At 33.2% G+C, this 72,089-nt stretch overlaps 1 pseudogene; it reads left to right on the top strand.

The window, feature by feature from the left end:
* The first annotated feature begins 21,926 nt into the window (after positions 1 to 21,926).
* Positions 21,927 to 37,862, top strand: LOC149558678 (subtilisin-like protease 3 pseudogene; annotated as a pseudogene).
* Positions 37,863 to 72,089: the final 34,227 nt, after the last annotated feature.

Raw genomic sequence — 72,089 nt, 5'->3', positions numbered from 1 at the left:
ATACTTCAAATAATAATATAGTTTTAAAAAATTAATAATTTTATTTAAAAAATATAAATAATAAGATTTTTTAATTTTTGATAATAGGAGGAGGACATGATGAAGAGGAGGAAGACAAGGAAGAGGTAGAGGAGGAGGAGGTAGTGGGGGAGGCTGATGAAATGAAGAAGAGGAAGACAAGGTAGAAGAGAAAGAGGAGGAGCATGAGGATAAGAAGGATGGGGGGAGGAGGAGGAGAGGAGGAGGAAGAGGAAGAAGATAAGGAGGAGGAGGACAAGGAGGAGAGGGAGATGGGGATATATATGATGGAGAATGAGAAGGAGAAGAAGAGGAGCAAGGAGGAAAATAAGAAGAAGAAGGAAAAGGAGACAGAGGAGAAGAATGAGAGGAGTGGGAGGTGGTGGTGGAGGAGGAGGAGAATATGAGGAAGAGGAAGAGGAAGAAGAAGAATAGAAAGAAGAAAAGGAGAAAAAGAAGAAGACAAGATTAGAGAAGATGAAGAAAATGTAGCATCAAGATCTGATTGTACTTAAGTGAATTTGTTGAGATTGTATCAAAACAATCTTTGAAGGGTCTCGAGTAATGTCACCAGAAACAATTAAGAGATGATATATGGTATAAGATTAACAAACCATTGTATTCAAACTAGGAAAATTTGTAAAATTGAAATGGTAGGAGAAGTTGTGCAAATAATTACACAACAACACGTGGGTTGTTTGAAGCATGTTACAATTTACCACGTGAATTAAAACATGATAAGTATTTGAGAATGAAAATTCTCTAAACATGGACACATATAGTCCACTTTTTGCTATCAGTGTAATCCTTTAATTAGGGAGAGGAAAAAAATAAGAGAAAAACACATTCCTAATTGTTGTCTAACATATTTTGCTAAAATAATATAATACTAAATATATTTTTCTATCAGCTAAAATATTGCACATTTTTTGGGTGTAACTGCTATTTTATATCGTATAATACACAATTCAAAAATACAAAAAATGGTCAACATGACTATCAAGTTCTTGTTTGGTGTCTAGCCTACTCGAGAGAGCAGTTTTAATTTGAAATTTTGATAGTGCTATGAAAAATCTAATGATTATCTAAGTTTTTTACATTTAGCACAACTCCCTCGAAGAGTCTATCTAGCCAACAAAATTCTCCAAATAAACAATTTTTAAAAATTCAGTAATTGATTTTAAAATTATTCTACGATTAATTTTTTACTTCGTTATTTCATAAATAAATTGGAATAAAAGGGATTATGTTAGCTTGTTATCCAATTGTTAGCTTCCTTGCTATTTGTTATAAAAAAAAAAATCTAACAATTCTATGAAATTTGTAATGATTCTAAGTATTTTGTACATTTGGCATGACTCCATTGCATTTGGTTATCGAACATTCTTATAGTTCTCCAATAAATTTTTAACAACCTACCTTAGCATTTGTGAGTAAAGTACATAAAAATTAAGTGTTGATGTATGCATTGTGGCAACGGTGACCACTTGTAAGCACAATAAATTTCTCAATTCAAACTCCAAGGTGATATAATGTATGGGAGTGTAAATAGAATTGATAAAATTTTAGCTTTTGTGAAATTGATGAGAATTATAGATTTTTATCTTAAGAATATTCTAAATTATTACAAATCTAATGTTATAAGTAAGATCAAAATATATAAAATAAAGACATATTTTATATTAATAACATTTATTTATTTTAAATATACATCACATAGAGTGTAATTTTGTATTATTAACTAAATATTATATTGTATATAATAAAATTTCAGAATTTATTAACAAATTTAATTGTCATATGTAGTTTTTCTAAAAATTGAACATGTCAATTTATATGATGCAATAAATTTTAATGTATAATATATAGTTAAAAAGTTCCGGCTTCGGCCGTTTGAACTCTTTCGCGGGGATCTATACCCGACCCTTTTTTTGTGAATTATAAACTAAATATATTTTATTAATAGAAAAGATAACTATTCATAAAAAAAACAACCTATACAAGTTCCATCAAATCCGAAGCGTGGTGGGGTAGCCTACTCTACAACCTAGATCAAAGTGTACAGCATAGCCGCTTCCGTCTTCGATGGGATGTCTTAGCGCTTGTGAGTAAATACATACAAAATTAGTGTCGAGGTGTGCATTGTGGCGACCGCTTGTATGGAAATGAAAACGGAATTTTAATGAATTTTTAGCGTTTGTGAAGTGGGCGAGGATTGTAAATTTCGAACGAGTCCATCTCTTCTATTAAATCTACGGTGGAGGAGGAATGTGGTCCGACATATATCGATTAAATCTCCAGGGGAGATGGAATATATGTCGAAGAGGGTGTTTGTCCCATAAATCTCACAAGAAGAGACAAAAATATGGCGATTAGTACAGTAAAGAAATTGGATAGGTTTGAGATTTCTGGAGAGAAAAAAACAAAACGGCAGGTCAAATATATCTCCATGAAATCTCAAAGTACGTTGGAATGTCAGTTCCTCGTATCTGGACTAAATCTAAAAGAATGCGATTACAGTCTATATTAAATGGGATTGGATTGGACTGGAATTGCAACACAAGACATAATGGCAAAGGCAATGACATTGTTTTGCGTAGTGCTGATAATAGCAATGGCATTGGTAGTGGGCACGGCAGGTAAGGATCTTGATTATGATTATGATTATCCTCATTACTTCATTTTGGTTTTGATTTCGATTTTGGTTGTGCAGCTCAGGGCGATCCCTGCAATGATCCCTGCCTCACCGAATCTGATTGTAGCGATGACGGGTCAAGTGTGTGCTGCAAGGTCGGAACTTGTCCTCCTGACAATTCAAAAGGATGGTGCACGCATTTCTATTGCTACGTGGATGAGGACTGTCATACCGATAATTATGTATGCAAGGAGATCGGACAGTGTGGTCAGGAACGGGGATATTGCGAGGAGCCGGACGCTCCTGCTCCTGCTCCCACCCAACACTCCTCATGATTATGGTGAATTCGATTGCTTGGAGATCGGAGACTGTGGTGAGGAACGGGGATATTGCGGTTATATCTCTCTCTTTGCCGCAGCGGGACTCTGCTCATCTTAACAAACACTTTAGTATGCTTTTCAGACATATGACAAAATTATTATCATAGCTTATACTTTATTAAACTATATTATGCTTTGAGACATATGTTAACACTAATATCATAGTTTAATTATGTTTTACTTTATTACCCACTGAAAATTATGATGCGTGTGGTTTCGATGATGTTACTGAACTAGTGTAATAGAATAAAGATGTAGGATCTTAAACTACTGAATCGTTATGTAGTATAAGTCATTTGTAATAGACTTTTTTATCACTCTATAAATTGTTTAAGTTAGAAGTAAATCAAAATTTGATAGTTATGAATGCATGACATTATATATATTTGAGTAAGAGTATATCTTTTTATCAAAGTAAATTTTAGGCTCTATTCAATTATAGAATAATCTTATATTGCTTAGTTATCGTGGAGATAGTCACTTTATCGAATATAGAATATTATTTTCATAGAATGAAACAGATCAAAGACAGATGGTTACCTCTTACCATGTAGTATCTTAGTTTCCTAAAATGCATAGATATATTAAATGGAGATGATTGTATTTTATATATAATATCTTGTTTTCATCATAGACAAAAGAAGGTGGTTATCTTTTCTTGTGTGCTATACTATTGTCTTAGAATGATAATACATAAGGCTCTACATACTCGACCAATGTTATGTTAGTAAAATAGATGAGACCTTTGTTAGAGTAGATGACGAGTTTTAGATTCTTATAAAACAAAAGATGTGACAATGATACGTAAGTTCGAGAAGTAAGCTAGTAATGAGGAATTTAATTATAGCTCTTATATTGATGTATTCTTGTCCATTACTAGTTTATATCGTTATCTACAAGTATTTCTGGCACATTATCATAAGTTTTCATATATGAACATGTGTGTTGTCTTTTTATGAAATGTGCTTTTTTGAGGATCATTCTATTAGCAAGGTATAACAAAATATGTATGTTAAAATATCTATGTTGGAATTAGTTCCAATCCATAAAATTAAAATTTTCACTTCAAATTTTCTATTAAAGTTAAAGATCAATAAAAAGGGAAACATGGAAACTTTGATGTTTTTTGGCTAGGTCCTTTTATCATAGTAGAGAAGGCGCGGTGGCATTCCTTTTTCTTACAGAACATTGATGAAAACATACAAGACTTTCTTGATCATGGACAATGCCTCAAACCTTCTTTGCTTATTCAAGATTTGATTACATATGTATTATTAATAGGGTTGGATTAATCTTTTTTATGTTTTGTTTACCTTTGTCTCGAGAGATAGTTGATTATCACCATATTTAAAGGAAACATGCACTCCCAGAAAGAGCCACTGAAGGAATCTTCATATTTTTATGAGAAGGGTTCGTAAATAGATTTTTCATATTTTTAGAATGAATAATTCAATAGCTAAGTGAAACAAAAAAAATTATTTATTCCACAGAAAGGAAGTTAGTAGCTTAGGGAAAATGCAAACTTTTGGAGTTTTGCAAGGTACATGTTTATGCTATAGTGATATAGCAATTTTTTGCCATTTTGTAGGAGACTTGGAAATGGTCCTCCAAAATTGTGCTTTCATAGACCATGGCCAGGAAGAGTTCCAAAACGGAAAAATATTGCAAGATTGTAGAGGTTGGATATACCGAGTTTCAAAAGAGCAAAAAACATAAAAGTGTGAAGCATTAATCTCATATTAGGGACCCATGGTTGGAGAATCATGTCCAATAGAAATAATAATGATTTATCATGAAAAATAAAAAGTTCAATAAATGACTAAATGGATGTGATAGCCTTTAAAGGCATAAATGAATAAGAAATCATGTACAATGTTTCAAGTGACATTTTCTAATTGGTAGATCATTAAATTTTCCAATTATATTACAAGAGCATACCAGTTCTATATCACAACCAAAATTTTGAAGAAGAAGTTGCATATTAATCATTCTTTGTTTGTAGATTAAAGATGTGACTTCAACTTCAAGAGCATCTAGTTGATCAGATACCATAGCTAGTCATGTATCTAGACTTGACTCTAGAATAGGATTATGAAGTGGATGTTCTTCATAGCATGTATACCACCACTTGGGAGTTAAGGAACAATTTTATAAGCTACACCAATGACTATCATGAATTAGAGATTATAGAAGACAAGGATGAGACACATATGATATTAGAAGAGTTCCAAGATATGCAAGGAAATCAATATTTTGTTGAAATTTTAGAAATCATGCAAGATGTCTAGCCCTTTTTAGGTTTTATATTTTTTGTTTATGATTTTAAGTTTTTTTGATTGGTTGCAATTAGTTTAAGACCAATTATAATTTTAAAGTGTCTAAAGCTTTGTGCACCACTTCATTTTCTATTAAAAAGGGTACCAAGATCTTGCATAAATATATAGAATATATAATAGCAATAAATATGTAGATACAATAGATATTACTACAAATGATAAAGGATGTTTCCAATTTTTTGATAGATATTGCAAGCAAACAGGACCTAATTGTACCTACTTATTGAATTAATAAAAAGACCATATTTTCCATTCTAAAGAAGGGCATTAATCTTGATAACGAGCACTTGTGAATGGCCCTTTTGGATTTATTCTATTGTTTATTGATTTAAATTGGTGCAAGCCTTTGATCATCTTTTTTCATATGCATGCATATTATTTTCTTAATTAGTCTTAATAAATTGAAATTAAAAATAATTGATTAGGGCTCTAGAATCTAAAGTTCTTGTTCCAGTAACTAATGACAGCATGCTTGTTCCCATGTAGTTTGACATGTTTGTAGCTAGTTTTGAAATAGACTCTATTACCCAATTAGATAAGGGGCCATTTTTTAGTTCAAAGATTTATTTCATTTGTGGTTGGTGATATTCATTACCACATTCATCTACATAAATTGCTTATATCTCAAAAAAAATTATATTTCAAGTATTCTGAAACAACTAAATATTGAAATCTCCTTGAAATTTTTCTTTCCATTTTCAAGAGTCTCATCTAGAAAGCCTGCATTCGAAAGCATTAAACTATTTTGAGAGATCATATTGAAGGTAGACCTACCTAGGTTTTCCAGGGCCTAAATAATAGGGGTATTTGATTCTCAAAGGATAAATCCCACTCATTGGCCAAATTGTGTTAAACATCCCATCATAGAGAGGAAAGCTCATAAGATTTTGACCAATAATTTGATCATCCAATAGATTGATTATGTTAGAAAGTAAAGTCCAACAAGATAACTATGAGTGGGTGAGGGGGGAGGGGGTGTAGTAGTAAATTAGTTAAGAGATTAAGATTACTTTTATCAACCTTGTTAAACCTCAAGCATGTGATCAATAGGAATGGCAACCTGTTAGGATTAACCATAGATAGAAATAAAAATTACATGCAAATATAACCAATATCAAAAAATCATAAATAACATAGAATAGAACATAAGACAACAAGATTTAACATGGTTCCCCCGATTCCTTTAGTACTTTCACCAAAAAGTGAGTCCAATATCATTATTATTTAGTGATTTTAACTTGATTACAATATGTAATCCCTTATATCTCAATAGTGCCACAAGAAGTAATTATTGCATTACACCTTATGAAATCCTTAACCCTAAGCCACTTTATACAAATATTTTTGCCACTTTAGAATTACAATTAGTTACACCATGTCATAGTACTTCACTGATTAGTTCCCACAAACTAACAATCTCTCACTTGAGGACTGGTCAAGTTCCACACTAGGGGTAAAAGCACAAACCTATGTCACCCTTTGTAAAGGAAAAAGCTAACAAAAGTATAATTGTTCACCTTCAATGACATATAATTGGTATTATTATTTGGAATTTGGAAATGAAGTAAACTAATGAAATGTGTAGAAATGGATGGAGTTTAGGATTATAATTTTTAATAATTATTTGGAATAAGAATTGATATATTTTCCTAATTTTTATAGATAGTTTTTTAGGTGCTGAAAAACACTAAAAATTAGGGGTTTAGTTCCCACTAGAAAACTATATGGAAATAAACTTAATTCCCCTTAATCTCAGACTATGTTATAGATAACATATATATCTAGAACAATCAAAAATAAAATCAGCTTTAGACCTATATTTTCTCTTTTATGGGGATTGAAATCTCAACTCACCTTAAATCGATAGTTTTCATCTCCCACCACATTTTTCAAAACAAATCTATTCTAACCAAGAGAAAAATTATACATTCTTGAACAAGACTCTCTCCTCTAGAACGTCATATAATTTTAAATTTTTTTTGATATGATCTAATATTTTTTTCTTTCTCAAAACTGACATTGTTTCAAGTGTTAAAATAAGTGGTTGTAGAATTCTTTAATTACAATATACTATATCTAATTAAAACACTATAAAATCTATATGAGAATATTCTTGACTCTAAGCACTATAAAATAGTGTTTACATATTATTAAAAAAATATCATAAAATATAGTTAGAGTTATTGAAATACCACTTTTCTAAAATAATTTTATTTCTTTAGTAAATGGATACAAACTAGTATAAAATATGTATTTAATAGACATTTCCAATTGGAAAAGTGTGAGACCATATATAACTTAGCTAGAATGAATTTATATAGATCATATATTTTTGAAAAATAGATTTTGAGATAGAAATACTCAAATTTAGTCATTCTGATAAGTCAACTTGAAAGGTGACATAACTTTGTACTTATACCCCTTGACAATAATCTCCTAGTTGGAGACTGATCCTGTAGCAATGTCACTACTCCAAAAGACTCGCACTAGATCAAACCACCTAGGACTCAACTATTCTTTTATTTTGTTCAGTATAGAAGACCAACTGAAGATGAATAAGAGTTCAACTTCTCGCTTGTCACTACCTTCATAAACATATCTATTGAATTGCCATATGTATGTGTCTCATCTAGCTTTAACTATCCACATCCAAAACTGAACTAATCAAATGGTACCACAACTGTATGAGTTTTGTCTCTGAATGTAGAGAAGAATTATTTGCAAGATCATTGAAACTGTAACTATTTCTAAACATAAAAGTATCCCTCTAAGGGTGTCCCAATTTTTCCAGGAAGAGCTGAAGCCATATCATCTCATTAGCTACCTCTATAGCAGAAACATACTTTACCTCGGTAGTGGATAAACAATTCACCTTCTGTAATCAAGAAACCCAGATCAAGGCTACCTCACCAACAGTAAATACATAACCTATAGTACTCTTCCTTGTGTTGATATTGTTGGAAATATAGGAGTAACTGAGAGGGGTGCTGAATCAATTACCACTAAAATAAATCCCAGATCCCTTTGATGTCAATAATAAAATTAAACTGAGAAATCTAATTACTCTTGTCATTTGGTAAACACACATAATATGTTGTAACTCGGTAAACACAAAGTGTAATTAGCTGATCTTAAACATTCATAGTGATTAATTTGCAAGAATAAAAGAAATAACATGAACACATGAGACACCAAGATTTAACGTGGAAATCCAATATGGGAAAAACCACTAATGTAACTAGTTACTATTTTTCACTCTTCTGAAGTGAGCCTTGTTAGGAGCCAACCTGGTTAAAGGTTACAAAATACATTGTTAGGTGTGATCTTGTTAGAGGATTTAATCACTTTGTAAGGAGTGGCCTTGCAAGAGGTCTTAAAAGAATTCAGTGGAACTATCACCTTTTTAGAGGATTTACAACTGGCAATTAAACCAACTCTGTTAAGAGATTTAAATCACTACTACAATGGTAAGAGAGTAACAATGAAATGACCTAATTGTGATGCAACCAAATTGCTGATTACAGATCTCTATGCTGCTTCATACTTGATCCTTCCTGATTGAATAATACTTTTCTACTCCCCAAGGATACTTTCTTATCCTTCAAGTTCGCTCTTACTCTTTCCTTCTCAATTTAATCAACACACTTGTATACACACTAAAAATCTCAACTTGACCTTTCAGCTCAAATTCAAATTACAATAACCAATAATCATCACCATAGTCAGATAGAAATAATACTTGAAATAATTAACCTTCTTATGTCAAAACAACAAAGTCCTTCATTGGCCGACCCTACTCAGTAAACACTAGTTCTAAGGTGATTTTTTGTGTTAATCAACAAAATCTTCGTTAACACTACAAACTTACAAAAAATCCTTTGGAAACCAAGTGAACTCAGTGAACAGTGACTTTGTCCAACTTTCCTTTGCTAACCATGTCAACTCAGTTAACAATATTTCCTTCCTAAATTCTTTCGATGTCCAAGTGAGCTTGGTAGACATTGTCTTTGCAGAGTACTCTTTAGGAATGCTCGATAGACAAGGAAAATTATCTTACTAACCAAGTGAGCTCGATAAGCACTAACTAACAACTGATATGACATTTGTGTAACATCAAAGACAACACATAGTTAGACAATTGTATCCAAAAATCTCCCTCTTTGGCATTGATGGCAACACAACATGTCATAGCACAATGAAATTTGAGAACAAGACTTTCTCTAATAGAAAGTTTCTCCCTCTTAGATTTTTACCAAAAAGCTTTTTCTCTTTCATGCAATAATCTCCCTTTGTGAAGGAATTACATGATAGAATACCTCTCCCTTAGAAAGATATAAAAAAATTTCAAAAAGATATGATAGTAATCTTCTCCCTCTTTGAAAACACATGCCAAAGACAACATATACCAAATTAGTATCAATGTACCCTGAGTACTGATTCATATGCAATATTTCCTTTGACAATTCTGCATCAACTAATTGATCTTCAACTTGGTTCCTATTGATGCAACACTAAAACTTTATTTTGTAAGCTTCAGATAGGGGAATGACCCCTAACTTACCTCTTAGATACAAGAATTCATCCTTAGGGAATGGCTTGGTGAATATGTCTACAATTTTTTCTTTTGTGTGAACATATTCCAATCTGATTTCTTTGTCCTAGACCAATTCTGTAACAAAATGATATTTTATTGCAATGTGCTTTGTTTTGGAATGCATCATTGGGTTCTTTGATACGTTAATTGCGCTGGTGTTATCACAATACATGACAACTGGTTCTTTGATCACAACCTTTATGCCTTCTAACAACTGTTTGAACCAAACAATGTTAGGACAATTTACTATTGCTACAACATATTCTATCTCTGTTGTAGATTGGGATGTACAATTTTTCTTCTTGCTTGTCCAAGAAAACCAATCTTTTACCAAGAAAGAATGTTTTTCCCTTTGTACTTTTTTTTCATCAATATTTCTTGCCCAATCATCATCAGTGAATACCTTTAGGTCTAAGTTTCCTCCAAGTTTTTACCATAAACCGTTGTCTTTAGTACCTTTCAGATATCTCAAAATTCTTTTGATTTTCATCATATGATTTTCTTTGGGTTTAGCTGAGAATCTTGCCACTATCCCAACTCCTAAAACAATATTAGGCCTTGTATGAACTACATACTGTAATTTTCCAATCATTGATCTATATAAGGTTTGATCTACCTCTTTTGAATCATCATCTTTGGTTTAAGCTTTAGTTCAGTACACATGGGGGTTCCAACTGGTTTAGAATCTTCCATTCCAAATTTCTTGAGTATCTCTTTGATATACTTAGATTGAGTAATGTAGATACCATTCATACTTTGTTGTATCTGTAGTCCAAAAAAATAATTTATCTCACCAAACATGGACATTTCAAACTCTTTGTTCATTTCTTCTAAAAATTCTTTGCATGGATCATCATTCCCTGTAAATAAAGTGTCATCCACAAATATTTCTACCAATACAATCTTGTTATTTGGTCCTTTCTTGATATACAAACTACTATTATCATTATTTCTCTGAAAACAAATCTGTATAAGGTAGTTATGTAACCTTTCATACCATGCTCTAGGAGCTTGTTTTAGACCATACAATGCCTTGTGTAATTTGTAGACCATGTCTCTTTTGTCTGGATCAACAAAACTTTCTAGTTATTCAATGTAGACTTCTTAATCTAGTATACCATTGAGAAATGCAGATTTAACATCCATCTGATATACTTTAAATTCTCTGTGAGTAGCATATGCAAAATGAGTCCTAACACCTTCTAATCTTGCAACAAGATAAAAAGTCTCACCATAATCAATTCGTTCTTGAGAGTAGCCTTTACACACCAATCTTGATTTTTTTCTTGATACTTGTTCATCTTCATTCAACTTATTTTTGAATAACCATTTTGTTCCAGTCACATTTTTGTATTTAGGCCTTGGAACAAGGGTCCAAGTTTTGTTCTTCTCTATTTGTTTTGTTTCTTCATTCATAGCCTCAATCCAACTTTCATTTTCCAATGCATCTTTAACACTTCTAGGTTCAAAATCAGCAAGTAAACATGTACCTTTTAGCTTACTTCTTGTCATAGTACCTTTTGATTTAATTCCAATAATCTGATCAGGTGCATGATGCCTTTCAACATACTTGGCCAATCTAGGTTCTTTTCCTTTTGAATTTCAATTTCTGGTTCAGATTGCTTAGAGTCGGTACGCATCGGCTCAGTAGCTTTAGAATGTGACTCGAGTCCTTGTGACTCTGTTTGAAATTCTTGCAACTTGGTAACTAAGGAAGACTCAGTAGGTGAAGTCTCCTTATTGATAGATGTGTCTAGCAATGTACTAGGTTCAAAGTAAAAAAATCTTCTATAATCTTCTAGTTCCTTTTTTCTTTCTTCTTCGATTCTTTTTGTAAACTCATTAATTCTCACATGTGCACTTTCTATGATTTTATGAGTAGTCAAATTCAAACATCTATATGCCTTACTTCTGCAAGAATATCCTAAGAATATACCTTCATCACTTTTTACATCAAACTTTCCTTTTCTAGATTCTTTCAAGATATAACATTTACTTCCAAATATTTTTAGGTTACTTACATTGGGTTTGTAGCCATACCATAATTCATAGGGAGTTTTATATGAACTATAGTGTTGATGGTTTCCTTCCAGTTTTTGATAGCAACATTCTTTTCAATTATTAGAGTTCTTGCATAATCCATGATGGATCAATTTCTTCTTTCAGCTATTCCATTATGCTCAGGAGTACCAGGGGTTGGTACCTTGGTACCTATCTTTTAATTCTTCTTTCAATGCAAAAGTTATTGAATTCATTTGAGATGTATGCACCACCTTTGTCCGATCTTAAGCATTTAAATCTTTTCCTTGTTTGCTTCTCTATTCTTGTAAGATACCATTTGAATTTCTCAAATGCTTATGATTTTTCTCTAAGATACATAATAGTCATCATTCTAGAATAGTCATCAACCAAAAAAAATAAAAAAAATTTCTCCAGCTTTCTATTCCAATGGGTCAACATAGGTTAGTATGCACAATTTTCAAAACATCTTCAGACTGGTAGTTTTTTCTTTTAAAACTAGTCTTTCCCATTTTGCCAATCTGACAATTCTTGGATAAACCAACATCTGGTTTCCCCAGACTAGGAATACCTCTTACTTTCTAAATTTTCTTATTTTGACCATATTATCAAAGTTTACATGACATAATCTTATGTGCCATAACTAACTTTCTTCCATTTGAGCAATAAAACATGAGAAATCACCAAGATGAAGATAAAATAGGTTACCTCTTGTTTGTTTGCCTGATCCAATCATATTCCCTTTGACATCCAGTAGTCATGCCTTTCCATGCATGAATTCTACTTTGAATCAAATGTTGATTAGTTGTGCCACACTTAGCAAACTATGTTTTAGTCCTTCAACCCAATAGGCATTGTCACATACGAGTTCTTTAGTTAATGAGATTTGGCCTTTCCCTTTTATGCAACAAGGTTCATTGTTTCCAAACCTTACACTTCCTCCTTCATATTCTTCAAAGTGTTCAAACGTTTTTTTGTCTCCAGTCATATGATGTTAACATCCACTATCTATGATTCATGTATCATTTTTATTGACATGAGAGATATGTAACATCTTATCTTCTTCTTCATCAAATTCATCTTTCACGTCAATGCATACTATTTCATCTTCACTATTATCAGAATCTTTAGCCATAAAACAAGTCTTTTTACCTTTGTCCTTGAATGATTTGTGATTTTTGAAATACCTCTTGTTGTTGAAGTTGTGACTTTTTTTTCATCCTTTCTTTCTTTGTTTGGGCACTTGGCAACAATATGACCAATTTCTTCACATGAAAAATAGATTAGGGGAACTTTACCTTTGTATTTTTCTCTACTTCTAGAATATTTCCTTGCAAGTAAAGCTTCAACAACTTCAAGATCACTATCAAAAATTTCCTCTGATTCTTCTTCACTTTTTGACTAAATGTCCTTTATTTTCTCTCCTTTCTCTTTGAGTTAAAGTTTGGCTTCAAATGCATATTCAATATCCTTGGAAGCTAGAACATAATTTTCAGAGTTGTCTACCTCAAAAGTTATCAATCTTCCTATTAAGGTATCTAAACTTATCTTGTGATTTGGCTCACACCTCTTTTCTTGAATAGAAGATACTATAATTGCATAGATAGGAAGCAATGTTCTAAGAAATTTAGTTACAACAGTTTCATCCTTGATTTCACCTCTAGAAGTTTTGATTGCACTGACACTAGTTTTGATTCTTTCCACATATTTGGCAACATTTTCATCTTCTCTCATTCTCATTTGATCAAACTATCCTCTAAGGCTTTATGCTTTGGCTCTCCTCACATTGTCATCACCACCATAGATGCCTTTATCTTGTTCCACATATCGAAAGCAGTTTTGTAGTCATTGATGTCATCAAATTCATCATAGCTAAGAGCAGATGTAATATCAATCATCATGGTGTTATGGTTCTTTTTCTCATCAATGTCTCCAATAGATAATGTACCAATAGGGCTTGTGTATTTTTCATCAAGTTATTTCAAGCCTAAATCACTAATGGAGGCTAGATGAAGTCTCATGAGTCCCTACCATGCTAAAAGCTTGTCTCTGTTTAGCTTTGGAATTTCACTCTTGTAAGACATCCTTATCTTAAGCTTAAATCTTTGAAAGCATTCTTGCAAGCACCAAAATCTTTGATACCAATTGTTGGAAATATAGAAGGAGTAACTAAGAGGGGGGGTGAATCAATTACCACTAAAATAAATCTCAGATCCCTTAGATGTCAATAATAAAATTAAACTGAGAAATCTGATTGCTACTGTCATTTGGTAATCACATAGAAAATATTGTAACTCGGTAACTGTAGAGTGTGATTAGTTAATCTTAAACATTCATAGTGATTAATTTGCAAGAATAAAAGAAACAACATGAACACATGAGACACTAGGATTTAATGTGGAAACCCAATATGAAAAAAACCACCAATGTAACTAGTTGCTAGTTTTCACTCTTTTGAAGTGAGCCCTATTAGGAGCCAACCTAGTTAAAGGTTACAAAACACACTGTTAGGTGTGACCTTATTAAAGGATTTAATCACCCTTTAAGGAGTGGCCTTGCAAGAGGTCTTAAAATAATTCAATAGAATTGTTACCTTGTTAGAAGATTTACAACTGGCTATTCAACCAACTCTATTAAGAGATTTTAGATCACTGCTTCAATGGTAAGAGAGTAATAATGAAATGAATTGATTGTGATGCAACTGAATTGCTAATTACAGATCTCTATTTTTCTTCATACTTGATCCTTCTTGATCAAATAATACTTTTCTATTCCACAAGGATACCTACTTATCCTTCAAGTTCACTCTTACTCTTTCATTCTCAATTTGATCAAAACACTTGCACACACACTAAAAATCTCAACTTGACCTTTGATTTATACCATCTAGATTGTCAAGTTGGCTCAAATTCAAATTACAATAACCAATAATCACTTGCAACTTTTCTTCCAATTGCTTCCAAATAGAAGAGGAGTGTATTTAACGAAATCATAGGTGTAACATAGTCGGCTAGAAACAATACTTGAAATAATTAAGCTTCTTATGTCAAAACAACAAAGTCCTTCATTGGTCAACCTTGCTCCGTAAACACTAGTTCTAAGAAAATTTCTTGTGTTAACGAATAGAACCTTGGTTAACACTATGAACTTACAAAAATCCTTTGGCAACTGAGTGAATTTGGTGAACATTAACTCTGTCCAACTTTCCTTTGCTAACCATGTGAACTCGGTTAACACTATTTCCTGCCTGAATTCCTTTGATGCCCAAATGAGATCAGTTTATGTTGTCTCCATAGAGTAATCTTTAGGAATGCGCAATAGACAAGGAAACCTATCTTGCTAAGCAAGTGAGCTCGGTAAGCACTAACTGACAACTGATATGACATTTGTCTAACATCAAAGACAACACACACTTAAACAATTGTATCCAATGGATATCCCCTAACTAATCTAACTCAACATAGCCTTGTAAATTAGTAGTAGACCCCCAAAATGTAAACACTTATTGGATTTTTTTCTCAAATATCTAATAATCCATTTGAATCCATTCCAATGCTCATTCCATGGATGATTCATATCCTTGCTATCAACTCCTATTGTATGTACAATATCTATCCTAGTACATACCATAGCATACATCAAGATTCCTACAACTAAACTATAAGGTACCATAGATATCTTATCAAATGACCAAGTAAAGGTGTGCTAATAGCTTTAGCATTTTGCATAGAGAAACATTGCAATACCTTCTCAATATAATTATCTTGAGATGATGTCAAATTTATGTTCTTCCTTTGTGAGAAAGGATGAAAAATATGGAGAGATCATGAGGACCACTTCACAAAGGAGACTTTCAAGTTCAAAGCTAGGTTTTCAAAGAATACCAAAGGCTTCTATTGAGTAGTCGTTGGGGAGAAGTAGAAGTGTGGCGCCGTCAGTGAGAAAAATTCGCGAGGAAGATCCATGCTACTTTCCCACCATTTTATGCAAGACTGCTAGTGTTGCCACTTCTACATGTAACAAGCTCCATCCTCAGTTTGGAATTCATGTTTGTTTGTTCAAAAGTTCCTCTTGTCCTTCGATGCTTTTTTAGTGGGTTTTTTTTGTTGGGCATTTAAGTGCCACCTTTGAACATTTTTAATGTGAAAGTTGGAGTCATTATAAATTGAATGATCTACCTACTCTTTGAAATGACTTGTCTCTAGCCTTGTCATGACAACTTAGTTATAAGTCTCTTTTGTATTGAATGGAAAAAGTTAAGAGCAGATGGGATGGTGATTTCCCGTTTTTGGGCCCATGACTATTGGGTGATATTTTAAAGGGATCTCCATCCAAAATGCACTAAAGACAAAACAAAATTAAAATTACTATTTTTCCCTGATTCATGAAAATGTGGTGATTTTTTCCATTTTTTTTGTTGTTTTCGATTACAAACCATGTAGATCATGAGGATCAAATGCTGAAATTTTCATAAAAATCCATGATGTTTTCAATCTTTTGAAAATTGGTCAACCGTACAATTTGGATAGAGGAAAGTAGGGTCCTATTTTAAATGGGTAGTGGCTAAATCCTAAATTAATTGATGTGAATGTAAGTTGGTCCAATTTGAATGCTTTTGGCCATCTTTTAGGTTGTCAATTCAACTTTATTGTTCTTTTCAAAATTTTATGGATAATGCAGCTAACTTATGTTCTCCATTGTTTATGTCTTATTAATTTTATAAATTAAAAAAATTAGAAACCTTAATGTTTGGAATCTATTGAATAACTAATATTCAGAATGAGTTCAACATTTTTATTTTTTAATCTTTAATCAATAGCTATATGCTAAAAATAACAAGAGATCATATCTATAAATATCAAATACATTTATTAATATTGGACAATAGTGTTGAAAATGCCTCTTATAAGAATTACCTAAGAGTCACAAATATTTTATGGAATAGCAATTGATCATTTTCTATATAGTATTTATGTACAAATTTTGCTTTTGTTTTTGTTTTTTAGAATGAAAAACTTAAGATTATTATTATTATTATTTTAATAAGATTTAAATATTTGACTCAAAATTAAATTATATAATATATGACATTAATTAATTTTTATTAGTAATAATAAATGACATCTAAAATTCAAATTTAAATGATGCTTGATAAATAATTTAATTATCTATTAGCCAAATATATGTATCATTTTTAGCAAAAGGGAGCTCTTATTTTTATTGGATTAAGAAAAGAAAAAGAAATATACAACTGACATTCATAAACGAGATGGAAGAATTAAATTTAGCTAGCTTGATAGCACCTTCATGTGGAATATGCCAAATAAGTATGGATGATTAATTCAATGGGATTAAATTGTTTGATAGGTATAGATAGTCAATTCATTAGACAAAAATTTTATTGTAAAGGAAAATTTTGCATATAGATTACAATAAAAGAAAGGGCTAACTTATTGAGCATTGAATAATAGATGTTTACATTATTGAAACCTATAAATATGTAATCATACTGCTGGCTTGCTTTTTCACACTCAAAATTCTACAAATTTACAGTGAAAGTCTATTTTTGACCATAGAAATTAGGGGTTGTTTATTTTAAATTGTGCTTGCCCTCGGTAAAACCCCTAAATTCTTTGTTGCCATAGTTTCTTTTATGTTGTAGATCCAAAATGTGGTTTATCAAGTTTCAAATTTTCAAAATATACACAAAAAACCCTAGTAAAGCACTAAATAGTTTGAGAAGTACCTTCTATTATAAAATTTTTGTGTGCCCTTTTTATTTTATCCCTTTAAAAATCTTTTACCCAAGTGCTTGTGTCTTTTCTTAACATTGGTTAGCTTATGGTTAGTTCTCCTTATGTTTTGTCTCTAATGCCCTAACCCAAAGTAAATCATGTCGACAATCATTGGATCTTGAAAGATCAATGATCATCTCTTTCTCGCAAAAGGAACATGCACGTTATTTAAAAAAGGTGAGGAAGTGACAAGTGACACCTGTCCTAGCGGGTCCCTTCCAAAATTTTAAGAAGGAGCATATTTCCTGAGCCATCGATCATATCTAGATTAAGGGCTATCACATTCTCACATTTTGTAGTTGCACACCATTTAACCAAAGTGAGAAAGTGAGGTTTTGAAACATGGAGAATGGTGGGACCTAGGTCATCCTTGAGCCACAAGTTGAAATGTGATAGAATGAGTCAGCATACTAAAAAGTTCTGATTGGTTGAAACTACCAAATTGGATAAAGGGTTTGTGATCTGTAATGCCCCACCAAAGGATCCAAAGAATTTCACCAAGTTTACCAAACAATTTTTTTTTTTTAAACATGAGAGTAAAACCATACACAACACTTGTGGAAGCAATAGTAGCATCCAACTGAAAATAACATAACATAACAGATTACATTCTTTAAAGATCCCTTAACGTTGAATTACTTCTAATCATAACTTATTCATCTAACATTACATCCTTAACAATGAAATAACAAGGATACATCCAATTTTCTTAAACAATATACAAGTGTACATTTTAGATTGCTCAATCATCCACTATACATGTTACAAGGTATGAAAAGCTTAAAAGAATAAACATCCATGTAAATAAAGTACATCATCATCCAATATTAATCCATGATGCAATAACATAAATGAAACCACATATCATACATGATACACTATCATCATAAAGATATAAACATCCATCATAAGAGATAACCATAAATCACAAACATAATAAACTAAGTGCACGGTTCCTCCCAACCATAAATAGCATCATTAGACCATCATGGATCCTAGCCATCCCTCTATGCGTAACATTCCAAAGCACCGAAGAGATCATCGGTATTAACATAGTAGGAATGTCACTCCTAAAAACATCCTACTAACATGCAAAGTAAAGCATAATATATCATCAACTAACATATGCAAATCATCAATACAAGAACATACCAATAAATACATCCATTACAAGGTATATCATCTATCGTAATGCTCCAAGAACATAATGAAGATAAATACCAACCAATAATACTCCAGCCATGGTGTCTTAGATGGATCTCAAATGATAAGAGTGGAAAATACACTACCACCCGACCGTGTGGTACCTAAATGGTCCACTCCCACTGTGCTGAGGAGATAATCTCAATTCCCAAATAGGATATCAAAACCACCAAGCATAAATCTCTAATGTCTAGGAATCCTAAAAAGTATACTACTCAAAGGTTCCATCACACAAAACCGACATCTAATTCCCAAAGGCACACAATGACATGTAGGAACCTACTATACAAGCAGGAAAGTGTCATCGCATTTATCTCGTACAAGTTACCCTGGCAGTTAGCTAAACTCCAGGGGTCCATACAGATCTCATGCGGCCACTAGTATCCTCTCATACTGACGAGGCATACTATGGAATGCAAGGTCGCAACCATGTGTCTCACTACTCCCATCCTAGCCTATACAAGCGCTCAAGGCATGGGTGAGAACCAAAACAATTATCTTTTTAGGTTCATTTAATCCCCATTTAGTGTGTAAATGTTATCACTTATTAACCAAACTTACAATGAGTTACCCTGGCAACCCTTAGGGCCCCGACCCCCATTGCAAACCACTTCCCGACACTACAAGTAGATTACTTACCCTAATGCTCATGGAATCATAAAATCACCACAGTCCTGTACAAGTGATTGTAAAGAAATCCAAAAGATAATCCATAAAAAGAATCATCCAATATCCACAGTAAGAATCATCAAATATCCATGATAAAATCATCAAATATGCATAAAAGCATCAAATCTCCATGAGCAACATCCACAAAAAATCATGACCACAACAGTTCTCTATTGGCAACTGAAGGCATCACTGATAATCATAAGTATCCATTGGTTCTCAATAACCAAAAATATCTCAAAATAAATCACCATATCCATTGGTTCTCAATAAGCAACCAAGAATATCTCAAAATCATACTGATCGAAGACTCCAAAATGGTTGAGCCAAACATGTCACAACATGACATCATCAAGAATAAATCCACATCATAGTCCCATCATGGAGACTAGAAAACAATCCAAGGATAACTGATCGATGACTCAAAAATGATAAGCTCAAGTGTTTCAGATACATATACATCTCAGCTTCACACATGAAGACTGATGAACAAATACAAATATTTCATAGAGCATACGATCACATAACCATGGTTGGGCTTATAAAGATCGAGACCAAAAAGATCAACATGCCATCACATCTCATAACCCCCGAGCCTCTGGTAACAACCTAGGACTGGTCAACACTAGTCAACCCAAAACCCAAAACAAGAAGCATATAGAATATACGATGAAAACACATGTTTTGGTTTACTAAATTCACATAGTTGAATAATGTGTAGGGATTTCTAGTTTCCATTTTCAAGTATACTTCAAATGTCTAAGTTTCATCATTTGACCTACAAGTCAACCCATTTGATTCCCTGGTAGCATTATCCTTCTACTATTAAGAATTACATTCTAAGAATAACTTAAGAATAACTATTTACTCATTAAATTAATCATCATTGATTCTTAATTAAATTGCTCTCTTTATTTTGCTAAGATCAAAGTTACTAATTGAATAACTTTTCCTTAATGTCACTACAACTTTTCAACATAATCAAAGATCGTTACTCGTTATACTATAAGAGAGCCAACTATCAATCTAAGAAGAATATAACCTTAAGATGATCAAACAATCAATTAACCTAGATACACAATTCCATGACCTTTTGACATTCTAATAGTTTTCAATTAGAAACTTAATCAGGTATACTAAAGTTTGTTTCTTTTAATTTAATCGTTATCATCGTTGACAACCATATAATATCTAAAGTCGTTATTCAAGTCATAAGACTTATCAACTTTGATATAGATAATTCACAATCTCGTTAAAAGAATTATATCAAATAAATCTCTATTACATAACTTAATTATTAAATCCAATTAACTCTAATTAATTGATTTAATAAATAATTTCACAACCAAACCATCAACCCAATGAATATTAATTAACTAATAAGTTCAATAATAATAACATCTTAATGAAAACCTAAATATAGATTGGGTTATTTAAGCTGATAATCCTGCCTTGACCTAAATCAATTTCCAAGTATGTACTTCCATCAAATTACAAAAACTCACAATTTCCACCCAATTCCATATTCAGCTTCAATTAAACTTATCTAAAGGTTCAAATAGGATACCCAATTCTTCCTTTGCAAATTACTTAATTTATTAATAACTTTACAATTAATCATATGACAACTCAAAGAATATCTCTCAATAAATAATTAACCATAGTTCCATAACCTATATTTTGACGCAATTATTTTCCCAATGATATAAGGTTAACTATCTCTCAATAAAATTATCTAATATTTGCTTTAACCTTTCATCCCATATCCCCTGAGATTGTCTAAACCAATTATTATAACTTATTGCTATACATCAATTATTACAAATCTGAATTGAAATACTTAATACTTGTACTAGCTTTACTTATCATTCATTAATAATTGCTAACCTTAACAATTATTAATAAATAATAATCCCATTAATAATCTCAATACTTAAATCAGATTCGTCGTTCATTCAATGAATAACAAATAAACGTTAATATCTCTAGAAGAATTGTTCTTATAAAATAATATATAATCTTCTCAAATTTCCATTCGATTTTTCTATCTTTCCCATTTAAACTCCATTAAACAATTTAAATTAAATTTATATCATGAGACTTAAAATATTATAAGATGATTAATTTTTTTTTTAATATTAAAATTTCATTTATAATAAATATAATATATATATATAATAATTGTTGAATATCAAAAAATCAAATATATATATATATAAATTTAGAAACATCCATATTCTATTAAATTTGAATGTTTCAACCCCTTCTAAACAAACGATGGCATTGTTATTAAGTCGTTGGCACGTACTCGTGCGAGACCTGCGGGTCACAAGTACTCTGCGGATCGCAGGTACACTGCGATCGCGCAGGTACTCTACGATCTTCGCAGTCCTGCCACGTACCGCAGCTAGGGTTAAAGGGGATGGGGGTGCAGTCGGGGTAAAGCCCGCCCACCCCAATAAATATTAAAAATAAGTTTCAAACAACGTTTTCATTAAACATTTTACCATATGCAAAATTCGGATTTGTAAATAAGGTTTCTCATTTTGATTTACATGAATATATATATATATATATATATATATATACATATATGTATATATGTATATGTATGTATATATGTATATACGTATATATATATATATATATATATATATATATATATATATATATATATATATACAAAATTATCACTATATATGTATATGCAGATTTGCATAAGAGAATATATATTTAGTTATAAAGGTCTTTTCTAAACAAGAATTTTTCCCTTTTAAAATAATTGATTTCTAAACATATCCATTAATCCATCTAATGGGTTTAACTATAAATTTGAAATCACTTTTCTCAATTTAATTCTAATTCGAACCCAAACCCGTCTAGATCTAATGTCTCCTTAACTGGATCTAGGGTTTTCTAATGTTTACATATCTAGATTCCGATTCAAATTGCAAATTCATTTATGGAATATAATCAGACACTTATAACAAACATGATGAAGACAGGAAGAGAAATGGTGCAAAGAGAATATGCGATTATCACGAGTGCACCTGGACACTGATGCTAATTCATCATGCCTTAGAAGTCCATAGAAAATCCTTTCCTTCTCCATCATTCGCAATCCTTCCAAGATCCAAGCCAATCGAATCCTCCAAGTGACCAGAAAGGCTAGAAGAAGCATAGAAGCATGAGCATATGAAGAAGAATATGAGCTTGTAACTTGTAGCTTCCATTCAGCTTCTACTTCAGCTTGTAGCTTCCATTAAGCTTTCATTTAAGCTTTCATTTCAGCTTTCCTTTAAGCTTCTGCTTCAGCTTTTCCAAACACACTAGGAGAGCCTCAATTTAAAGGCCTCTAAGATGCATCTAGAGTGTCTCTAGAACAACTAGAAGATAAGCATGACAACCAAGCATGGGTCTTCTCCAACCTTCTAGATGAGTCTTAAGGTTGTAGACACCATGTGCTCAAATAAAATGCTAACTCCTAAGTGTAGACAACTTGTGCATTCTTAGAGTGCAAACTCTAGTGTTGTCTACATGACAACTCTTGAGAATTTGCCAAATCCTATGTGAGCAAACATTAAAATAATGCACATTAATTAATATAATATTTACTTTACTTTTTCCAATTTTATTTATTTATTTATTAAATCTCATGCACTAACTTTTATAATTCCACTTTTAAATTTCATTTCCAAAACTTAATTTGCTAAAATATTTATTAGCTTTAATAATAATATTATTTAGTCATTTATTTAAAAAAGAGCTCCAAATATATTATTATTAAAATAAATATTGTCACATTCCAAATTTAAACTTTTAACTTTTATCTTCAAATTTAATTATTATTTTTAATTAATTTCTCAATTAATTAAATAAAATAAATATTAAAATATCATATTAATTTTCCATTTAATTAAACCATTAATTAAATCTTTTAATTAGGCTTAATTAATAGAAAATACATCAAAGACTCACAAGGTAAAAATACGAAAAATCCATCATAGCCAAAATACATACAAAATCAAACCAAAGGTTTATATCATGAATTATGTCATTCGACATATTCGGAGGGTACTCAACTCAGATACTTGTCCTAATTTTTCAATTAGAACAAATGGCTTAAAGGGTTGGGATTTGGACTTGAGAATTTATCTCCCCTCTCTTATCATTGAGATAATGTGATAGGGTACGCTCATCCTGGCAATTCAGGGAAGTCGATACCCGGTACCTACAACCTGCATAAAAACCATGCATGTACAAGCACAATATATACTAAACTAAACAGGAAATGGTAGGAAGTGGTGCATCATGTAGATCCTGACTAGCAGGTGACTACGACTCCCTTCCTTAACCACATCAGACACGCCATACAAAAGCAAACACACAAAACAAACACACACACCATACACATGCAAGTATGGGGTAAGTATCCATAAGAAAACACATATGATAATAAATCATCTTACTAATCATCATTAATAACTGAAAGTAATGTAATAATCATCATACATACATGAAATATAAAATCTAAGTAATCTCATCACATAATTTAAACTGAATCCATAGCACAATATTTGATAATCTCAAAACAATGCTGCTAACCATCAACATAAAACTAACCTCAAAAGAGTTCAGAAATGATAACAATACGTGAATCAGGGGCAAGCACTACATGATCTCATGGATACCATTGATCATGTGGAGATCCACAACTTTCATATTCTCATAAAATGAAATTGCATAATATTCAACCAAAGAGAGAATGTGACAAGCTGCCATGGGTCTATGAGGGGCCCATCCTATGAGTGATTTTGTTGTTTTTATGTAACCATTCCATGTTTTCTCTCAGTCATTGATCGAACATTAGATTGATAATTGCTGCTTTCTCGCATAATAAAGTTGCATACCTTTTAACTAAAGTGAGAAAGTGGCATGATGACACATGGCATACTTCAAAAAGTATGGTGCGGGCATTAAAAGTTTAGAATAGAACCATCCAATCATAATAGATCTACGGCCAGATTTCAAAGTTACAACATGTCTATAAATATTACAATTGTAGAGTTTAATGTTGATCAATGCCAATTTGTGTGGAGGGAATGTTGCATAAAACATGAATTTTGATCAATTATCGAATACCAAATGATAAAACCTTCAGAGAAAAATAAGTATCCAACAGATTGTTTCTCTTTCAAGCAATGAAGTGTTCAATTCTAGAATTACAGGGATTTTGTGGGTGAGTACAGATATCCTTTAATCATTTAAGATTTTGTTCTCTAAGATTGTTTTAAGTGAAAAGGATGCCTCTGTGGTGAGATTCTTCTGGGAAGCAAATTTATTAGTAGAGAAATGTTCATGATGATTTTTTAGAGAAATTACCTTAGTCCACAAATGAAAAAGTGAAAGGAAGGGAATTGCTTCCAAAAAACTGTAGGTTGTGAATTGGTGAGGGTTTGTATGACAAAGATAATTGGTTAAGGGATTTAGAGACATCTATTAAGAGTTTGGAGCTGTTTATAAAATGGTTCTCAAAAAGAAACCTGGATACCCCTTTGAATAATTTCTCTCAATTTGACATTGGCAAGTTAGTAACTCCTAGGGTATTTTTCGATGATGATCTCTTGACTTTGATTGCAAAAAGATATGATCCTATATCTAGATTAGTCAAGAATCATGCTAGGGAAAATTTATTCAAAGTTACATCCGAACTAATTAGGGAATTTTTTCTTTGAAACCCTAATCAAGCATTACATGAACCAATCAATTTTGAAGACTTGTAAACTAGGTATGAGGCTCAGAAGGTGCATTTATAGAAGGGATTGTTGCAAGAACATTTTATCAAGATAGGACAATTACCTTTGGTTACACCAAATACTCTAGAGCCATTTTTGAGATAATACTTTAATCCTAGATCACAAGCCCTATATTTCTCTCACTATAAGATATTTGGAATGAACGAACAAGATCACATCCAAGGCTCTATTGTTTTCATCATGTTTCAGACACTACAATATCATATGAGATCAATCTTTGATTTTTCTACATATTTAGTAGAGGAGATTCATGATAGAATCATATGTATAAGTAAGGACAAAGTAGAAAAGCCTTTCTCCTGGTATTCCATGCTCATGTACATTTGTTTGTATAAAGGTCCTTCTTATTTTCCAAAGAAATGAAGTTAGAGACTAAGAAGGATGGAGAAAGATTACCAGTCCAACTATGGAGTGCTGATATGACATGGGAGGTCACAGATGTTAGCTTTATAAGATTTGATAGATATTTTGCCTCTAAGATGAGGATTTCATTGGTTGGACATAGTCCTAGAATACCTCAACCATTATTAGAACTGATTAGACCAAAAGATTGCTCAAAATGGTTGAAGGTAAGTCACAATTGGGGGCACATTATCCTATATGCAGTCTCAATTATTTTTAGAATATATGGTTTCCAAGACAAGACCAATATTCTACCTTACCAAGTGCCCTTGAAATTTGGAATTGCAGAAATCCTATGGAAGATAGGAGGACTTGAAGAGGTAGAGCTTGTAGGCCGATCAAGAGGTACAATCTTCCTAGGTTTCACTATCATTCATAACTTTTTAATCACAAAAGGGGGATGGAAAGACTTTACAATTTTTTTGGATAAATATCAGATGGCATAGTATCATTCCCATTTTATAGACTTTGAGGGCTTTTATGATATATTCAAAGAAAGGACTAAGGCCAGACCCCATGAACATTTTGTATACTTTCCAAAGGATATAATTATGAATGAATTTGTTTTGCAGGAACAAGAAGTTAGAAAAGAAAAATGGAAAGTATACAATAGGGTTCTTGAATTTATTAATTCTTTTGAACCAAAATATAACCCTCTTGTTGATAAGAAATATTGGGGTATTAGGATAGATATGCTTATGAGAATTTTTTCTAGTTTTATGCAAACCTTAAATGAAAAGAAAGAAATCCTAACCCAAACTTACCCAGACAAGGTAGCAAAGGTAGAAACTAGATAATCATATCACAAGGCCAATACACATTGCAGAGAATACGTAGGTATGTGGTTTCAAAGAGTGTGCACCCTATACCTCTATATAAGAGACAACTTTATGAGAGGCCATCTATTGCACCTATTGCTAAGAAATAAAAATGAGAACAAGGTTCTTCTTCTAGAGCTGAAAAGTATCCCCCCACACAAACTCCCCTTTGCATAGAAGATGAAATCTCATTGAAGGAACATCTAAAACAAATGGGAGGGGAGAATGACATAGTAATCACCATAGTAGATATAGAGGAAGGAGTCCTAAAGGAGCCCCCTATGCCTACATTAGCCCTCACTGTGGGTGATTTTAGGGGAAAGGAGATTGACTATGTAGTGGAGGAGGCATCTAAGAAGTTCTTAGATGATGAAAGTTTTGTTAAATCAAGAGCCTTCACTTAGTTTTTATGGAGAATAGACATTAACAATTTTTGAGGCAAAATGTAAAATTATTAAAATAGAGCAACCTAATAGGCAAGACTCTAAAATTTAAGAACAAGTCAAAGTTAATCTTATGGAAGAATTTGTACATATAACCCCTAAAAAGGATTCAAGAGTTTTAATATTACCCAAGTGGAACACTGCTAATGCAATGATTTTTGACTCAATAAGGAAAGTAAAGGACACCCTGTTTATAACCGAGGAAGTCTTACAATCCCATAAGGGGTTAAAGTATAGATATGACCATCATGCCTTGGTGATGTGGTCCATCTAGAAAAGAGACAAAGCAATGATTCAAGAGATGTCATTTTATGAACACACGGATATTCTCATTGTTTACATAGTGGATGAGGTAGAGAGTGAAAAGGTTTCCCAAATGACTAAAGAAATGGTAAACCTTGGAGTTGTGGTTGCAACTGAAGACAAAAATAAGATCCTAGAGTTAAATGCTAAATTTTAAAAGGTTCTAGAGGCCTATGAAGAAAGAGGGAATATAATACACCACCTAGAAGGAACAATAGCTCAAATGGAGAGACAGTTGTTGAAAAGAAAAGTAGGAGAAGGATCTAATCAGCCAAGGATTACTTATCCTCCTCATCCTCTAATTGCACCTTTTAATACAACTCCCCTTATAGAAATACTAGTTACCCCACTACGACCCCAACTATATACAGCTAAAGAGTTTGAGGAAGAAAAAAACAAATTATGTGAAATGCATGTGGAATTAGATGTTTAGTATGAAGATAAAATAATAAATACAATTATATATTTGGTAGACAAGATGGGCTAGCCTGCATTTTATGCATAATTGTCAAAACTAATGGATATATGGAATGAGCTGAAAAGTAATGAGGCCACTTTGAAGCCAATTGTAAGAAAATGGAACAATAGGGATAGTGATGTCACAATATTGTGTTGTTAAGTCATTAGTCTTTCTTGTGAGCAAGTAGAGAAAACATTTGATATGACTAATGGCCTCTTTGATTTTGATAATAAGAGAATTGTGCTCTAGAGGAGAATTATAAATTAATTTTCAGAATATCTTGGTGAAAAATTTGGGCTCTTCCCTCATGCACTTAAGGTTGTAGATAAGTTTAAAAATAAAGAAGAATGGGCCAAGGAGTTGGATGAGTTGTTGTGCATTAGATTGAATAAAGTTATAAATGAAAAAGACCATATATGCTATGTCAAAACAACTAAATAAGTTGTACATAGCCTATGGAAAATACAATAAACTTAAGATAAAAGAACAACAGCACAAAACATATTAAAAGAGAGAGATATTGTTTTTGATTGATTATTGCACTGCAATTACCTCTCTCTCTATATAGAGACTTTTAGATTTTCTAGAACCAAGAAAATCTCAACTAAATTCATGTGTGGAGGAGGTAAAAGATGATAGAACTACATGCTTACTCAGTCACCAATTGATGGGCTAGAAGATGCCAATAACAACTTACTATTTAGTTGTAATAAATAATGATAATTACTCATTCAAAGGTGTAATTATTCCAACACCTACCCTTAATTTCTACCACTAATGCATCTTTAATTGGGATAAATTATTACAAGAATGAATTCAAGCATCAACCTCTTTGAGATATAGCAAGGTTGTAAACTTGAGAAATTTGACAGTAGATAATGCTTTGGTAAATATATCTGCAATTTGATCTTTAGTGCCACAGAAGTGTAGGTCCAATAATTCACTCTCCATTAAGTCATGAATGAAGTGATGATGAACCTCAATGTGTTTGGACCTAGCATGGTATATATAATTCTTCATGAGCTTAATGGTGCTTTGGTTGTCACAGAATATGGTGCTTAGATGAGCTTGTTGATGATGTGTCTCTAGAAGTAGTCTTAAGATCCATAGAGTCCCTTGAGATGCCTTTGATATGCCAATATATTCTACCTTGGTTGGTGAAAGTAACATTGTTGATTGTTTCTTGCTGCTCCAAGAAATTGGTCTAGATCCAAGATGAAAGATGTATTGTGAAGTTGATTTTCTATCATTAATATCTTCTACATAATCAGAATCTATATAGCGTACTAAAGTAGGTTCTCCTTCATGTTTGTACTCAATTCCAAGCTTGGAAGTGCATTTGATGTACCTCAAAATCCTCTTAGAAATTTTCTAGAGATCATAATGTGGATGTGCCATGTACCTGGATACATCACAAATATCATATGTAGTATCTGGTCTAGTTATAGTAAGATATGAGAAACTGTTGACAAGCTGCCTATACAACTTTTCATCCACCTTCTTTTGAGTAGAATGAGTACTTAACTTTAATCCTACCTCACATGGTCTATTGGCTGATTTACATTCACTCGTATTGAACATTTTCAATACATCAAGAGCATACTTAGTTTGAGAAAGAATGATCCTTCTTTCTTCTTGCCAAACGTGCATACCCAAGAATTAGTGCATTAATCCTAGATCAGTTATCTCAAAAGTTTTCTTGAGTTTTTTCTTGGTGCTCTCAATATATTGTGTGGAATCTCTTGTAATGATTAGATCATTGACATACAAGACAATAATAACAATTTCATCATCAACATGCTTTACATATACATTTGGGTAAGCTTTTCTTCTATCAAATCCATCTATTACAAACAATTCATTTATTTTGGAGTACCACACCCTTGGAGCCTATTTAAAACCATATAGTGATTTTATGTTCTTCACCATCTTTAACTAATCCTAGTGGTTTTTGCATGTAAATCTCTTCTTTTAAGTCACCATACAAAAAAGAACTTGTTACATCCATTTGAAACATTTTCCATCCACACTTCATAGTCAATGAAATAATGGTATGAATTCAAGTCATTTTAGCAACTCAAGAAAATGTCTTAGCGTAGTCAATACCTTCTTCTTGTGAGAAACCATGAGCCACTAGCCTTGTATCTCCCAATGGCTCCATTGATGTGAACTTTGTTTTATAGGTTTATTTGCAACTAACCAAATTCTTTCCTTCTAGATGTGTTGTCAATTCCCAAGTATCATTGTTCATCAAGGAGTTGTACTCTTGTTGCATAGCTTCTTTCCATTCATCTTTTCCTTTAGCTTTCTCAAATGTCCTTGGAGTCTCAACCTGCATCACTTTAGCCATAAGATCATAGTTAGAAAATATCTTAAGGTTGTCTTGATAGACTTCTTGAATGCTTCGAGTCTTCCTTATCTTCCTTGTGTCCTCATCATCACTGCTACTTGAATCTTCAACCTACATGGTGCTCCTTCTGGAAGAGATGTCATATTTTGATCTAAATCATTAGTACCAATAGATTTATCTTCTTCACGCAAAATTGGAAAATGAGAAAATATGGACAATTTATTACTTTCAATATCTTCATCAAATCAAACATTTCTTTTAACTTTAATCTCCCTTGTATTAGGATTGTATAGCCTATAACATTTTGACTCTTCACTATATCCCACCATTATGTACTTCTCACTTTTTCTTTCTAATTTACTCCTCTTTTCATTAGGAATGTTAGCATAAGAAATACAACCAAAAATACAAACATGAGATGTAGTAGGCTTTCTTTCACTCCAAGCCTCTTCAGAGGTTATATTCATAACAGCCTTTGTAGGAGTTCTATTGAGAATGTAAACTACAGTATGAATTGCTTCAGCCCAAAGATTGACTTCTATATTTCTAGAATGAATCATACACCTAGCCATTTCCATTATATTTCTATTCTTTCTTTCTGCAAGCCCATTTTGTTGTGGTGAGTAAGAAATAGTTGATTCTTTTTTATGCCATTTCGTTTACAAAATCCCAAGAATTCCTTATTCATATATTCAATTCCTCTATCTATTCTTATGATTCTTAGAGATTTCCCACTTTGTTTTTCAGTTAGAACCTTGAACTCTTTAAACTTATGGAACACTTCATCATTCTTTTGTAAGAAATAAACCCAAATTTTTCTAGTACAATCATCTATGAATGTGGAAACATACCTTGCACCTCCAAGTGAGGGTGTTTTAAAAGGACCCATGACATTAGTATGGATCAAATGTAAAGAGGATTTTGCCCTCCATGATCTTCCTTGTGGGAAAATTTCTTTATGTTGTTTACCCATTGCACATCCTTCACATACCTTTTTCTTAGGTGAGATCCTTAGGAGCCCATGTGCCATATTTATCCTCTCCATAACCTTGAGGCTTTGATAGTTAATGTGTCCCATTCACTAATGCCACAACCTACTCACATCATCATACTTGGCAATATCACATACATCTTTATTTTCAATGAATTCTTGAAATTTATATAATCCATTCTCGACTTTACCAATTGTAGCCACTTTATAATTATTGTTCACATCCTTTACTAAGCATTTATCATTGTAAAATTCTATTTTATATCCTTGATTGGTAATTTGAAATATAGAGAGAAGATTTGTTGACAATTGAGGGACAAGTTTCACATTCTTAAAGATTCCATTACTCACTTGAACATTTCCACTTTCTTTAACTTATAGAGGACTATTATCTCTCAAATATATATTTTCACCATTTCTTTCATTTAGTAACTCAAATTGCTCTTGATTATGTGACATATGTTGTGTGCAGTTGGAATCAATTATCCATTCATTTTTAAAAGAACTATTTTCTTAAAGTGCTTCACAAAAGGTATTTCTCTTAGAATCAATTGATTTTGTAGACTTATACTTTGTATCATTAATCCTTTTGTAGCATTCATTAGATTTATGTCCTTGTTACCACAATAGTGACATTTTCACTTGCTTCTATTTGGATTCTTAGATGAACTATTTTTATCATCATACTCTCAATTCCTTCCATTTAATTTATTATCTTGTACCTTTTGATGATATTGTTTACCTTGCATTACAAATGCTTGAGATTCACATTCAACAATAGAAGATTCTCTTTATTTTATTTGATGTTTTTCTTCTTGAACTAACTTAGCACACAACTCATCAAATTTAATAGCTCGTAGTTTATCTATAGTATCTAGTCCCCTTATAAACTATTGATAAGAACCTAGAAGACTTTGTAATATGATTTGAACAAAATCCTTATCATATGACTATGTTCTTTCCAAGTGAAGAAAAATCATTTTTCTTTTCCTTTAATTTAATTTGATGAGACACTATTTCTTGTGAGCTTGTGAATTTCATATTATACAACTTTGTGGTGAGAGATATAATCCATACATCACCTGAATTTTGATACATATTTTTCAATATCTTCCATACTTCCACTCCACTTCTTTCATTTTGAACTTTTGGAAAAACTTCTTCAAAAAGTATTAATTTGATCAAGGCTGTTGCCTTCTTGTCTCTCCTATCCCTATCATCTTGCTCTTTTTTAGAGTCTTTTCATTTATGTTCACTACCAATGACAACATCATTATAATTTTGAAGAGTTAGAGACAATTCGATTTGTGAAACCAAATCATAATAATTCTTTCCATTCAGTCTAACTAAGGGCAAAGGAACACCAAGAGAATCTGTTAATCAACTTCTCTCTTTTTCGATGAGAAAAAAAATCAAAACTTTCAACACTTTAAAATAATCAGTAGAAGAAATTCTAACCAAACTTGTGTAGCAATTTTGTTACCTAAAAAAAAATGTTCCTTAACGAAATTTATGCCTGCTACAAAAGATTAGAATTTCACACTAAGGAAAAGCTAACACTGCCCAAGAATCATAATAACTCTAATTCTAAGAATCAAAAGACTCAAGAATATTTTAAGAATTACATAGATATCAATATCTTTGCTTACTATGACTTTTAGCACTTTTATGATCTTTCTTTAACTGGACAGTAAAATCACTTACTCACATGAACTAGCCTACATTAGAAAAAATCAGATTTCATTCAAACAAATTATACTATAGCCTATGAATCATAGACACTCTGATATAACCATATACCAGAGAATAGAACTATATGCTCTTATGCCATGAAGAAAAATATGTAAGAATTAGGTATAACTCTGATACCATGTAAGAATTTGGTATAGTTATGATACTATGAAGAATATTCCTTAGGGAAAAATAACTCCAAGATCAAGAAGCACAAGACTAGCACAATATGGATCAAATGATGTATTATCAGAATAATAATATGATATTCAATTGATGTCTAAATCTTTGGATATTAGATCATTTAGTAATAGATAATTGACGTCATATGATGTATATGCACACTAGAAGTGCCTGTATATAAAGGCCTCTAGAGTGACTAGGAGTTATCAAAATGATAAGCCTCACAACAAAGCACATGTCCACCAAAAGTGGATTATCCTCCATTGAGCATAGAAGTTAGTACGATAATGAGATGATAAGCTAACATGTGTGTGTCACATAAAAAGTTGTTGTAGACACCATGTGCTCAATTTAGAGTGTGAAAAACTATGTTGTCTACATGAAAACTCAGTTGATTATGCAAACTCTATTGTTGTAGACACCATTTACTAAATTAAAGTTTCTTACTCTTGTGTTGTCAACAAGACAACTCATATGAGTACGCATACTCCTAGGTGTATAACTAATAAATAATAAAACAATGTATTAACCTAAGTAAACTTAAGTAAAGTGTAATAAATAATTATTTACACTAACACCCCCTTCCCCCCCCTCCCCCCCCCCCCACCTCCCCACTTAAGTGCGACTTAGGGGAATGCATTTAAGCTCACACAAAAGTTATGATGAAATACACAATGGGTCCCGACTAGTAGGCCATGTTAGGTACCCATGTACAAATGTAATGAAATGCAATGCAATCTCTCTAAAAATGGAGAAAGAGGGAAAACCTAATGGGAAAAGCCTTCCCCCCAAAAAGAAAGATAAGTACAATAAAGAAAGATGCATGAATGAATGGAGTAATCAAGACCCCCCCATTATAACATACATCATGCATATACAATAGAGAATCCCTCCATGAAGCCCACCCCATCTTCTTGCCACCCCCCCCCCCCCCAAGTGAAGGATCTCGTAATGATGAGTGCTTGAAGAAAAAAGAAAATCCAATGCCTACAAACAACATTTCTCCCTTTGGCCCCGTTTGGTTGCTGGAAGATGAGGGTCAAAACTGGGTTATCAGTGGTAAAACTAGGTTTTGCAGAAAAACATGGGTGTTTGGTTAGTTAAAATTATAACCTGGTTTTCAATTTCATCTTCCAATTTTGGTCAAAAATTGGAAGATGTTTCTTCCAATAAAAAGGTGGAATTCAAAATTAAAACTAGGTTTTGAATTTTATGACAGTTTTTTTAATAATATTGCGGGGTCCACGATATATTCATCTTCCTTGTCAACTAAATGGACCATTGGTTTTCCAAACCACAAAACCAAGTTTTCGAAAACCTGGTTATAAGATAACTTGGCTATGCCACAAATTCATCTTCCCCAACCAAACGAAATCTTTAGGAAGAAGATACACAAAGTATAGGTACTCATCGTTCGTAGGCCAAGATAAGCTAGTCCTGTATTCATACGAGCACGTGTTGAATGGATTCGTAGCTTGCTTGATGAAGTCAGAACTGGAAGCAATCCAGGAGAAGCAAGGCTTTATTGCGGCGTACCCAGAAAAACTCCTGCCACTGCACACGACTTATTCTAGCCAATTTCTGGGCCTCCAACCTCACAACGGCCTGTGGCCAGTGACTGGCTTTGGCAAGGGCGTCATCACCAGAGTACTCGACACGGGTGTGTGGTCGGAGAGCGCTTCCTTCTCCGACACCGGAATGCTGCCGCCGTGGACAAAGTGGAAGGGCATCTTCCAGAGCACCCATGATTTCAACTCATCCAACTGCAACAACAAACTAATCGGAGCCAAAGCTTTTAGCAGCGACACCGATAACCCTAGTCCACGTGACACGGAAGGTCACGACACTCATACCTCATCTACAGCTGCCAGTGCAGCGGTCGCAAATGCCAGTTTATTCGGTTACGCCTCCGGAACTGCCTACGGAATGGCTTCTAGTGCACACGTGGCTATGTATAAGGTCTACGGTAGCGACGAGTGTGTGGAATCAGACATTCTGGCGGGAATGGACCAGGCGGTGGCTGACGGTGTTGACGTCATGTCGCTCTCGATTGGCAGATTCTCGGTGCCTTTCCATGAAGATTCCATCGCCTTGGGTGCATTTACAGCGATCCAGAAGGGCATTTTCGTCACCTGCTCCGCTGGCAATAGCGGTCCGGGATACTCTTCCCTTTCTAACGAGGCGCTGTAGATCATGACGGTGGGGGCTAGCGCAATGGACAGGAGTTTCATTGCAATCGTCCATCTGGGCGACGGGAGTGTCTTGAACGAGGAGTCTCTGTTCCTAGGGAAAGGCCTCTCAGACTCACTGCCCCTAGTCCACGTCAATACATCGAGCAGGAACTTGTGTCTCAACAGCAGCCTGAGCTCGAGCACCGTTGCCGGGAAGATTGTGGTGTGCGAGCAAGGCAGTAATGTCCGGGTAGAGAAGGGCGAAGTTGTCAAAACGGTGGGCGGTGCGGGGATGATCTTGGTTTCGGATAAAACCACCAGGGAGGAAATCATAGCAGATGCCCATGTTTTGCCGGTGACTTTCGTCGGCTACAAAGACGGTCTCGCGATTAAAGCATACGCAGCTTCGGGAAAAACACCGATTGCCACAATTGATTTTCAAGGGACTATTTTTGGCAAAGCAGAGGCGTTAGCTGTGGCAGCTTTTTCGTCGAGGGGTCTAAGCTTTGCGGATCCCGGGATCCTGAAACCCGACGTCGTAGGTCCCGGAGTTGACATCCTTGCTGCGTGGCCTACGAATACCGGCCCCACGGGCCTCCCAGACAATCACAGAATCATTTAGTTTAATATAATTTCTGGGACCTCGACGTCATGTCCACACGTGAGTGGGCTCACCAGTTTGATCAAAGCAGCGCATCCTAACTGGAGCCCGGCTGCGATTCAATCTGCTCTAATGACCACGGCAAGTGTTGTGGATAAGAAAGGCATGCCGATCCTTGACAGCTCAACGAATTCTACTGCGGATGTTTTTGGCACAGATGCCAGACATGTAGAGCCGAAAAGGGCAGCCGACACGGGGCTCATCTATGACCGAATGCCGACCGATTACATTCCTTATCTTTGCGGCCTTAATTACACAAGTACCCAAGTTGGTATGATCGTACGTACAAATGTGACTTGCCCGACCAGTGATCCCGAGAGCATGTGGTCGGGGAATTTACACCTAGTTATCTATTCAACCTACCATATCATGGAAAATACAAATTGCCTATTATAGTCACAACAACAAAGAATGAAGTGAGAAATAGATGTGGGGAACACTCTCATTGGAATCTTTCTCCTTGGGTCCTCACTCCGACGAATTCTCCTGTGGGGAGGTTCTGAATGTTAGGCTATAGCTTTGGCCTTTAGCTTGCCTATAGCAGAGATAATAGGTGATTTAGGCCTTGTTGGTGCAACCTCATGTTTTGGTAACCCATAAGGAGGATTGTACATGGTAAGGTATCCTGACTCCAATGGAGAAGCCTTTGGAAAAAAACATAGTTCAAATGAGGAGGGAATTGATCTTAGCACAAAACTTAGGAGACTTGCAAGGGAACAAGCAGCTATTCGGAGTGCTGAAAAAAGAAACATATTGACAAGAAAATGGGCATAAGAGGGCTATATATTTGCAAAAATTGACGATCCAAGGATTCTAGAGGAGGAGATTGCAATGCAAGATGAAGAAGTTGTAAAGTCTAGCTCCATAAATTACACAGAAAAAGAGTCTAACCTAGAAAAAGGTTTTGAGATAGGGGAAACATGTATATAACAGTTGCAACGAAAATCCATGGAAGGTATCTATAATGAAAACAAATTGAAGGGACCTGATTGGGAGAGAGGCTTTGAGCATGATAGTATGGATTTATCTTTTGCCTTGAAAATGTTTGTTTAAAATGTAAAAGTGTGGTTAAAGTATAATATGTTGAGTCCATTGCTACACCAATTCAAAATTTCAGCTCCATATCATAAATTTTTATGTCAGAAAGTAGCAATGCAAAGAAAAAACCTTGATTGCAGTGCTGCAATACCAAGGGCATACTTTGAAAACCAGGACAAGAGAAAAAAATCTAATGTAGAAGATGGAGGAGATGTTGGAAAGTTTGGAATAGAAGAGGACATTCAAAAGGAAATGGAAGAGACACATGAAGAGAATCATAACTGTATTGCAATGGATATGGGGCCAATTAAGTGTCCACACACAGTTCAACTAAATAAAGAGTTATTAGTGAGGACCAGTCACTTAATTACTAGTATTAAGAATCCATCTATTTATTGCATTAGTCTCTCTTTGACAAGGCTTGAGCATGTGCCATTGTTGGATCAATCTGTTGGAGTGGAAGGTGAGGAAACAAACTCACCTGATCAGCCTCTGAAGCATTCATTTACAAATGACATAGATAATGGAAAAGGGCTTGCCTATGAAGCTCTAGTTGAGTCTAATGAATCATGTCAAACAAAAAAACTCTGTAAATCTAGTGAGAATCATTGTGAAAGAAGGAGCAAGAAATTAGTAAATGTAAAATACATGAGTGAGAAAAGATCTGCTAATTACTCTAATACCATGGACAATGTATTGCAAAAGGTAGCTGGGGACATAAATAACAATTGTTTACAAGATGTTAACATTGAAATACTTGGTCCATATGGAAATATATGCCAAAATTCATTTGGGGAATTACATGGACAAACGATCACCACTAAAACAAATAGAGAAAGAGAATAGAGTGATACTGATATAACTCGGGGATCATCTCCTGTGCTTGCAAGTTTAAGAGCCTCTAGAGATATTAATCAAACAAAATATACAGTTGACAAGAGTTCTCAGTTTCAAAGGAAGCACTGTGACAACATTTTCAGGTAATTTCATCACTTGTGCGCAAAGAATGGATAGATACATATGAAAAAACTTCAAATAAATTTCCACTAAACTTGAGTCAGCTGACCAAAAAAGAGTATGTGTTGGAGGGCCAGAGAAGCTACTTCTAGTTTACATAGACTCTATCTTTTTCAGGGTTGGAACTCTAATGCTATTAGGATATGGAGATAATGAACCCAAATTTGCAGCTGTTTATTTGTTGGATTTTTTATTTTAGAACTTTTTAACAGCCTTAAATTGTGATGTTTATAATTGCTTTTGTTTTCTCTTTTCTCTGGTTCTTCATGGAATAATTGTGTGCTTAATCAAATCAATACTTTTATGATGGGATGTGAAGCATCTAGTACATGCTTTGAATTTCCATCTAAACACTGTAGTGCTCAGCTAGAGAAAGAGAAGCACTGGCAAGGTGAGCTCGTGCTATACTTCACTAAAAATAAGTTGTTAACCGATTCCATGCAATTTGAATGTCTCATAAAACTCCAACATTAAAATTAAGTGGCCCCTCTCACCTACTGCCCGAGAAACGATATCAGGTGTCAATTTAAATAATAAGAGGCAAACAGAGCCCCTACTCCACAACAGTCGATTTGAAGGCATCTCTCATGGGAATCAAACTTGAGCCTTCCCGTAAAGAAATCATAAGCCACCAAAAGCCTACTTGGAGTTTTCATCCAAAATAATCGACCAACATTGGAAGACAATTTTTTTGAGGGACACATTAATGGTGGAGACAACGAGTTAGGGTTTTCGTCCAAAAAAATTGACAAACATAGTGTGAAAAATCAACTATTGCAGTCACTGATTATTAATCTCCTATCATAAACGATTATTAAACTGGTGAAAATAAATTCCCAGCTAATATCGAAAAATAACACAACTGCAACTTCACTTATAAAATACGGAAAGAAATGCGCAACACAATGAACACAATATTTTCAGACAAATTGTCTTTGGAAAAACCCCTAAGGGAAAACCAGTTCTACAGATGAGAAATTATATTAAACTTCAGAAAATCAAGAGATACAAAATTCCTTGCTTCTTACTGGCAGAACTTCGACAACCTCCTAATTTCTCCCACTGATATTCCCCATTGGTATCCCCACGCTAACACTGCAAGACTGTTTGCTAACACTGCAAACGTTTCTCCAAAACTTCATGTTTTCCAAATGCCCCCCTAACCTCCTTTTATACTACTCCTATTGGTAAACCAACGGCCGAGATTGATTTACAATCGACGGTTGAGATTAAGACAACTTGACAGCCAACAATAGAATTGGTTGCAAGGTGTCCAAAAGGGAATCACTAAAATTAGTAAATAATTATCCTTGCAATAACTATTTACTAATTCTTGGCAAGTGGACAAATAGCTGTCCAAACCACCGATAACTAATGCTGCTATACATAGATAAGGACGAACAATTGTCCAAGCTATCCATAAATACTACTGCTATTTTTGGGTTAGAAATAACAGCTGTCCAACTAACAATAATTAACACTCCCTCTTAGCGAGGAAGTTGTTCTGCAGGACACCTAACTTATCTCTGAAGAAGATAAATTTTGCCTTCCCCAATGCCTTAGTCAGAATGTCTGCTACCTGCTCCTTTGTACGTATGTATTGTAGTCAAACAATACCTCATTGTACACAATCCCTGATGAAGTGATATCTGATATTTATATGTTTAGACCTATCATGAAACACTGGATTCTCAGAGAACTTGATGCAACTTTGATTGTCACAATGTATCACAGTAGTCTCAACCTTCTGACCAAACAAGGCTACTAACAACTTTCGAAGCCATATAGCTTCACATGTCACCATGCTAGCTGCTATGTATTCTGCTTCTGTTGAACTTAGAGCCACAAACTTTTGCTTCCTGTTGAACCAAGATACAACTCCTGATCCCAAGCTGAAACAACACCTTGAAGTGCTCCTTTTGTCTGTTGTACTTCCTACCCAATCTGCATCAGTATAGCCTACCAACCTGATACCTTCACCTCGAACATATCTGATCCCATACTTGACTGTACCACACAAGTAATGTAGCACATGCTTAGTCACTATCCAATGCATTCTTTTTTGGTTCAACCATGAACTGACTAAGAGAGTTTACTGCAAATGCTATATTTGGTCTAATGTTGACCAAATACATAAGTGAACCAATCAACTGTCTATATAAAGTGGGATCTACATCTTTCTCCTTAGTTGTATCTAACTTCCTCCAATTTGTGATCATGGGTGTAGACATGGCTTTGCAATCCTCCATCCCAAATTTCTTCAAGATTTCAATGCTATATTTCCCTTGACCAAGGAAAATCTCCCCATCTGTCTGCCACACTTCCATGCCTAGAAAGTAGTGCATAAGTCCTAAATCCTTCATCTCGAACTCTTCTGCAAGGTTCCTCTTGCAATCCACTATGAGCCCTAGTGAACCTCTAAGAAATAGGTTGTCCACATAAAGAACAAGAATGAGAATCTCACCCCAACCATCAAGTAGTAGAGGTTAGCATCTGCTTCACTCTTCACAAAGCCCATTTTCTGCAAGTATGTATCAATGCGCTCATACCACACTCTAGGAGCCTGCTTGAGTCCATACAATGCTTTCTTCAATCTGCACACGTGGGTTTCTTTGTTGTGTGCTACAAAGCCTTCCGGTTGTTCTATGTATACCTCCTCCTTCAAATCACCATTAAGGAATGCTGTCTTGACATCCATTTGGTGGATTTGCCATCCCATCTGTGCTACAAGTGAGATTACAGCTAGTATAGAAGTATACCTGGCAACAGGAGAAAATTTCTCCTCATAGTCTATTCCCTCCTTCTGAGAGAACCCCTTTGCCACAAACCTTGCCTTGTATTTCTCGATGCTACCATCTACACCGTGCTTTATCTAATAGATCCAGCGTGATCCAACTACAACCCTATTTGTTGGTCTAGGTACTACCTCCCACACATCATTTTGCATTATTGAAGAATATTCCTCAACCATAGCATCTCACCATACCTGATGTTTTGCAGCTTCCTGATAGCTAGAAGGCTCACTATCTACCAACTGACTAACTAATGCCACATAGTCATTGAACTTGGCTGGTTGTCTTCGCTGTCTAGTACTCTTCCTAGGAGCTCCCACAAACTCTTGAGTATCTCTTTGTGTATTTGGAACCACATGGTTCCCGCTGCCAATTGTGGAGGATGAAATTTCAACCTCTAAGCCTTCTAGATGCATTTCCTATTGCACCTGTTGCTCCATACTCTGTGAATCTTCACTAACTGAGTCTACACTCGTACTCATAACTGTACTTAAGCTTTGTTGCTCTTGACTTGGTCTTGGAGCTTCTATTGGCTGCTCACTCTGATCATCTGCTGGAAAATCTTTGGATCTCCTAAATGCCTTGTCCTCCATGAACTTGACATCCCGTTTCACAATAATTCCTTTAGTCCCCAGAATGAAAATCATGTATGTCTTTGAGGTCTCACTGTACCCAACAAAGTACCCCATCTCTGCAGTCTGATCTAACTTTGTACACGTATCTCCAGGAATATGACAATATGCCAAACTCTTGAATATCTTCAAGTGACTAACATCTGGGTTCTTCCCTATGAAAGCCTCCTCTGGTGTCATCTTCCCTAGCACCTTGTGTGGAACTCTATTCTGAATGTAGACTATTGTATTACACGCCTTTGCCCATAAGTAATGCGACATGTCCTGGTCATGTAGCATAGCTCTTGCTACCTCCGATATAGAACGGTTCTTCCTCTCAGCAACTCCATTCTGATGTGGATTGTAAGGAATAATCCATTCTCTCTTGATTCCTTCTCTGGTATAGAACTCCTGGAGGACATTTCCTTTGTACTCGCCACCATTGTCTGACCGAAGAACCTTTATCTTCTTTCCTATTGAGTTCTCCACAAGAGCCTTGAACTCTTGGAATTGACTTAAAACCTCATCCTTAGTCTTCAAGAAATATATCCAGGTCTTTCTAGAGAAATCATCAATAAAAGTAACATAGTACTCATATCCTCTGAGAGATTTTGTCGACATTGGTCCACAAACATCTGAATGTACTAGATCAAGAACACCCTTAGATCTGGTGTCACTTCTTGGAAAAGATTCTTTCACAAACTTCCCCAACACACATCCCTTACATACATTGTCATGCTCTGTGCTCACCTCTGGAACACCTGTCACGGTCTCACGAAGCAATCTAAGTGCTCCATGATGAATATGGCCCATCCTCTTATGCCATAGCTCTCCAAGATCTCTAGGATTACTGTTTCTCATAAGTGCCTTAGGAGTATCAAACTGTAATCTATAAAGGTGACCACTCCTAACTCCAATAGTTATAGGTAATTTCCAATCCTTGTGCTTAATCAACACATTATTCCCTCTAAAGAGTACATTATACCCCCTATCCTGAAGAACAGATACAAAAATCAAATTCATACCTAAGCCTGGCACATATAACACATCATGAAGTGGAATTATCCTTCCATTCTCCCTCTAAAACTAAACCGTCCCTTTCCCAACAGGATTGAGTTTGGACAAGTTTCCCATAGAAATCTGGATGTTGGTGTCCTCCTCCTTGTAACTGGAGAAGTACTCTCTAACTCCTATCATATGAAATGACACCCCACAATCTATATACCAAACACACTGTGAGGTTGAGCTAACCATACAAGCTATGAGAACAAACTCATCTTCCATTCTACTGGAGAGTTCTTCTGCACTTGCTGAAGCTGCCACCTACTTCTTACCCTTCTTCCTCTCTGGGAAATCAATGACATAGTAGCCAAACTCGTGACATCCAAAGCACTTGACCTTAGAAAGGTCCTTCTTCTTCTTCTCACTTTTTGAATTTGATCCTTTGCTAGATCCCTTCTTTGCTTTCCCTTTACCCGCTAGGGTAACATTCTCTTGTTCCACCTCATTTTTCTGACTCTTGTTGGCCCCATTAACAAGACTTAGTCTAAACTCCTTCTGAGTGAAATCAGTCCATAGTCGATCCCAACTTGGTAAAGTATCTTGTCCACTGACAACTTGAACAAAGACACTCCATTTTTTAGTAAACCCATTTAGGGCTATTCTCACTAGCTCATCATCACTAGGGCTATCTCCAACAGCTGCTAACTCATCCCTGACAAGTCTGAGCCTAGTGAGGTAACTTGTGACATCTTCTCCCTGATTCATCCAGGTATTCTTTAGCTTCTCTCTGAGAATCAACTTCCTATTGGTGGTAGCATTCTAGTACAGATTCTGAATGGCATCCCACATCTTCTTCATTGTATCTAGCTCTGAGATATGTGGAACAATATGATCCTTGACACCATCAAGGATTATCCTCCTCACCTTGGCATCATCCTTCCTATATGCTGCAAGCTGTGTTGCATCCGTTGGTACAGGTACAACACTGGTAGCATAATCCTTGATACCATTCTCTTCCAACAATAAAGAAATTCTGGCCTTCCAGACACCAAAATTTGAGGCACCATCCAATCTATCCTGATCTCTCAAACTAGCTAAAGCCATCTCAAGGGTTTAAAGCAATAATAAATATAAAGAGATCAAAATTTCTTTCTCAGGGAAAAACTCTTCTACCCTTAACAATGCTCTGATACCATGTGAAAAATCAACTATTGCAGTCACTGATTATTAATCTCCTATCATAAATGATTATTAAATTGCTGAAAATAAATTCCCAGCTAATATCGAAAAATAACACAACTGCAACTTCACTTATAAAATACGGAAAGAAATGCGCAACACAATGAACACAATATTTTGAGACAAATTGTCTTTGGAAAAACCCCTAAGGGAAAACCAATTCTACAGATGAGAAATTATATTAAACTTCAGCAAATCAAGAGATACAAAATTCCTTGCCTCTTACTGGCAGAACTTCGACAACCTCCTAATTTCTCCCACTGATATTCCCCATTGGTATCCCCACGCTAACACTGCGCCCTTGCTAACACTGCAAGACTGTTTGCTAACACTGCAAACGTTTCTCCAAAACTTCATGTTTTCCAAATGCCCCCCTAACCTCCTTTATACTACTCTTGTTGGTAAACCAACGGCCGAGATTGATTTATAATCGACGGTTGAGATTAAGACAACTCGACAGCCAACAATAGAATTGGTTGCAAGTTGTCCAAAAGGGAATCACTAAAATTAGTAAATAATTATCCTTGCAATAACTATTTACTAATTCTTGGCAAGTGGACAAACGGCTGTCCAAACCACCCATAACTAATGCTACTATACATAGATAAGGATGAACAACTATCCAAGCTACCCATAAATACTACTGCTATTTTCGGGTCAGAAATAACAGTTGTCCAACTAACAATAATTAACACATAGGTGGACATGCTCGTTTCTCTTCAAGAACATGAGAAGCTCAATGACAAAAAAATGATGTGTATTAAAACCCTAATCTCTTTTCATAGTAATAATATTGAAAATCCACTAATATAAGGTTGCTCTGCTTAGAGAGTGGGCAATGACAGAGTATAGATACGCTCGCTTTGCTTACAGAGTGGGTGATGGCATTGGTCATTACAAATAAAAAGGAACCCAAAACAAAAATAATAAAAATAAAATGGTATCCATCTTCATCTGGTCATGACAAAAAATAAGGCTAGATACATGGTCATAAAGTTATCTCATACCTCGGGCAGATGATGAAATAAACCCTTTACAAACTTTAAGCTGGATTTCTTATTGGTCGCTTCAGAACTGTCTGTAGCCAAAGAACTAGATGAGTAAGTCTAATGAAGACAAAAAAAGAAATGGAAACTGATATAAACATTGCAAGGAAGGAAACCATGGTGGCTTACCTCATGAAACATCTTCTCTAAAATGATAACAATAGACGGGCTCTACACATGACAAATGGTTTTCACTTTCATCAACCCTATTTTTTCTTACCAAAATTTTTAGTGTTGTCGGACCCAACAACATATAAAATTTGGTTTACAAAATAGTTGGATAGAAAGAAGTTATTACTATTCCACCTATTAAGTTGGAATTTTTCCATGCCCATTTTGGGCTAAAATTACAAAATTTTAATCCTAATTTTCATTTTTCTAACCAAACATCAAATTGCCAAATTCAAGCAATCAAATTTTCCTATACCCTTCCAATTCTGACAACCAAACGGGCCCTTGAGGCATTCAATATTGAGTGAATTATTTTGAAGCACTAAGTCATAATATTTGTTTGAAATGTTTTCTAATGTTAGACACTCAAGATTTGATGGGATTTTTTTAACCTTAAGGATTCAAGAGTGGATTTGGACTTTTTAATTTATTGCAACATTTATTCAATGAGAAATGGTTAAGGCATTCATGTTCATTCCTTCCTAAATCTAAGATCCTTCAAAGGAATCTCGCTTCTTGAAATAAGACTAGTAGAGTTTACAAATGAAATGACCAAAGAAACATAATATTTATTAAAATTTAACAAAAACTCAAAACAATACAAATATGAAACATAGTCGCACATGCCAAAATGAAAAGATGACAAAGCTCATAGATAATAAAATGTAAAAAACTTAAATAAAATAATACTAATATACTTGATACTTAACCTATGAAGTGTAGATGAGAGAGTTGGTGAGTACCCAACAAACTATAGAGACACCAATATGCATATACACCAAAACTCACAGATGATAGAATAACCTTTGCACATGGCAAAGCTAGCTTAAACAAGTTAAAATAATAATCTAAAATCACAAAAAATGACTTTATCTAGCTTTAAGACATAATTATCGACTACTCTTAAAAGAAAAAGCCTAATATAGTCCCAACAATGAAAAAACATTTACAAAAAATACACAATTCCTTCATGTTTTTTAAGCTCTATCAGAGACGAAAAAACAATGTAAATGGCGGTGCATAGACACTAGACTATAGAGATGACAAAGGAGGAAAGGCTAGTTTATTTTTCACACATGTAAGGTCTTTAGGTGTAGACACAGAACTTTATAGACACCAAAATGTGTAGATGACAAAACCTCTACGTAGATGACACTACAAGTGATGAGCATCAAAAGGTATTATTTTTTAGAACATATTGAGTTTTCTTTCAAATTCTAGATTGGAAAAGGGATGTGGGTTCCACTAAGAATGCCAAAATGTATACACAAAAATCTAATTAGACGAGAGCACGTGTTAATAAGGGAATTTTTGTAGTATGTGCATATATCAAGATTGGAATCAAATAAAGAACTATTATCTTGTGTTTCAGTACACTAAAGCAACCAAAAGAAAGAAGCCCCACACAACCTCAAAGAAGCTCAATAAGGGCACCCAAATGAACCTTATTGGTGTGCTCAAGAGTGACGGATGTGGATGTGCTCTCCCAAAGACAACTATGAAATCCCAAGATGATTAGAATGGAGTGCAATGTGTATGAATCTATGCTAAATGATGGAGAATGTTTCAAGAAATGGCTATGGAAGGAACCATTCTTGAGAGAATTCACAGATAAGGGAGATGGATGCAAGAAAGTAAACTAAGTTATCAATGCAAAGAAATGAGTCTAAATCAACTAATGAAATTTACTGCAATTCATGAAAATATCTAAAAAGCTCTAGCATTATACTAGTATGATAACAAACCAATGGAGGAGATGAAATATGCTTGAAACAAAGACTCTATATATAAGCTTTATGGAGACCTTGAGGAAGTGGAATCTATGTGGCATCCACATAGATGTCTCAAGAGAGACACATGGGCTAAAGGAAAAGCCATGTAAAAGATTTTTTTTTTAAAATTATGCTTTACATGGCTCAAGGTGTGCTCACACATGTGTGAGAAATCTTGGGGAAAGGAGTGGGTGACAAAGGTGTAAGAGTACCTTTCGGAGATATTAATGAAAGGGAGACTCTATGGGCTTTGAGTTTCTCACACATGTGTTGGCAACCACTTAGTTGCTAAAAGGTAATTAGGAGGGTACTTAGCATAAATAAGAGGGATTAGGTAGTGGGTAGGCTTAGAAGTACAAGATTGATGGGTGATAAGCTATGTTTTAGGTAGGATTAAGATTAAACTAAATAGGATTTAATTTAATAGTAGGATTAGAGAATTTAATAAGTGGAGGGAATAAAATAAATGAAATCTATTTAAAAGGGGATTTATGGATCATTTTGGATTAAATAAATTAAATAAATTAGAGGGAAGCATTTAAACTTAGTTTAAATACTTTAGAAAAGTTAGCCCATTTTAAAAATAAGTAGAAGCATATGAAAAAAAATCAATTAATAAATAATAAATTATATTATCATTGTAAATATTAAATAAATTAGTATAGTATTTAGAAAAAAATTAACCATCTACAATCTCTTCCTCTATTAGCCTCTCTCTATCTCTCTCTCTCTCTCTCTCTCTCTTGCTCTCTCTCTCTCTCTCTCTCTCTCTCTCTCTCTCTCTCTCACACACACACACACACACATTTTTGTTTCTTACATAGTACATACACCCTATTGAAGAACAAAAAAATATGTAAAAAAGGCCAAGGGTATGTGCAAGATCATAGTGTGCCAAAAAAGTGACGATCTAAAAAACTTGTACTTCTAAAATATCTCAAACCATTTCAAAATCTATTCCAACCTTTTTCCCATCCATCTTGATACTAAATGAAAACAATTAATATCTTTATAAGATCTAATATATCTTTTGATACCAAACCTATAGGGTCAACTTTAAAAACATCCTAAAAATATGCTTTTGGCCTGTTTTTATGTGATTTTTATTTCAAACATTTAGCTAATGACTTTTTTTCACTAAAATTTGATGAAATAAGAAGGGTTTCTTAAGAATGTTCTTATCTTTCCATAAATGTAAGGTTTGTCAAATTATGAGTTTAGTAAGTAATTATTACTTATTTTCTAATGGAGTTAGGTATAAAGTGTTGACTAACACACTACTTGAAAAACAACTATAACTTTCAAATGGTACAACATTTTTTAAATCCAAAAGATACATCACATTCTATGTTTCTTCTAATATAAGGGGAAAAAAATGAAAAATTGAATTTTATAGAGTTTTGAATTGGTTAAGGTGGTCAGTCATGAGAATTTTTTTATTCCAAAAATGCTAAAGTTAGAAATTAATTATTAACTATTTATTTAGAATAAAAATACCCAAAAATATGTTTCACATCTAGGCATGAATCTAATACTTATATCGAGAATATTATTAAAAAATATTATCATTTGATTTTGATTAAGGTGGTCAGACATAGTCTACTTCTTACTTTTGTTCTAAAATTTTATATTGCATTAAAATTCAAAGTTTTGACCAATCAATTTTTATTTTTTTGAGATAAGTCCTAATATTTAAGAAACTAGATTCAATTTGCTAGAGATTCTTTTCTCTCAACTTTTTGATATAAAGTTAATAACAAGTAAAAAATTGCACGTCAAGTTGACATAACCCTAATTTTTTGATTTTTTATTGCCACTTAAGAGCATAGTTTGGTTGACCATGATCTTGCACATTCCCCCGAGAAAATTGTGAAAACATACAAATTTTCTCTATGTACACTATTTAATTTCTACTTTTTTCCTTGAAAATATTTTCTTTTCATGATGTTAAAGCTCACAAAGAAATGCATTCTACCAATTTTCACTAGTTACTATGAAAATAAGAATGAAATTGAAAAAGTCAAGGATTCTTCAACAAAATTGATCATTTGAGGTACGTTTTTTTTTTTTTTTTTTTTTTTTTTACATATGTGACATGTGAATAAAAAGTCTTTCTATTTATAAGTGATATAATGTGACCCTTTTGAGGAGATAATTTTACATATTGCAATATATTTATACTGTAAGTTGATTTATTATAATAGATTTATATTAAAAATTTGCATTTTGCAATAGATTGATATTATACTTTTACATTTTATAATATATTAATATTACAATTTGACTTATTATTTAATATTTTATATTATAATTTAAAATTGTAATAAATTCCTATGTAGAAATCAACACGTGTTGAGGAAACAAAAATAAATAAAAAATCTAACACCAAAATAACATGAAATAGATAAAGATAACTAAAGGGAAAGAATGAGACAACTCCATGAGAAAAAAGATGCATACCGTAGAAGAATGTTTTTCTTTCAATGAGGAACATGAAACATTAATAGAAAGTAAGGGAGAATTGGGATTGGAAGCAAAAAGGGAATGAATGAGAAACTTGTGTGCAATAAGATAATTTAATTACGAAGATGTGGGCACATCATTTTTGATTCTTGAGTTGAAGAGACACCATCATCTAATGTTGGAGGAACACCATTTTTTACCTCCCAAGGTGTGTGCACAATATTGTATCATGTTGAAGGCTATTTTCTACATTCAGAGTTGTATAATAATCTTTTTGAAGGCACACCATTTACATATCAACTTTAAGAAATTTCCTTCTAAAGTGAGAGACATTTTCATCAAATATTTGATGTAATCTTTTATTTTGTACAAACCTATAATAAAGGATTTTTTATTGGTTTTTTTTGATAAGAGATCGAAGCCAAGATTTGTTATTATTATGTTTTATAGGCTCTTCCTTAGGATTTTTTATTTGTTATTTTCTAGGTGTAATCTTATTTCCATGTTAAATATAACTATAAAACCAATAATCACGTATAAAAAAAGATGGTATGGCCCTATGTTTAGCCTATACATATGTGTTATTTTTATGTGGTTTACAAACTCATAACACAATCAATTCTCATTTGCTTGTCAATTTTTTACTTCATCCCTACTCCAAAACTCTCAATTACTATTTTACTTTTTTACTTTCAAATGCTCAATACCAATGCATTGATATGATATAAATAAGATTTACTTACATTGGTCATGGAATAATTACTTTTTGTACCTTTTTACTATGGTTTGATACACAAATTTAAACATAATATGAATTTATATTTTAAAGTTGATTATTGATTACAATTAATAAAATAATATATAAAGTGAGTTTATATTTCTATTTAATAATAAGAAATCAATATAATTATTAAAAAATAATTAATAAATACTATATATATATATATATATATATATATAATTAAGAAATAAAGTATATTACCTTTACTTGTTAGTTTCAAAATAAATTTATTTGTTCAAACCTACCATCCATCACATTTAAATATTAACTATGTCTAAAAATAAATTCAAAAAAATATATAAAACAATAATGACTAATGAAAGCACCCATATTTCAGTATTGTAACTATCAGTTCTACAAATAACATTTCTTTGCCTCCATCTATCCCATCTAAATATAAACTCTCTCTAAAAATAAATTTTTAAAACCCATATAAAACAAGGGGCACATGTGCCAAAGTTCCTGCTTTCATGTTTTCATGGTTGACTGAATTAGCTTTTGCAATGATCTCTATCTTGTCAACACCATTGTGTTTTACTGATGGAAACTTATGGCTCAAGATTAATTTTTTGTGTTTAGTGAAGAACTAATAAAAAATGTTGAAGTGTCTTTTAAAATGGAAACATTCATAACATTTTTCTGTATGTATACAACTAAGCTAGTGTTGATATCAAGGATGCCTATTGCCCATGAGATATAATGTTATATGAAGAGAGAGCTAAAAGAGAGAATTATATGTTATTATAAGGACAAGTAAAGGTAGAATAATAGAGAGTTGAAGATAATTTGAAAAATATTAATAATTTTATTATTTTAAGAAATATATAAATAACAATAAAAGTTATATTATATGAATAAACTACTCATTTCTACCAATTCAATTATAAGTTGAAATATTTAATTTATAAAAAAAAATTGTTGATTACTTAAATCAAAGTACCAAAATATGTAATAAGTTTGAAGAGAAGTATTAATAGTATTAAAAAAAATTGAGCAAAATTGTAAAATAGTAGAAGATAATAAATGTGTTTAAAATAAGAAATATATTTAACTATAGATTTGATTAAAATATCTATATTTGAATAAGATTTTAAAAGTTACAAAAAAAAATATCAATGTAAAACTAGTAATAAATATATTTAAAATAAGAAAGATAAAACATTGAAATCTATGCTTGATTAGATAGGAATAATTAATATTGATTAGACATATTTGTGAGGTGGAAGATAAAAATAATTTTTGAAAAAAAGTTTATCCACTTGTCACAAATAATAAAGTTGCAATTAATGATTCATTAATAGAGGTGTTAGAAAAATGATTGTTTTCTTTCTAAAGTTTATCTTCTTGTTACAAATGTGGAAAATATAAAATGGCAATTAATGCATTCGTTAATAGAAATGTTACAAAAAATAATTTATATTTTTGTTGAAGAAAATTGAATTTTTCATGAGCCAATATAATTTTTAAAAAATTATATTTTTCAATTCTAAAAAAACATACAAATTAATATAGCTTTTGCAAACATTCATATATCTTGAAAATTTTAGATTATGTAACTAATATAGAATCTCATGATTCCATTAGTTTCTTGCCAAAAAAAAAACAATAGCAACTAATAATAATAACATTACATTAAGAGAGAAGCGGTGTCACCTTATTTTTGAATAACTTCACTGTGAGTTCTATAAATAACAATTCCTTACCTCCCTCGCCTATTTATACGTATTTACACAATCAGAGTTGCAACCGACGAGTCCAAATATATTGAGATAGTACGAATTGTAGAAAGAGATTTTTGGAGAATAAAAGCTAATGGAAGGCAGAAACAATGGCGTAAGCAGCAGTATCAGTCGGAAGAAGCGGCGATTGATCTCAGTTGGTAGAGTAATGGAAGCTTTGAGTCCTCTTTCATTAATTGCCGAAGCCCTCAATTTATATGTGAGAAGCTTTTCTGACTGTGCGGGGAGGAGCAATTACAGCGGTCTTAATGGGGTTTGCGCAATTGCCTCGCCAAACAGCTTTTCCATCACAAAAGATGAAGAATTTGCTGAGCAAGGAAAGAGTAAATCATCTGGTGCAGCGCAAGGGAGGGAAATGAGCGAGAAGAAAACTGTGAGAAGCTTCAAAGACACTGCATTTCAGCCAATGCAAACAATCCACGAAGACACGGCCTGTTACTTTCCAGCGTCTTTCAAAAAGAATGCTGATTTTTACTTTCCGCTCTACTAAAAGATGTAACCTTGTTGTTCCAAAGAAATTGTTGAGCGCATCAATAAAATCTTTTGGTCTTCTGTAAAATGCCTGTCTGTAATGTGTATCTATTAAAACCTGATGGAAGGCAGAAGCAATGGCGAAAGCAGCAGTATTAATCGGAAGAAGCGCCGATCAGTATCACTTGGTTTACTGAAGTTGTCGTGTTTCAAAAATATTGTTGAGCGTATCAAACAAAAATCTTTTGGACTTCTCTTGTAATGTCTGCAGTGTGGTTTTATTTTGTTTAGAACGTACAATATAAAAAGAGAATTTGATTATTATTTTATTTCCGACATTTAAAAAAATTAATCTCTAGATTTAACGATTTGAAAGTGTAATCAAATTTTGTATTCTGATTTATCCTACTACGAATGAATGAGCGAGGGACAAAAGATAAACCTTTGTGAACAGTTTTGTTTGTGTTCCACAAGTATATTTCATTAGTATATTGTAGTTTTAGTTTTTCTTTTCTTTTCCAGTCTTTTAATTATATAAGTTATATAACTAAATGACAATTATGATTTAATCAATATTTAACAAATGTATATTATGTTGTTGAATTTTGATGTTATTAGAATTTTTTTTTAATATTTTTTTATCAGTAAATAAAAAAATAATTTGTGAAAAGTATTCTTATCAAAATATTATTCTATTTAACTTTTCTTTTTCTAGTCTTTTAATTATATAAGTTATATTATTAAATGACAATTATGATTTAATCAATATTTCACAAATGTTTATTATGTTGTTGAATTTTGAAGTTATTAGAAAAAAAAAAATTAAATTTTTTTATTACTAAATAAAAAAATAATTTGTGAAAAGTATTCTTATCAAAATATTATTCTAATTGACTTTTATTTTTCTAGGCTAAATTTGACAACCATTTACAAGTCAAAATTTAAAATTTAGTAACAAATGAAATATAAATTTTAAAAAATATATAAAGTATTTGTTAAAAATATAATATTTCAAGATATAAATCATCCAACAAATTTAGAAATTAAAATAAAAAGCTTAAATTAGTGGGGAGAGAAATAGAGATAAATGAAATATAAATAGTTTTGGCCGTAGACAAATATTCAATTGAGTAAAAAATCTATAGAAACTAAAAAATAATATTTAACAACAAAACAAAAGTAATATAAAAAATAATTTAAAAATTATAATCTAAATTAATTTAAAAAATTGAAAGTTAAATAAATAGAGATTGAGCTAATGTCACAATTAATTATTTTCTAAAAAAAAAAGAAAAAATAGTTAGAAAAGGAGACTCAAAATATAATTTTATGTGAACAAATTAAATTATTAATAATTTTAAATTTAAATAATATAATATTTACTGAATTCTTTTAAATATATTAATAAATAGTATTTACTTTAATTCAATTTATAAAATATGGAAAAACAATCATTTAATTTTATACTTAAATAATATAATATGTGAAAAATCAATAAGAAAAAAAAATAAAAAATAAATGTCTAACAAATATTCTATTCACTAAATAAATTATAGAAACTAGAAAACAATTAAAAAAAAATTAAGCTAATAATAATAATAATTTTAAAACTAAAATATAAATCAGTATTAAAAGTTCAAAGTTAAATAAATAGAAATCACAATGTGTCATGGATATGCTGATAGAATTCTTCATTTTACAAGTTTTTAATTAAATAAAAAAATAGAAAGTCATTGCAAAACAATTTTAAAATTATTTAATAAATTATTGAAATAATGACGCTTCCTCAAAACATGCGTTAATGTCAATATCAAAACAAGAGTTAAAAAATGTAGTCAGATAAAAAATTGCTTTACAATTTATCAGCCAAACTGACAACTTTTCTTGTCAAACTCACAATTTTTTTTTTGATGAAAAATTTAATTTCAGAAGATAAAAGATTGAAAATTTAACTTATATCCATTGTTTACATGATAATATACGATATAAAAATTTGAAAAGGCTTTTCATTGACATCTATTATTTACACGACAATGAAATATAAACGATCAAAAAGGCTTTCATCTTCCTCTTATTTTTTCTCTATTTTCTTCAGTTCATTTCTTTTGCAGAGCTACATATTTGTGTCCCAGCCTCGACTCGGCTATAATTAGCTTGGTAGAGTCTGCTTCATTTTTATTTTCGACATGAAACCTGCCTACAATTTCCATTTCACACCCAACGAACTACGAAAATGAAAGCATACTCTAGATTTTTTAGAAACTGAAATAGACACAAGACAAGATAAATCTTTAAAAAAAATCTTAATAGAAGACTAACATGGAATTCACTACATTATAGATAATATGTTAAAACAAAGACATGATGAATATTTATATGATTATGATCATTAGCTTTCAATGTGTCATGGAGATTAATAATCTACAATTGTCGGTTCCACCAAAAGTTCTAAACTTCAACAGAATCTACCTTGCATTGTGCTATTTCCTATTGATTACTCTTTGTATTCATGCCATTTCTAAGCATCATCCAAAGACTCTTCATACTGCAACAACAATTATCTCAGATCATTACCTATCACCGTTCTCCAAATTATAATTGTAGGAATGATTCAGTGGTAGCTATTGAAGAGAATAAGAATTAAATTTAAAATTTAGATAATTAATTGATTCTTTGCAATGTAATGAGAAGCATATCAACATTATATACAATGTTTGGTACAAGTCTTCCATTCTTTTATAAAGATTTCAAAATATTTAAATCTCCTTCGTTTCATACTCTAAAATATTAAAATGAATCATTTTATAATCTTTTTTCTAAAAATATAAAAACAAATTTTAAATAAAAGTTATTAATTTAAAATATTAGAAATTTTTGAATAAAATTACTAAACTAATAATAGAAAACACTAATCTTATTTCAGCATAAATTTAATTATTAACAATATATTTTTGTTAATTTTTTTAAACAAATATGTTATTCTATAATTACAACTACTAACATTCTTAAATACTAGTATACATATGTTAAATAAATCTATCTAAAGAAATGCTGATAGATATCCACCGCAAAATGATTAAAATTTAATTTACTACACCCAAAACTATTTATATTTCCTTTTATCTTCATGTACCTTTTTACTAACCTAAACTTTTTATTTTAATTTCTAAAAAACTTGATGATTTATATCTCATCCAAACATTATAATTTTAACAAATATTTAATGTGGTTTTTATTGAATTATTTTAAAATACATACTTTGTTTATGATTAAATTTAAAATTTTGACGTGTAGATGGTTGTCAAATTTAACATTAAATCTATCTAAAAAAATGTCGATAGATATCTAGTATATAATAATTATAATTTAATTTACTACATGTAAAATTATTTATACTTCATTTATTTAATTTTTTACTAACTTAAGCTTTTATGTTAATTTGATTTATATCTCAAATATTATAATCTAAACAAATATTTAAAACAAAACTTTAGTATCATACAATTATGTTAGCATGAAGCCACATGTACAAAACAAGTTTGAGCAAGGAAAAGTAAAATCTTAAAATGAAGACATATATAAGAGTCATTATAACATAGATGAAAGATTAAAAAAGGCCATTGCTTTTTTATATACACCAATTTATGAAGATTATTAAAAATATATATACTTTCAACTAATTGGAGATATTAACTAATAATAGATAAAATAATTATTTATAATAAAAATAAATTATAAGGAATTCATTATACAATATATGTATAGATGTATTAAACTTTTTCTAAATCTATTATTCATCCCATTTATAAAATAAAGTACTTAAGAAAAAATAAAATAACAATAAACAAGGTAAAATAGTTAAGTAGATAGACTTTTTCTATTGTGGAAATCATAATACCCTCAAGTTTATTAGATGGGAAAAAGTTTTTGATATGAGAAAAATTTGTGGTTTTCCATCAAAACAGGAGCTCCTATTTTTTAGGCTTTTTATTTTAAGCAGATGAAAATGGGGTGCCCTAGAAATTGTTGCATGAGCTTAAGGAAGAATTATGCAACTTGTCAACAACCTAGCATTCATTTTCCCAGCAAAAAGAAAATCCCCTTTCAATTTTCCACCAAAATGAAATAATTCTACCAATGAAATCTACCAAAAAAATTATTTCTAATATTTTGTACAATGCAGTTATGTCGTTTCCAAATAGTATTTTTAATTTATTTTTATTGATCTATTGTTATTCTCAATGTAAAATATTTCAGTGCCTTCCATATGAAATATTTTAGTTTGTTGCATTTTGGTTTTCTTGTCCATGGATAATATTTAGGACTGAATTTTTAGGTGTGTTTGTTTAATACATGGATTATTCAAATGGATTCAGTGTTTTATTTTTATTATGATTGGTGTAACAAAGTCTTTAATTATATTTAAATTTCTATTTTCTATTAAATTGGTAAAAACTGTAGTTCATAGAGCCCAAACCCCCTCTATTTTGCTCTTCAAACTTGTTATCACTGGGTTTTTCTTCATTACAGTTTAGAATTAAAACATAATTCTATTTTCACATCTCTTGAAGATAAAAGTGCACAATTTGTAGGGCAATCTAAATAAAAATCAAATTGTGAAAATGCATTCCTAAGCCATCTTTGTTTTCTTTCTTTTTTGTGTCATCTATGATGGGCCTAAACCTTCCCTAGCAGCACCTCCATCTTACCCTTTTCCAAACCATTTTTTGGTGCATTAAATGATTTATGATGCTCTACTACTGATGGAAAATCAAGCTTTCTCTCCTTTTCTTTTAAATTTATCTTTGCTTCCTTTTGCTAGCCCTTCCAATCTTCTAAATATTGCAGATTGTGATGTTAACAAATTGAGTATAGTGTTAAGATAAGATTGGATTTTATTAGGTCTCTAATACCTTTCTACCTAGTAGTTGGGTCCCAATCCAGTGTTGTGTCTTATAACATAGGTTGGTCCTTTTAGTCATTTTGTACAGGAATAGATTTCCTATTAATTAATCTTACTCACAAATAGATTTCCATTTCTTGATTGTCATTTATCTACAATTGTAGAAAAGTTAAGGCTAGTGAAATGTTTTTTCTAGTCTTCACTTTTACTAGTGGATTTTCTAAACACATCCAAATTTATTTCATAAATCTTAATGACTAAAATGCTTGAGAAGTTTGAAATTTTAAATATTTCTGAACTTATATTAAAAATGGATTAGCAAATTGATTGAAAATTTAATAGATGATTCTTTGTAAAGATGATTTTCTCCCAAGTTTGACAACCCTTTTTTATAGTTAGAAAGTGAATTTCTATAGACTAAAAGGTTTTGATTTGGATAATATGACTTTTTCCATGAAAAAATAGTCCATTTTTGTGGTTTTCGTTAATACAATTGATGAAGATATTCATTTTCCATTAATTTCAAGTTGATTCTATGATATATACATATATTTATTTTTAGGTGCCACAAAAACCAGTTGAGTCTCTCACACCATTTGTTAAGATGCTCAACTATTTTCCAATAATCAAATGAAAAGGGTAGTAGAATTCAATAAAACATATAGTGGGATACTTGTTTACTTGAATTAGGTTGTCCTTGAAAATCTCATTGTAATAATTACAAGTTATCACATGATTAATGATCTTAATACTTTTTAAGATGTGAGAGTGAGAAACACATTGTTTCAAATTTTAGCGGACAATATTCTCCTAAGTTTCAGATTATATATATAATATATATATAATAACAAATAAGTTAAAATCCCACTATGCTCATACTAAAGCAAGATAGAAAATCATAAGTAATAAATGTGTATTTGGTGCAAATGACATTCTTCAATTGAGATTTTAATATTCACATGCAAGAACGGGTCCATGATTTGCTCAAATTCCATCTTTAAGATGTATCTTGTGAAGAAGAATTTGAAAAATAGGGAAATGATTATCATATTTTATATTGATGTTACATGGCTTTCCACTTTATCTCTTGCTAGATACTTTTCATACAAGATTATAGTTTAATATGCTACCTTTTCCTTTGAGTTGCTAAATTAACAGAAAAATATAACTAAGAATAGTGAGAAACAATAGTGAGAAAAAATATAAAGGAAACAAGAGCTTGGGTGAGGGTATCACCTCCACCATGAAGGAGGAGTTGGAAATGGAATGAAAAGCAAGTGACTAGGGGGGTGGGGGGTTGCGGTGTGGGGTGAATGAGGAACTAATAAATTTTTTCTTGATTAGATTACTCCTTTAGATTATCTTATCTACTTCCATGCATGAACATAAAGTAATTGAGAAATACAATGACATAAGATATAGTAACCTAGTTCCCTCCAAATAGAAGATAAAATTTCGGTGGGGATGACACTCACAAGTTTCACTAATAGAGTAACAAAGTTGACCTTTTAGGGCTTACAATAGATCACTTCTGGTGTTCTACTCTATTAGGACTATGAAGGACTGGTAGATCCACCTTGCAAAAGGATTTTACAATACAATAAAGTATCTTATTAATTAAGAGACTTAGCTTAAGACTATTAGGTCCACTTTGTTAGAGGATTTGACTGATGTACTTGTTAGGATGAATCAACAAGATGATCTCTACAATGTAACTTAATTTTTTGAATAAAAGCCTTTTAATATTCTGATCACTTGATTATGATGGATGAGTCTCTACTATGTTCTTTATACTACCTTCTAGCTTGATCACATATTATGCTCCAAATTCATCTCTTGTCTCCAAAATTATTATATAACTTGTATATTCCACACAAGATAAATGAACTTTTTTTCCTTCTATATATATCCTTCAAACAATAAATCTATATCAAGTTGGCTCGCATAATATATATCTTCATAAAAATCAAATATACCTTCAAGTCGGCTCAAGTACTAATGCTCGAGCAATAGAGTGCTTATGATCTTCTACTATTGCTTGAGAAATATAGAGAGCTAGGGTAATACTTAACCTTGGTAAGAATTGGATGCTCAAGTGACACTATGGAGCTTAGGTGATATAGTTAGCTCAGTTTACATAGAAAGCTTGGTTAACTCTTTGAACTTGGTTCACACACCAAGTTTATTTCCCACTGATAATACTTAATAACTCAATTTATACTATGAGCTTGGTTAGCACAGTAAACCTTCATCTACTTAAGCTACATTGTAATCTATTCCCTGATGGAAATCTTTGTTGCATTTTTAACTGACCTTTTTGGATAGCTAAATGGTTTTTCACTAATTGACAATATGTCTTCCCATAGGGTCGATAATCTCCCCCTTTGGCATTATTGACAAAAACACTTATCCTGAGTAGTTCTGATTGTAATAAAAAATTACTTGCTCAATTTTTTCTTGTCAAACTACCCCTTTGCATGTGCATGGTTCTGTTACTTGGTTTGAACTAGAGTGGTGTAGCTTGGCTATAAGTACATCTGAATTTTGGATATTTCAAAATTATTTTTTCTTGACTGAACTTTGATCTCTATAAATCTCCTCATGTACATATTTTTTCCTTGATTATATATATATATATATATATATAATAGTTTCCCCCTTTTTGTTACAAATTCCAAAACCATATACTTACATAGTAATACCAAAATGTGTGAGGAAATCATTACGCACTCTCAAAATTAAAGATATAGTTTTATCCCAATTCTCTTGTAGTACCTTCAAGTTGTGCAATTCAATCTAGAGTTTAGCTGATAACTCTATCATGAGATCTGTAAGTGAGAAGTTGGTGGCATGTACTAGTGACTTTGCATGTTTCAAGTGCTTCTCCATTACATCCATATGAGGAAGTATCATGCTCTACCCAACTTTTCATGCAAAATATATAAAAAATCTAACCTCTACAAAATGATCTAAGTTGGTACTTAGGTCAATTGTTAACTAACTAGGACTACTCTTTAAATCTTCATCAATTTTTCTCAATTTGTCTTTTATTTACTTAGTGAAAATTGATGTATCACATAATTTTATGAACAATAAAATAGTATTCTTGAAAACCCCTTCAAATGTTCCCATCAGAGTGGAAAGTTCCACTTGATCAGTAATAATATTCTTTGCGTACATTTTCCAAAATATTATTTACAAACTTTCTTTTTTCCATTTGTAGAAGTTTCTCTTGCCCATCTATATCCTTATTGAATTTATGTACAATACCTACTAGTTATTTTCTAACAAGGGTCTCATTATTTACCTCTATTTGTAGTAAATGAAAAAATATATCTTCAAGAACTTTTCCTCTATCTCTTTTTCTCTCATCTTCTTGTGATATTCCCTTTTTCTCCATAGATCATTGACGATCTCAATCTGATCAATAGTGAAATTGGATTAATCCCAATTTGGAATACTAATCTTAGTGTCTAAATGCATCTCATTAGAAATCTTTTCTACTTCTTTACCATTTTGTCTGTGAGAGACTATGATTATGTTTCTTTTCTCCTCATATTTATTCTCCTCTCCACTTGGTTGACACAAAGGTGCTTCATTTATTTCATTGTCAACCTTGTCTTCATCCTTAGGTTCCTACTCGGTTAAAGCTATCCCAGAGGTAGATTGCATCTACAACTTCTTTCCTACTTGGGTGGCTGGAAGACTTTGCTCCTTCTTCTTTGATTTGTCTACATTGGGTGTATGAATGGCTTGGCTTTGAGTGGAGAGTAGATAGATAATCACTACTGCTACCATCATCTTTCTATCAAACTATTCAACACTCTAGACCTCTTGTTCTCCAACTTTCTTCAATTTTCCTCCTGCCTCAAAAATTATCTTCCTCAACTTTGTTGTGGACTGCAAAACATCCTCAATATTATTTTTCAAAAATTCGAAGTCTCTGAATCTAGGAGTCTTCCTATTCTCATGCTTTTTCATGACCTCCTTGATTTTTGCATTGGAGAGGTTACCTACATAACACCTTTTAGGCTTTGCTCTCTAATGTCCCTTTCTATTTTAACAACTTTAGTCCACCTCTATGTGACTACCTTCAATAGGACATCAAGATCTTGGCCTTTTAGCTCATTAGGATCATATTTCCATTTTTCCATCTTCTCTACTAGAGCATCTTCAATTTATTGCTTCTCTTCTTTGCCTCTAGTTTCATGCTTGATGTACTTGAAACCTGCCATTCCATTTCCCTCTCTTAGTTTGTTAACTTGTTGCTCAAAGGACAGTGGAGGCTTCTTTAACTAAATCATAGGATTTTTCTCCTTTTCATCATGTTCATCCTAAAGTATTAGATCCCTCATTGATTTTTTCGTAGTAGTGAAGATAGGGGTAGCTACTTTCTTGGGAGTAGTCTTCTTGGGTACCCTTGTAAACACTTTTCCCTTTTTCTTGGGAGATTCTTTCTCCTTTGCTCCCTCTTCTTCTTCCTCCTCTTGATCTCCCTCTTCTTTCTCTTCTTCTTCCTCTTCATTTGAAGATCACTTGTACCCTCAGTAATCATGAGAGGGTCACTTTTCAATATCTTCATCTAGGTCTCCATCATCTTCTCCCCTCTCTTCAAGACTTGAGGAATATCTATCTCTAGGGATATCCTGGTCTTTTCTTCTACATAGGTTCCAAATTATGTTTCCTTAGGGTTAGTAGGCTCATTGAGAAGAAACTTTATGATATCCCTTGTATCATCAATATTGAATTCATATCCTAGAGGTTTTACCCATGCGATCCTAGGAATGATTGTCTAAATATGAGTGTTATCACAGTCAACCAAGAAAAAAATATCTTGAGCATGTTGCTCAACCAACTACTAAGGTATCCTATACCTAATCTTCATTTTCTCTTTGAAGTTTGTAAAATATGCTTCGATAATCCCATCAAAATTCTCTACTAATTCTTGAATGACTTAATTTATTTGATAAATCGCATGTCTATCATTACTCCATACCACACTACCTTTGGAAGGAAAAAAAATTTGAACATAAAAGAATGAAAACATGAGTAGGGATCCAAAATTACATATGTTTTTCTTTAAAGATCATATTGTTTCCATGTTCTTGTTAAGCTGACTCAGTTGCAACATGATGAGGTCAAGTTATAAGTTGTTCTTTAGCACCTTGTAGGCTAAGTCAACAACTTAACATGGGACAATGTTTGGTCTACTCTAGTTGTAGATCTTGTGTGAAATGACATGGATCCTTAATTTGATCTCCATGTCAATGAAATTATTAAGCTTCATTCATCTTCCATGCCATTCTTCTGGGGTCTTCTTTTCTAATTCACCTCAAGCTAGGATTTTTTTTTTGTATTGGCTCTAGCCAACATAGGGTAACCTGTTACTTGGTGAGTTTCCTTCTTAATAATCTTTAGAGGTTTCTAATGCAAGATCATCTTGCATCAAAAAATAAAAGTGGGGGTGATTATGTAAATTAAATGAAAAATTAGAGAAAAATAATTAAAAAATTAAAATGGGAAAAAAAGAGAAAAATGTCATTTCTATTTTCAAGGTGTGTATGTGGCATTTTAGAAGTTTGTGGAAAGTTCCTTAAGTCATGCACTTAATATTTTTTTTGATCCATAACAGAAATGTAATTTTCTAATTGGCCACATAGTGGTGTTTAGAACTTGTACTTGGGTGGTAATTTAATATTTGTTGCAAGGTAGTTGTATTTACCTTTTATCCCACATTGGTTATTTTTGTAATATCTTGGGTGGTTAGAGCCTATATAAGTAGCACTTATGAGCATTTTTAATCATGTTTTCATGGTGTAAGCTCTTATAGTTAAGTTCTCAATGTGTGATCTCTTCTTAGTAGAAGCTTTGGAGGTGAAGGATCTTAGTGCATAAGATCTTAGTTCCAAGAAGTTCATCTTAGTGAATCTCTTAGTGTGAGTATTCTTCTTTAAGAAGATATTATGTGGGATTTCTCTTATGTTGAAGCATTTGTAAAATTATTTTGAAAGAAGTCATGGATATGATATCATCTTGTTGATGTTGTAAGCATTTTCAAGTATAATAAAGCATGCTTTGTGAAGCATTTTATCTTCTCTATCTCCATATGTTATGTTTTTGGAAAAGAATTGGAAAGGGTTGTGTTTACCTTCATCAATGGTATTAGAGAATACCCCTACATTAATGGTATCAGAGAAAGAGTTCCTGACCATGTGGAAAAATCTCTGATTGTGAGGCAGCTTACACTAGGACCTTGTGTTAGGTGAAATTTGTCAAGAAGTTCTTGATTGTGTAGACAGCTCACCGACTATGAGGAAGTTTATCTTAGGAAGACTTGAGCATGGACAAGAGAAAGATGAAGATCACTTTTGTGATTGGATGGATTTTGAGGATTCCTAGACTTGAGAAAATTAGAGCAAGAAATCAAGAGGCATTATGAGTTGCATTCTTTAATTTGGAGAAGCAAGTGAATGATTATATGTAGAGTTTCAGAAGAGAAGATAGTGTCACTAGAAAAGAGGCTTTGACAATTATTTGGATGTATAAAATAAAGAAGATTGTGTGGAGTATCACACATGCGATACAAAAGAAGAGAAAGAAGATGAAGAGGAAAATATTTGTGAACCTGAAGTTGAAGAAGTCAAAGACAAGAGGAAGAGCATCAATATGACAAAATTTGTGATCCTGAAGCAGATCAAGATGATTTGAAGACTACAACAATGGGTGAAGAGTACAATGCCTTAGTTGGAGATCGAGAAAGTGCAACAGTTACATGCATTATTGATGACATGAAAGAAGCAAGTGAAGACGAATATGTGAAAGAGGTAAACATTTATAAGCCATGGAATGTTGAATATGTAATGAATTTGAAAGATAATGATGATGAGGATCCTTTTAGTGATGTGTGGTATGCAAATGAAGATTGGTATGGTGTTCTTGAGTTTATTACATGTATTTAACTCAACAAGATTGGAGGAAGATGAAAATTTTACTTGGACAAAGTTCATTGCAGAGGAGTAGTTTCTGCTATAGACACTTGTTCTAGCTAGGTGTTGGAAATGAAGGAAGAAGGAAATATATCAGCAATAGATACCTTTTCCAGTAAGGTGTTGGAAGAGACAAATTTTTTTTTCAAGAGTGACTACTTCATTTTGTGAGTTTATATTCACAAAAAAAATTTCCTACCATGGGTGTATGATACAAGAGCATATTACATCACAACATAAAAGTAGTTGTGATTATGTAAAATAAACAAAAAATTGGAGGAGATAGAAAGTGACAAAAATGGAGGAAAATAATAATAAGAAAATAGAAAGGGAAAAAAGAGAAAAATTTTATTTCTATTTTCAAGGTGGATAGGTGGTATAAAATACAAAAATAAATTAAAATGGTTGTCATTTCATTTCTCAAGGTGTGTAGGTGGCATTTTAGAAGTTTGTGGAAAGTTCCTTAAATCATGCATTTAATATTTGTTGTGATCCACAAAGAAAATGTAATTTTCTAATTGTCCACATGGTGGTGCTTGGTTGTACTTGGGTGGGAATTTAATTAATATTTTTTGTAAGTTGTTATATTTACCTTTTATCCGACATGGGTTGTGTTTGTAAGATCTTGGGTGGTAAGTGCCTATATAAGCAAAGCTTATGAGAAATTGTAATCAGGCTCTCATGGTGTATGGTCTTGTAGTGAAGTTCTCAAGGTGTGATCTCTTCTTAGTAGAAGCTTTAGAGGTGAAGGATCTTAGTGTATAAGATCTTAGTTGGGAAATTCATCTTGGTGAAGCTCTTAATGTGAATTATTTTTGTGTGAAAGCTCTTATTTGGGAGTTCTGTTATGTTGAAATATTTGTGCACCTAATTTGGAAGAATTCATGGCTATGATATCATCTTGTTGATGTTATAAGGATTTTCAAGTATAATAAAAGTGTACTTTGTGAAGCATTTTGTCTTCTCTTTGTCTCCATAGTGTTATGTTTTTTGCAATGAATTGGTAAGGGTTATGTTTACCTTCATAGGTGGTATCAGAGTGTACCCCTTCATTAGTGATATTAGAGCAAGAGTTCTTGAACATGTGGACAGATCACCAAATGTGAGGTAGTTTGTACCAGGACCTTCTGTTGGGTGAAGTTTATCAATAGGAGTTTCTAGTTGTGTAGACATATCACTAACTATGAGGTAGTTTGCACAAGGTGTATATATTGTACAAAATTTGTCTTATGAAGACTTGACCATGGAGAAGATAAAGAAGAAGATGACTTTTTTGATTGGATTAATTCCGAGGATTCCTTGACTTGAGAAAATTAAAGCAAGAAATCAAGAGGCATTATGAGTTGCATTCTTTAATTTGGAGAAGCAAATGAATGAATTATAAATAGAGTTCTAGAAGAGAAGAGAGTTTCACCAGAAAAGAGATGTTGACAATTCTTTTAATGTTGAAAAGAAAGTAGATCATGCGGAGTATCACACAAGCGATACAGAAGAAGAAAAAGAGGATGAAGAGGAAAATTTTTGTGAACTTGAAGTTGAAGAAGATCAAAGAAAAGAGGAAGATCATCAAGATGACAAGATTTGAGAGCCCAAAGTAGATCAAGATTGTTTGAAGACTAGAGCAATGGAGGAAGAGTACAATGCCTTAGTTGGAGATCAAGAAAGTGAAGCAGTTACATGCACTATTGATGACATGAAAGAAGAAAGAAAAGCTAAATACGCGAAAGAGGTAAATGCTTATGAACCACGGGATGTTGAATATGAAATGATTTTGAAAGATAGTGATGATTGTATATGAGCAATGTTAGTATGCTAATAGAAACCAAATTTAAATAAAGCTTCTACAAACTAAACAAAATTCATAAACTTCAAGATAGACTAAGATGAGCTCTCAATTGAGAATATGAGCCATTAATGGACTCTCTCAATAAGAAGCTCTCTTGTTGAGTAGCTTTATCTAAATGGATAGGATGTATGCTCAATATGCGTCCAAAGGCTTCAATGGATGATTGTGGATTTTTGGTGTGGATAGATGGCTTTAGTATGGATTTGGCTCTCAAAATAGCATTATAACTTTACTTCATGGATTGTGTTAAAATGACTTGGGAGAGGATTCCTTAAATAGGCAAAGGGCTTGAGGGATCAAGGGCTAGGATGCAAGGATGTGAAAAAGCTTATAGAAGGCTCAGATTGCATGAGAGGAGAGCACATGGATTGTGCTTCCTTACAACCAATCAAGAAGTGACACATGTCACATGGTGAGAGGATGGAGGAAAGGGGAAGGATGAGTCAACAAAGGAGGCTCAAGGGATAAAATCTTCATAAAGACCCTCATAATGACTTGTAAGAACATTTATGACTTTGTGGGCTTTATAAAGTTTTGTGGTTGAAGATATTTGTGAGAGATACCATGAAATTCGAATTTGAGGGTTTAGGTGGGTTTTAAGCTTGCTTAGGGTTGTAAAAATGATTAGAGGAAGGGTTAGAGATGGCTTAGGACTAGGCAAGTGGATGGCAAGTGGATTGCAATTAATGAGGGTGGGTGAAGGAGGAGATATTTGTTAACTTTGGCTTGAGTTAGCAAGTCTTAACCCATGTTTAGGGAATGTGACAAGGTTAGGAGGGGATTAGGATTATGGTTAAAGACATCTTCTAGAAGAGTCTAGACTTTGGATGAGGATAAAGACTTTCTAGAATAGTCTAGAATTTTCTAGGATGAGGATGAAGACTTTCTAGAAGACTCTAGAACTTCTTAGGATAAGATTTTATGAAATAAATAAAGTTTTATTTATTTCAAGGATTTGGGTTGAGGAGATATTTATTAAAATATTTTTAATAAACATGAGGATTAATATTTAATCTTGATTAAATATTTTGAGTTGGGATTAGGGGTAGGAAATGATGAGATTAGCCTTTAATCAAAATTAAAGAAGGATTAGAAGATTTTGGAAGAGGTTATTGGTCTTAAGGAAATTGGCCAACTTTTGGGAAAAAAATAAATAAATTATTTATTTTGAGATTTTTGGTCAATTTATTAATTAAATAATTAATAAATAAGGAAATAATGCTTAAATAAGATTTAAACATTTTTGGGAGGGATTCCTTAATTAAATATTTTTAATTAAGATAAATGGATTTAATGGCATAAAAATAAATAAATAAAATAAATAATTAATTAATTAATAAATGATGATGTCATCAAGAATTTTTTAGAAAATAAAAATACTTTATTTTCTAAAGGATTTTTTGTCAATTTATTAATTAAATAATTAATAAATAAGGAAATAATGTTTAAATAAGATTTAAACATTTTTGGGAGGGATTCCTTAATTAAATATTTTTAATTAAGATAAATGGATTTAATGGCATAAAAATTAATTAATTAATTAATTAATATTCAATTAATAAATGATGATGTCATCAGGACTTTTTCAGAAAATAAAAATACTTTATTTTCTAAAGGATTTTTAGGTGTCTACATTTTGCCCCTCTTTGATGTGATGTTGCAAGTGGCATGGCATCAAAGATAAGAAAATAAGATGCCCAAGGCTAGATCAGAAGAGGAGAGAATGGACTATGAGATGCCCCCTCAAGAAGGCGGTGGGGAGAGAAAGTGAGGCTCAATGACTTCTTGAAAAGTAGAAGAATCCGAGATGAGCAAGAAGACTCAGATTTGCTTAAGAGAAGAGGTTTGGTTAGCTCAAACTCTCACTACGGGAGAATGATAAAGGGAGAATCAGAGGCACAAGAGGAAGCAAGCTTAAGATCTCAGGGATTGCAGAGGATGAAGGAGAAGAGCGCTATAAAAGGAATCCAGGATGGGGAGATGGATGAGGGGATTAAAAAAGCTGATGCAACAGGATTTCAAAGAGTTAGATTGGCGAAAGATGGGTTTCGGAGATCCCTAGGACTAGGATTGTGGATCTCGAAAGATGAGGCTTGGTGGATTGATTTAGATTGGTGGATCCCTAAGACTAGGATTGTGGATCCCTAAAGCTAAAGGTGAGGAGTGATTCAAAGAAGTACTAATGCATAAGCTGGGGTAGGAGAGATGGATGCTAGATATGGATGGGGGATAATGGAGATGAAGGAAAACCATTGAAGCTTTTTGAGCAGGGGGGATACTTCAAAGAGAAGTACCACCATGTAGTTGAGCACTAGATTTGCTATAGGACAATTGGTTAATTTCCAAGGTTACCAAGAACATCAAGGCCTTTTCACCAACTATCCAGAGGACTGACAAACTGACTCAAAACAAATACGCAAGGATTGCCCCAGTATCACACATGAATCCTAGAGGAAGTAGTGTGGAAACAACACTGGGTAACCCACAAGCAAAAAAGAAAACAAGCAAAAGACATGATCAAGACCTTATGCTCTGATTGCCCCATTCACAGTATACCATGATATGGAAGATCGTGGCAACCTTGAGGAGGGAACAAGGGGATTGCTTGGAAAAGATTTTTCAAGACCCAATACGGAAGAGTCCAAATCAAAAGAAAGTGAAAATCCAAAAGAGAACCGTTTGCCAACGAGATGGGTAGGACGAGGTACTAATGGACCAAGATCAGACATGAGGAAAGCTATATCCTGCAAGGACCTATCGGAGAGCACCTAAGATGGTGGATTTGGATGAGTGATGTTTCTGGCAAGCTAAACTAAGAAAGATAACACTTTGGTGATAGGAAATCTAGCTAAAGGATGCATTGGAATAGCTAACCAAGATGTGCGATGGGTGCAAGATGTTGATCAAGGACGAACTGACACGAACGTTGGATAGATGCAATGGTACTAAGCTAAAGAGGATGCACAAGCTGACAGACCAAGATATTTACAAGTGAGCTAATCAAGATATGGTACAAGCTAATGGACCAAGATAGTTACAAGCAGGCAAAAGCTCAGGATGATAGGATAGCGGGATGGTTCGATGTTGTGCAAGATGCGAAAGCTAAGGGTGGGGTGATAGCAAAAGATATGGATTTGGCAGGATGCATCCAATGATGATGAGAGATTTTGTGACCAAGGATAGCTAGAGGAGCAGGATGAGATGGCTGGATAGGATGGTAGATAGCTAGGATTATGATGGATATAAAGAGATGACATTGAGTTTGCATGAGGATAGCCTAGAGCTAGATACCAATGGCAAGGGAGGATGGACAAGACAAGATCTCCAAGGAATATAGTGCCCCCAATCAGAAGATAACATGCGGAAGGAGGTCTTATGATGGATGTGATAGGATTGAAGCTAGGATGGAAAAAGCTGAAGGGGCTAGGGAGATGGATGATAGCTGAGATGATTGGCTAAAGCTGCATAAGATTAGTGGATAGTGTGAGATGGAAGCTGGAAGATGGAGGATAGGTGGATAGATTGGAAGATGGACGTGGATGTCAAGAGATGACCAAAAGCATGAGGGTGATAGGCTAAGTTGGGGATGACAGGATTACGCATGACGCTTGTTTACCAAGTTTTCATCATGGTACTTGTCCAAGGTGCTTGAATTGCCAAGTTTTCACCAGTGGACGCTTTATTTTTCTTTTCTTTTTTTGACTTTTTGACTTTGGACTTAGCTAGAATGATTTTGGCTTTCTTCAGCTATCTTGGCTTTTTTGGGATTTTTCACTGGCTGTTGGAATGTTCAATTTTGTTGCTAGCTGTTGGTACACCAGATGTGTGATTTATGCAATAGATCGGATTTGATGGGATTGATGGTAGGAGATGGACGGATGAAAATGCTGGAAAGGAGCATGAGATGGGGATGCTTGCAAGAGCAACAATTGCACATGTTGGGACGGGTGTGAAAAGAGCATATGGGGGATAGATGGTAGATGCGGGCGTGATGGAGGATTTGTGGAAGCATGCTTGGGGATATAGGCACCCAAGATGGAGTTAGGAGATGGGGGACATGAGTGACTAGATGGGGGATTAGCAATGGTGGATGCCATTATGCATTGGATTTCAACTTTTTTCTTGGGGATCCACATGGTTTTGAATTTTCTTTTCAAAGGCTTTTGCGTTGTTTTGCATTCTTTGATTGGATTTTGCCTTTTTGAAGTATGTCTTTTAGAATAGACATATGATTGCCTAGAATGTGGATTTTTAGCTTTATGCATTTTGAAGTTGGCATTTACATTGTTGTGGTGAGCTTTGGGAAGATGGTTAGGAGAAGCTTTGTGAGATGGAGAGGATATGAAAGAGCATGTAGGGGGATGATGATGGATGATGTGCCCTGATATGTGCCTTTGTTGATCTTGCATAGGAATGGATGGAATAGGATTTTTATGATGGCTAATAGGAGGATGGAGGATGGTAGATTTTGGGACATAGGGACCCAAAATGGATTTAGCGGATGAAGGGGGGATATGGTAGGTTGTTTTGGGTTTCAAAGATGGTGGAGGGGGGATGACATAAGATTTCTTGAAGGAGTGATGGGAGGCTGGCATGGTGGGCTTGGAGATAGGCTTGGTTTGGGGGTGTGGTGTACCAACACCTTTAGATGGTGAGCCTTTGGATACATATCCAAGACCATGAAATCCTAGATTTTTTTGTGCAATAATAGGCTCTTTGATTCCTTGCTCTTGTGGTCCTAAACCTTTACCTTGATAATGCCATCGATTGAGCATTTGAACAAGCTGAGGAAACTTTTTGCTTGCAAAAAATGGTAGAAGTGATTTATTAGGTGTATTGCAATGGGGAGATATTGTTCTTAATTCTTCTGCTGAGAGAGGGCCACCATGGATGAATGTAAGTGAACCAAGAGGGTAGATTATAGATGTTGGAATAGCTTGGATAGGTGCTAAGATGGAAGCATGGAGCGGGGGAGATGGAAAAATAGGATCTTGATGTAGCTGGTGGGATGACAAGATATCTTGTAGTGGAGGAGATATGGCTCGAGGTTTTGGAGATGGAGGAGATGGTGACTGCACTATGGATGGAAGACATGGTATGATGATATCTTCATTTATGCTTTGGGGGATGTCAACATGCTTTTGGGCAGGATCTTGATAGGATTGGTTTGGAGTGGATGGTGCGATAGGAGGTGAAGGGATGGATTCTTCAAAGGCAATGGATGGATAGATGGGAGATTCAGTAGTGGAGATGGGTGAGTAGAATATGGATGCATAAGGGTCATTACGAGAGATTTGGGAAATGTTTGGAGGCGATGTGGATAGGATTTGGAGGGATTTGATAGGTGGTGGTATTTTGATGCTTGTGAGAAGTGGAAGGATTTTAAGCAATTTGATGGATGGTATGGGGATGATAGCTATGGGAGATGGAGGTGATATTATAGATGGGGAAGCTTCATCACTGACTACTTCACATGGTTGGATTAGATGACATGGCTTATCGACTATTGGAGGCAACTTTTCTTGTATTTCCTCTAGGAGATTCCTTGGAGACTCGTGTGTCGAAGGTGGAGGTGGATTGACAGAAATAGCTAGTGTGATGGGGGTGGAAGATTGGAAGCTTGGTTGATGGGGTGATGGAGGGGAAGCTGGAATATCGGATGGCATGACTAGATAGTTTGGAATAACTCTTGGATTTTGGGGGATGCTTGGGGGAATGTTTCTAAGGATTTCAATATACCCGTCATAGTCAACAAGATTTTCATCATCATTGGAATAGGAGGTGGCAGGAGCAAGGAAAATGTGACCAAACACATCATGATAGGATTGGTACCTCATGCTTTGATGATGAGTTTGATGGGGATGGGGTCTTGCATATGGATGAACACGGAAGCTCATGGTTGGATTTGGATTAAGCATAGATTTTGGATTGGCTGATGAAAGATTTCCTAGGGAGAGTCAAAGCTGTATGACAAACCTAAGGAGGATTGGATGGAGATTTTTGGCTTTCTTGTGGGTGGAAGACTTCAAGGGTATGCTATCAAAAAGTGAGAGTTTTTCTTTCCTATGTGCAAGATTCATGGTGATTGTGTCAACTTAAGGATAGACTAGTGATCCTATGGCATGACACAAGATTGACCACTTGTGGATCCCAACCTTTAGCTCAAGGTGATTGTGTCAACTTAAGGATAGACTAGTGATCCTATGGCATGACATGAGATTGACCACTTGTGGA

This window comes from Cupressus sempervirens, chromosome 5 (assembly GCF_028749045.1).
Source record: "Cupressus sempervirens isolate cs-2001-9-10 chromosome 5, ASM2874904v1, whole genome shotgun sequence".
NCBI lineage: Eukaryota > Viridiplantae > Streptophyta > Pinopsida > Cupressales > Cupressaceae > Cupressus > Cupressus sempervirens.
Note: the sequence above shows the minus strand (reverse complement) of the source record. Positions and strands in the feature narration are given on the sequence as shown.